We start from the raw sequence: 63,900 nt of genomic DNA on the forward strand, positions 1-63,900 counted from the left end.
TTATAATTTATATTGTAATGGTACAAGGTATCCAGTTAATTAATAATCAATTTTAAAATATGCATGTTTAAATATATCGTAAACGTAAATGTTGAAAAATTCTTGATTATCTTGATGAAAAAATATAAGTGAGATTAGAATAAAAAAATATTAGCTATCTCTTATCAAATCTCTAGGTAGAGGTCTAGGTATTTACGTTTAAATAAAAGTATAAATTGACGATGAATACAATATTATAAAAATAAAATTATTGGAAGTCATTAAGAACTGGGAATTGCATTTTCGTGTTAACTTCAGGATAATGCTGAAGTAGTGTACTGGTAAGGGAGGTTAAAGATTAACCTTATATCCCATTTTATTGTGTCTTTTTTTTTTTTTAGGTGATCCTTTGCTTTAGAGTTGTTATTACGTACTAGTTCATAACTATTTCATGAAACATCTAGAAACGCGTATTTTCATTTGTATAAAGCACATAATTTCCATGTACTTGTATTGGCTAAGTATTGAAATCCAAAAGACTCTGGTTTTTCCTAAAATTTAAAATCACACATAGCGGTCAGAAATATGTATTTCCAGCTGAAAATTAGTGGAAATTTAAATTTTCGAAGAATTATCTTTTGAATATAATTATGTACACTTTGTTCTACTATAATATTCTGTGCTACTTTATACGTGTATTATTAAGTATAAAGAGCACGTACAATATCTTTATTAAATGTGGTACCTTTATCAGTAGATAGTAAACTGCTGTGTTATCATTTCATTCAAACCATGTCAATTTGTTTTTTTCTATTGTGTCATGATACGACATCTAGTATCTACATCGATCCAGATATGGTTGGCGTTTCGAACACAGTACAAACTGAGGTATTAAACATACCCATCTACATGTTATACAGTTTTTAACACTTTATTCACAATTCAACTCATTATTTACACTCGCTTTCGCGTCTTTGGTTCTGCCTTTACAATTCGTTAAGTTGTATGATTATTAATAAAATGTATACTTCCATGTTTCCCATTCATGAGCGTCATCAGACCGTCGACGCACCTTTCTACTTTCGTGGGCTATATTTATTTTTAGCTTTTTATTGGAGGCCGCATTGAAAATTAAAATAAATGTACGAATAAAGTTTTAGCATATAATACTAATATATATGTTGATACCAAAATCATACCACGAGTTCCATTGTTTGGTTATCTTAATTGACAAATTTTGAAAAGAATAAAATGGCAACAAAAAATTAAAAAAATTATTATTATATTATAATCGTGTTAAATAAAAAAAAAATAATCTATTTTCGAATGAAAAAACACACAAACATTTATAGTTTTAATGCGATCTTTGGATGTTTAATATAATTTTTCACTAATTTGTTTATATCCGCTTTCATACGGACGTGGATAACCGTGAAATTGCGTTCGAGTGTTTGTCGCTTAATCGGGAACAATGTTTATTGTTTTCGATGTTCAACAAGTGAAAATGTCGCTCACAAAATGTATATAATATATAATATTATACTCGTATTATTATAATATATAGTGATCGTTGTTTTCGAGCAGACCGTTTTCGTTCGGTTAGGCAACCGCCTACCGCGGTCCGGTGCGTTGTGTTGCTCGACGACCAAACAGCACGGGCCGAAGCTCTGGCTATATAGCGCGAGAGTGGCCGTCTCTGCACAACCGATGGTAGGCACCGGTTAACGGCAGTACACTATAATACTATTTTCGACTGTGGCAATATTACAGTTATCATAACTATTATTATATCAGTTACTATAATGCATTTCTACAATATCCGTACAATGAGAAGTAACGTTACTATGTCGCTGGCCATCCGCCCGCCCGCGGCGCAACAGCGTTTTCGGCGGTGAGCCGCGCGCAGGTAGGTACGTACGTTGAAAAATAAAAAGCTCGTACCTACGCATTACGCACGAATCAGCTGTACAAATAAGACACATAGACACCTGCTGCACGTATACCTCTGGGTGGGCCGCGATGTTCGAATTATCATTATTATTATACCGCGATAATGATCGAACTCGCACACGGTTCGTCGAACCTACGGGGTACATGTATAATGATATTGTATTATGTTAGATTTTTTAGTACCAATATCATGTTATACAACCGCGGGGAACTATTAACCCGTGATAAGAGTCGGCGCGTCGTTTCACGCGGTTCGTCCGTCGAATGTTTTTTGATATCCATAATAACGTTATTATATGTCGTACACACAGTCACAGTCCATATTGTGATAAACGGTAGCAACAACAACAACAACGACGACATTAATAATCATAGTAATAACAATATAATTATTCATTCATTGACCGTTGTTATCAAATATTTTTCGCGTTCGAATGAGATTTCGGCGTCCGTCCGCAGCAACCGATCGGCCTAACCTATAATATTACACATTGTACCGTATTGCTCAGAGTGCTGGTGGTCGTCGACGAAAATGTCTGTCATCGACGCGACTGAACCTCCCGCTGAGTTTACAGCCGTCTCCCAAGAAGACGGTTCCGATCGACGACGATGGCAACAACAACAACAACAACAACAACAACACAGAACGGCGACGTCAGTCGGTGCTGGAGGAGCGACATTCGATGACTTGGAACGTCGTGGATCGCGGACGCCAGACACTGACGCCTCCGTATCCTCCACCGCTGACAACGGTGTCACTGATCGGACGCCATTGCTCACTCGGAAGGCTGCGTATCCTGACGAAGACGGAAGCGGCTTCAACGATCGTGGCGCAGATAGAGTCGCCGTCGACGGGCAAGTAAATCTCGTACGAATTTTAAGTGCCGGTCGCTATATTATTATTATTATTATTATTTATAAGTTATCTACCTATAACAACGTTTTGTGGTTTCACTAATCCCTCAATTCCGCCTACACCAAAGTTCTGTCATTAGTTTCAACCGAACTTTTAATATTTACAAAGTTTAAAGTTGGGCAAACCGTGGACCATAATATAATATAGATAATCACAATGCACGTTATGCATTCTCGTGTCGTTGTGTGTTCATTTTTCTCGAGCTTACTGTTCCGTGGAATTCCAATTTAGACTTATATTTTGTACACGTCAAAGTCATCGCTGTCATTGATTTATTAATACTACGGATTGTTCACTAGCTGGGTATTTTTAATCAATGCCGAGATGCTGTTATATAATTATACGCGACGTCGCACTTTGTGTTATGCTATATTGGTTATAGGTAGGTATCTTTTAAGCCACTGTAGTCATACGTTAGGTTAGATCGTATTATAACATCAGATTTTAGTGTCAAAATTAAGATAGATTTATTTATTTACTTATTATAAAACTTTACAATAAACCAAAATAATTGTTATTACATACGTATTACCTATGCGAATAAAATAACAAGAGTAGAAACATTACAACTTACAAACGTGTATAAAACTGTACAACTAACCGTTAAGTAAACATTTTTGTCTAATGACACGAATAGGAATAAATTGCTTATAAAGTTGACATGTGGATATAGATACTATAGGTAGGTAAGCTCATATAGTCATATGATTTTGTGTAAAACGTAGTGAACGAAATACGCAATGTATCGCGCAGGTATAATTTAAGATGTGAGACAGAATAATATGATAATATCTACCCATGTATAAAAAAATAGTTATGCCACATAACTAATTTCTCATATGACTTTTTCAATAATAATTGTATAGATACTTAAGTATTCTTGATGACCATTTAAATAATATACTTTACAAGCTATTTTTCGAATGAAATAAATACATATAATATAAACAACTAAATCATAGATAAATTATAAAGTATCAGAAATATTATCGATTGTTTAGTATGTAAATTAAATTACGTTTAGGTTAGGTTAGATACATTAGTTATTTTTATTTAATAGGATTAAAACTTAAAATATATCGTACAAAAAAATATATAAGAAATATATGTATTTTTATAGACATTTATTATTAGGTAGTTGGTACCTATACATGTAAATTGTATACAAATAGGAAAATTATTTTCAAAAGTAGAGAAATACTTGTTTTTTCGAAAAGTATCTACATATTTGAACATAGTTTTTTTACACAATTTGATGTCATTATTTACAATACAACATTTTTGAAAATAAATTATATTTTTACTGTTTATATTAACATTTTTCAAGTATTTAATTTATAGGTACTATAATACATAATTTTATTTTTCATTTTACATTCCGAAATAGAATATTTTTCTGAGAATTTCAATTCATTAAAATTAAGTTTCAAACAAGTAGTTAATAAGTAGTTATCTTATAAAGTTGTGATGAGTGGAGCAAGGAAACAATATTTTTTTTAAGTAGATACTCCTGTGCTATTACGCACTAGGGTATTAGTTTATTTCAATTTTACATAATTATAACTTACTCATTTGAAATTCGATTTTAAATTTCAATTTTTAAAATTAAATTTGAATTCCCAGGAAAATAATTTGCTTTGAAATGCAAAATTAAAAATATAATATAAATTATGTATTAATTTGTTATTTAAAAGTATAAACAATACAAATACTAGATTTCTATTGCATATTATAAAATAAACATATTACATATACCTCATATATATATATATATATATATATATTATATTTATATTTATTTTATGAATCTTTATAACATCTCTCTTCTGACTTTATTGTTTTATTATTAGTAAAACTTAAAGAAAAATATTAAAGCATATTGCAAAATAAATAATATTATAGTTTTAGATAAATAATTATTATCTTTTCTGAGAAAATTCTATATAATTAAAAATACATTTATCATTACTTCATACATTGTCATTTTATTTTAAAAATTTCGAGCTACAGTATCCATTTAACTAACAATGTAATTATTGCGATTTATGACATACCTAACTGTATATTTTATTTTAAATATGGTTATTTATGTATTAAAAATATAAAATGTTTAAATATTTGCTTCATTACTTTACAAAAAAAATAGTTTTTATATAATTTTAATATTCAGACATCAATGTAAATTGATATATTTTATCTGCTTAAATATTATAACAATACTAACATAAAACAATATGATATTATAACTCTGTTTATACTGTGATTATATGTTATTTTATTTACTTAAATCACGTTTTATTTTATTTATTATATATTACAGCTTGATAACTACCATTTTGTTTATTAAATATGGTAGCGTATTTTATGTTTAAGTTTATCGTAGATAGTAGATGTTAAATCAATTGTAGGTATAGAAAGTATGATTATTCTTTAAAATAAAAGAGTAAAATATAATAACTTTTATGAATTAATAGTTAATTTTTTTTTGCGTACGTTATTATTTTATCAAATATAATAAATACTAATGTTTGTATAATATTATTGTCTAAAATGTGTAATAACTATTCACGGATTTATAGCAATGCATTTTTATATTTCAATTAAGATTGATCTAAATTTCTAAGGTTTATTCAGATGAAATTTGGTTTCTATTTTGTAGAATCATTGAAAATCATGTGTATATTTTTGTTTTTCAAATTCTATTTTTCTCAGCCAATATACAAAGATTTATTAGTGATTGTAACCATATTAAATTACTCATATAGTCTATTTTAGGTATAAGATATTATTCTAAGTAGTTACTTATATACATTTAATTTATGTTAAAAATTATTGTTGTTTGTTAAAAGTTATACATCATTAATCAACTTTACAAGGTGCAATATAAATATATAATATAATGTTAATTCGATAAGTATACCTAATAAGAAGAAAATTAATAATCACATTTAACTACAATTTACGTATTATAGATGCTTGATGGCAATGAACTTTTAGAACGTTTCCATTGAACAAAAAAAAATAATACATTTTGTTTCGAATCATAATACAATAAACGAGTATTCATCCACGAATCATACAGATAAATCTATACTGTCATTAAGACCGGTTTGTATATTGAATACGCAATGCGATTTGTATTTGAAATATTATTTATTAACTACTTTATTAGTAAGAAATAGCGTTTATTTATTTCATATAGATATAAATATTTGGAGTAGGGACAACGACAAAAATCAATGTGGAATTATATAATGCACCTACTACCTACTCGTATATAGTTTATGTTTATTATATTATGTATAATATACCTACTCGTACAACATTTATGATGCAACATGTATTACCTATATGTACATAATATAATATTATGTTGGTTAAACTACGTCGTTCACTGAGAATCAGAAAAAATGTCGTGTTCATATAATCTCGTTTGTTAGAAACTCCTAACATCTGCCTATTAAAGTGCATTTAAAAAAGTGTTCGTTTTTACATTATTTATTCTATTTTTTCTTATAATATTAGATTCATTCAGTCGCCGATGATGATTTTCTAAACAGTTTTTGATTGTTGTTTAAATTATTCAATTTTAGTATTATGGTTCAATAAATATTTTATTGTTTTATACTTTATTTATAGTTTCTTTAATAAATATAATAAATTATATTTACTCCATATAGATAATCTCTTTTCTTTTTATTTTAATAAGAAATCTGAGATGTTTACAACCTTAACATAGAAAAATATGTAAATTTTATCATAAAATATATTTTTCTTTTGAAATATTTACATAAGAAGGAAAAACTTATCCAGTGATAGAATCCAACCTCCTGATCCCCATGTCATATAGCTATTCTGGATAAATTATAGTGTTGTTAATTTTCATTGGGATTTTTTCATTTATTTTCTTGTGATTTTCGTTAAATGTAATGTTTATGGTTTAACAAAAAAATAATATACTGCATTATACGATCAAAATCTTGATCTAAGTATAATAAAATTCATTGTTTTGGTACATGGGTAGTTTATAACAGTAAACAAACAATGGAAGTGCACTTTCATGCTGATTTTAAATTTAAGATAATATAATTTTACAAAAATCTAAATTATTATACTTGATAGTTGCTGGATTTTATACCAAGAATCTCGAGAAAAAAAATTGTAAATTGTGTTTTTGTCGTGGTGAAGAATTATTATATATGAGTTGTAATTCATAGCTTTGTTGTGCAACGTTATAAGTACTTGAAAATACATCTACCTACGTGGTCAAAATATGCCTAGAATAATTTATTATGACCATCGACTATAAATTTGTATACTTATTATTTAGTACATATTTATATTACGTAAATATTTGTATTGCGGTGCGCCATGTCTAGATAATATACTTGTTTAGTGTCTAAAAATGTATTTGATATCATGTTTCAATGGAAACGAATTATTGTTGGGTAGTTAATCTAACCAGCAGATTGCAGTGGATCATAATATGTATTGTATTATTTAAAATAATACAATTTAAATTTAAATCAAAAATATATAGAATTTTCGGAATAATATTTTATAATTTTTAAATAAGTTGATACTTTATCATGGAAACAAAATAGTACTTGTCATATTTGAATTTAAATATTTTTGTTTATAAGTTAAATAGTTTGAAAATTTAATACAATATTTTTCATATAATATTATTTAATCAGTATAGAAATTATTCAATATTGAAAATACAAGGTCATTATATTTATTTTTTTATGTAAGCGTTATTTTAAGTTCAAATTTTGAAAAAATTATGAACATTTATGAATTATTTTATAGTTTAATACTTATGAAATGTTCAATCTTAATAGTTTAAACTTGAAAATTGAATATAAGGTTCTGCATAAGTTGGTTTTACAGTATTCTAAAAATATCAAAAATAGATAAATTATAAAATGTCCTTAAAAAATAATTTTATACAGTGTGTATCTGCTCAACAAATTAGAATTCTTTTATAAATATAATAATTATTTATCATTTAGTTTAAATTTAGTTTTTTCCATTACAGAAATACCTCAATTATATAATTTACCCTTTTTTAATTTACTAATGCTGAAACTCATCTATGGGCTTGAAAAATCTTAAAAGGATTGTAAAAATGTACAAATGTAATTTAATAAAACATTTTTATATTATATTCATAGTTTAAATCTATTTCAATTTATAATATTGATGAATTACAACTTTATAATATGTATTATTTTGTAAAATATGAAAATAAGTGTGGTGTCTAGTTTTTAGAAAACGATAGGTAAGCACTTGATACCAATTATCTCAAAATATCTCTTATGATTTAGAGTTTCTTATACTATTTTTATATAACTATTTTTTCACGTTATTATTTTATTCTAAAACTCGGTCATTAAAATAATTTTGCTTTCTCAGTGCTATTAAATTATATTCTTTATTTAAATCTTAAATTACTATAATTTTTTTATCTACAATTTTTTAACAATGGAATGGCAGTATATTATTATAATATATTTTATTCGCTTTGGTGAACTATTAAATACAATATATAATTAAACCTTTTCATCTTACTGATTTCTTCCTGTCCTAAATTGTTATAATTATGCTGATGAATGTCTTGTCTTTATATTCGTTACTTTGTGATCTGATTTACTCACTATGAAAATAAAATTATATTTTACTGTTCAATGTATTTTATTGTTCAATAATTATTTTATTTTTTTTTTTAATTGAATTACTTAATGATCAATAAAAAGAAATTTAATAATTGAAACTCTTTTATACATATTTATTTTATAATTTGTATAGATTATTAAATATTTTAATGACGTTGTAGAAGTTTAATTAGAATGTAAACGGTATTATTTATTATTTATTTTAATAAACTCTACATTTGTTTAGACATCAGTAATTGATAAATATTTATAAATAAGAAAAGAAATATGATCTGGCAATTAGTGGCGTGGTAAAGTAGGTAATTGAGAGGTTACGAAAACAAAATGTTTGCAATTTCTTTTGTTTAAATTGTCACTATATAATAGTTTGCCGTCAAATCATACTCATATAATTAATTATTTATTTATCTAGTTAATATTTGAAATTGTAAGCTTTTCTGTTAAGAAAAAGTTATATTTATATTTATAAAAATTATCATCAGTTTATTACTCTAAACTAATTAATACAATTATTTATATCAGATTGTTAGCCGTTAATATCGTTAAAATTTGATATATATTAAAATATTTTGGTATTAGCTACAAATAGTAATATTTTTGAGTATATTCATAATTCTGTGATATTATTAATAAATAACAGAAAAAGTAAATGATCACCTTGAGAGACTCTTAGGATAATTAATATTTTACAGAAAATGTAGTATTATTTTATATTTTATAGATTGGGTTTTATTAAATAGAAGAGACGAAATTTATCGTGAAAAAAAATTTCTTATACCAAATTTAATAAGTTTCTATTATATAGATTATTTATATTTGTACTGAATGATTAAATATAGTTAAATTTGTAATGACACAGTGGTTCTTTCTAAATTAATTTGTTACATTAGAATATATTTGGTAAAAATCTACTATTAATTTATTATTTAGGAGCATAGAAAATGTTTTTGGTAAAATCGATATTTTAGATATAAATATAAATATATAATTAATAATTCGTACTTCTTAAATTTTTAAATATTATCAGTATAAATGTAATTTGTTACATTATTTTGACAGATATGTAATAACAAAATCTGTCATAAAAATAAAAACATTGTTTTAGAAACATCGAAGATAATATCGTTGTTAAATCAGTACAGTTCTTTAATAGCGCGTTTTTTCTATACGAGTACTTCACATAATCCGTCCGCAATGCTATTATTATATATTAATTTATATTTTATTTAATAATCAAACATATATTGCAGATTAAATATTATAATTATTTATAGGATTTTATTAACCTACCCCCTGTAAGTGTATATAGTTTGTGTTGGAGCTAGGGATTTATGATTACTGTTAAATAATACTAATAAAATATAAACAAAAAATAAAATGGCAATATAAAATACTACTAGGTAATAAAATAAATCGAAATAATACGGATTTTCAAACTGCAATAAATATTTTTAAAAAATATTTTTTTGTAAAGAACATTGTTAATGATAAATAAATAAATACAATAAGTACTAAAAGTAATACAATAAAATTTAATCATATTGTTAATATAAACGCACATCATAATCTAACATATATCACGATTTATGACTAAGTGATAATCAATTTAATATAAGTCACTATGAGTTATGGTAGTCAACGACTTGTCCTTTTTTTGTAGCTAACTGCATTTTTCTGATCAAACACTGCCTTGTTTATTTTAATTGCACCTTAATTTTGAAGTTAATTTAAGGGGAAAGATTTAAGTAATGTTAATATTAGTTCATCGTTATTGTTTAAAATTTAAGTAATATGCAATTTATGTATCTAAACAAAATGGCACAATAACATGGTATTATATTAAATGTTAAAAAGGCCTTTGAGTGATGAAGTGATGAAAGTCATCTTGATGAAGATGGAGCATGGTGATTACATTTGCATTTGTCCTTGAACAAGTTCAACGTGTCTTTCATTATTAAACTTATAATAATGTACAAATTGTATAGGTATTTGTTTGAAAGATAAATGCTGTTTACAAGAACAAATTTGCCGCTATTTTTTTAAGCCTAAGCTTAGTATGGTCTGCGTAAAGGTGAAACCACAAGGTTATCGCAAATATTGAAGGATCAATGTTATTTTCTATGCAATCGTGCACTCGCTGCCAATGTCCCGGCATGGCCTCATAATAAATCTTTTTATTCCTGGCTATTCGCAATATGATTTACACGTACAATACTGTTGATGAATAAAAATGAAAACTATAAATTAATCATTTAAGAATTAAGAATATAATTTAATTTAATTATATAAATTAATTCATAATAATATGATATGCATGCTTTGCTGGATACTGTATTTTTGAACTAAAGGAAATGCAAAAATGATTTTTATATTTTAATTCTTTATGAAGAAAAGAAAATTGATATTGAACTTTAAGTATTTTTGTATAGTATTAAATTTTTGTGTGGAGTAAGTAATTTATTAGTTTTATAGTTTTCTGTAAATTTTTAATAGTTTTATGTAAGACTGATAATTTAGTTCATAAATGATAATAGACAGTAGAAATTTTTGATTTTCTGAATAAATATTTTTTCTGAGTGTAAGACAATAGACTAATTGTGACAATAACTGTCAAAATATTTTGATTCAAGCCACTAATAAGTGCGGTTTTAACGAGTTGTTTATTAAATGTAATAATTATTAATTAAAAATTTAAATAACAAATTATTCACCACTAAAATCAATGTTACTGCAAATGTGTTTGTTTATTCTTCTATTAAAAAAAATAATTAATATACAATAAATCATTATTTAAATATATTTAAATAAATTATTAAATACATATATGTGTGTGTGTTTATTATCAGTCGAAAAATAATTCAATATACATCATAAAATTAATTAACTATTTTCTAGAAAATATCAATTATTCTAAACTAAGTTATTTCATTCTAAAGTATTACAGCCTACACATTTTTAAACTTTTAGATAGGGATTTAAAGTAAGAAAATGGTATTATATGATGTTTATCGTTGTTCATCGTGTTGTATATAAAATTTACAAATTTTGTTTAATTAATACATATTTTTTTTTTTAATTGATTAAGGTTGTATTTAATATTTAAAAAAAAAACCTAATAATTTGTTTATAGTTTTATATATTATATTAATGGGCGCATTTGTGATCTTAGATATACATTTTAATGTATCATATTGCAATTAATCTTATCGTATAGTTATTTTATTGTATCTACTGTTTTAAATTGCATTTTGTAATTATTTGGTATTGTAGGTATATTTTAGTATATAATTGTAAACGTCAATCAATTTTTAGACTATGCATTTATATATTTATGAATTTTTAATTGTTTCAATGTTTCAAGAAAATGGATTTGTTTTTTAATGCGGTATATGAGATTACATTCTAAATACAATTTTTTAATCAAATTAAAACATAATACATTAAAATATGTTAATTTTTTTTTTCCTAAGCTTCAAACACGAGTGTTATTATAGATTATCTTTAAAATTAAAAATGTGTATTATTTTATTAGTTATAAACTTTAAATTAATGGATCGCATCAATATTTTTCTAATCTATATTTTATACAGGTAAATTTACAAGTAACTTTTTTTGATATCAAAATAAAAACTTTTAATATGTATTATGGTGGTTCTAGAATTTAATTCAAGTGTTTTGAAAAATTGTGTCATTCAAACTTTTGTGTTGGGGCATTTTTAAATATAAAATGAGTAATATAATTACATTACAAATTATATGAATAATTCTGTTTACTATTTTACTGTTATACATACGCGTTTATCGAAAATACGTCATATATTACATACAGAGAAATTCATTAAACATGTTTACCTACATTTATCCTTCAAAAATGCAGTTATTCAAATTCTGTTATGAAATTTTATATTTAATAACTATATTTTAAATAATTTTAATATCTTTGGGTAGTGTCCTATGGAATTTCAAACTTATTTATTTTTTTAATAAGTTTTAACAGTTTTTAAAATATGTCGACTTCTATAAGAGCAACTTATATTCCTCAGTTAGCCAAAAGGGATTGATAATACGACTTATTTATTGCTTCATGGACCATAAAATCTCACATATTATTTAATTTACAGGCTGGCTTACAGTTTTCAAATTTATGGGGTTATCCAAGAAAAAAATTAACTTACTCAGCGTATAAATATTAAACAATTTTGTGGGTTAGCTATAAAAATCAAAATTGTATTTTTATTCAATATTTTTATTTGAAGAGGAGTTATAACTCTTCATTTAAAAAAATATGTGAATCACATGGAGGAAAATGGTCAAGACTATTTAATTCGATTACATTTTTTTAGAGGATAGTGAACAGTGGAGGTGTGTATAAGGTATCTTATTTTTGAAGAAAACTAATTATAGCTATATTTTTTACTTCCTAGTGGCGATTTGAATTGACCCTTCTGCATTTTATGAGAAAAGTGATGCATGCCATTGATATAAGTCATATAAGCTGGTTGATGACTAAAATTAAAGGCTTACAAAAATTTCTTCACCCAAATGGATAGTTCACTAAAACAGTGAGTGTAGTATTTTGGTGGTAAAAATGAGAGTGAGTATGCAAAGTGAATCGTTCTGTATAACAACGATACTGTAATATGCAGAAATTCGTGAACTTGGCGATTACTAGGTTTTGAGCGTTAAGTGTTCCGATCCTAATATAAACTGCATTCTTTAACTCGTATAATAATATTTAAAATATTTAAATACCGTTTCTACGTAATATTATGACTATAATATATTATAGTGCACGTGCGCGGCTGAATATTATTTTTTTATTGATAACAACGATACGAAAATGTCGGTCACTAATAATATATGTATACAATATATGTAATACGTGCATTTGCCAAATATATATATATATATATATATACACATATATTTATATAATTATAATAAAATACATTTACATTATACGTATAAAAATTATAATAATATTTGTTGTAGGTATACACGTGTACAAATGCGTGTTACGGAAAGCATTCTTTAGCGGTGGTTAAAACCTGACTCTTGATGACCGTGACAAACGCTGTCGAAAATTCTTTAAAAACGGTACCTCTATAAGCATGTAAAGCAATATTATATTTTAAACTATGCTGAGGCGGTGATGGTGGTTGATAATAATAGTTTAAATATAAAAAAACAATAATATGACGTTATACGTGAATTAAAACACACTCCATAGTCTGTATGAAAAATCCTACCTATCTATAAGTTAGGTTAGGTACTTACATTCTTGATTAAAATAATTGTTTTGTCTTTAGATGCATAGCGTATGCGTATAAATACTTAATCAAAAAGATATTCAGAATAAATAATACTGAAAATAGTAATTACGTATTAATTTTTACATTTTATGTGCAATATCATTAATTCATTAATTACCGTTGTCAATCTCCCTTTTGAATTCGTGTAACTTTTAATATTTTAATATTTAATGTTAAGTTAATACATTTTTTAAACATAAATTACATGGTATGTTATAAAAAAAAAATATATCAGTATTCTACGTAAAAATTATTTATATTTAGAAATTAATTATTTAGAAAAATGTGACAACATTTTCGATATTTTGTATACTTCTAAGAATAACTTATAAAAAATTTGAATTGTATTTTCAAACTTTGAGAAAAAAAATTATCAACATAAATCGTAAAAAGGAAAAAAAGTCTATGTGTCAATCATCTATTAATAATTCAAAAAGAACGAAAACGTTTTAAAAATTTAAAAATGTTTAAAAATAGCTAAAATAAAATTTAATAAACATTTAAAATAGGTAGCAATGAATATTTATTTTTGAATTATAACAAAAAAAAAAGTTGATGCTTTCGAAGATTGGTGTTGCGTCAATACTGTTTTCCGTGATTTTCTTTTTGTTTTAACCGGTTTTTCTATTTCCGAGAAATACTTCTATATCACTCTCTCAAAATACAATTTATTACATTATATCCAATGTTATTCTAAAGGCCAACCTTTTCAAAGTTCGAAATTAAAGAATTTTTTTCTGTTCCAAAACTTGATGACACAAGCGGGAAAAATAAATAAAAATCACACATCGTAGCAAAACCAAAAAGATGTATCGCTTCACTTAGAATCTATAAGAAAAAACAACAAGTATTAAAACACTTTTATTTGAACACTTTACAAGACTGTCGTCGCCTATCTAACCTTACCTGTCTCTATATAGGTATTTGTGTACGTATATGGTATATACACATATAAATATATGTGTGTGTGTGTGTGTGTACATATTATGTGGGTATAACAGTTATTTAGAATATGTAATCGGCGAGTTTATTACGTCGACGGGTTCCGGTCGTCGTCGTGGTAGTCGTGGTGTCGGGGGATGGACACCGTTGCGTAGTCCGACGACGATAATAATTAATTGTATATACATAATATAATATTATAATAATGTAAAACCGTTTATTATACACGCGGTGGGAAGAGAAATCGTCGTTGAAAAAAAAAAAAAAAAAAAAAAAAAAACACTGCGTACTACCGTCACAACGCGCGGCACTCAGTTTAAATGGAAATGCGAGCACTGCCGCCCGTTCATTCGACTGTCGTTGGTCGTCTCGCTTGCGCCACCAGCACCGATCATCATCGTCACGCACCTCTTCCGTCACCGAATTCGTTTTATTTTCACGCGCTACCATTTCTACATACCCAAACTACCAAAACGGTATTATAATATTTTATCGTTTGAATTATATTTTATTTTTACACCGCAGTGTACCTACTTGTATTGTATATTATAACGTTTGATTGATGCAGTGCCGTAGCGTGTGCCGCTCGCGGACGAGCAATAATTCATTCTTTCGCGTTAATTAATAGGTATTCTCTCTACACGATTTTTATATATCAATTATATTGTGTAGATACGTAGACGAGCGATTATTCGACATTAATAACTGTCTCTGCGCATTTCGTGTAGATCGTTGAAATCAAACTGTTACGCGAGTAGGTAAGTCTTTTGTCATTTTTTTTTTTTTTTTTTTTTTTATTAATAATTATTGATAAGAGTGCAAATATGAGGACAAACAAAAGAAATTACTCTACTTAATAAGACGTTACTTACTTTTCTGCTTCGAGTATTTAATATATATTATTCAACGATTTGTTCGTGTAAATTGTAATGAATTTAAAAAAGTCGTTTTCTTCGGGTTAAACTACAATTTTTTAAGTGGAATTTTTGATAAGACTATACGTTATGCTAAAATACAATGTTGAATATGATTAGTAATACATAAATAATATAATTTTTAAAGTTGAATAAGAATAAATTAATTGAAGTAAACATCAATATTTTAATCGGAAAAATTATAACTAGTTTTGTTAAGTTAACTTTATAAAAAAAATAATATTTCCTGACATAATTTAATTCAAATGTCTTTCTAAAAATAATGTATTATATTAGTTTATCTTTATAAACTGTATAAATGACAATTAATTTGCTTTGATATAAAACTAGTAAAACATATAAGAGGAGAAAAGATTAAGAATCTTAATGGAGTATGGCATTAATATGGTTTAGTTGTGGTAATTGTGATAAATGAAATTAGCCAAGTAATAAAAAACTATTTTGACTTTTGACGACCAAAAATGATGAATACATTTTTAACATTAAAGCATTTAATATATAACTTATCTCATACCTTGATATTTTAAATACCCATTTAAGTATTATTAAAATATTGAAAAACATTTTAACTATGAACATTAGTACAATAAAATAAGTTTATAAATTAAATATATAAATATTATTTATAATCAAAATAGGCTATTTATTAATACTTCAAACAATTTTAAAGGCTTATAAATTTACATTTCAAAATGTTAGAAAAAAATTAAAAAATGTTTCACTTATTATTTCAAAGATCGAAAAATACTGCATAAATGTATAAAAAAATTTATTATGTATTCAAAATACATGTGATAATAATATATTGTGTGATTTGATATTTGTTCTGATTTTCTATTATTATGAAATTCAGATATGTGTATTATGACAATAAAATTAATATTTGTCTTATAATAATAATTTGACTATAAAAAATTAATATTGTACCTAACAATATTCTATTATTTACGATGTATTTTGTTATTATTATGAAAATTATCTATGTTTCTTAACAATTTTTAATTTGATTTAAATTGGTACTTTTTAAGTTAAACACTAAAAGAATTATTTATGTGCCTTTGTAATAAAAATAAACATTATTTTTTCTTTCATTTCATCATATTTGTTTTTTATAAAAATAATAGTAAGTAGAGAGTTTTTTTTTGTAACCGGAATGAGTGTCAACTTTTTTCATTTGTAAATTTACTCTCTCCTTAAAAAAATATAATTATAAATAAAAAAAAAATATTCGAATTCAAAATAATTGTTCATTACATTATGGGTCATTATTCATTATTTACTAATACATATACAAGAGTTTAATTTAGCAATTATATCTAATAATTAATATAAACTATTTAAATATTTTATCTTAAGTTTTAAATAACTACTATATAATATTAGACAAAATATTTTTTCAAGTTAATATTAAATATATATATATATATATACCTATTAGCCGCCATATAAATCCAAGAAAAAGAGCTTATCGATAATCCTAAGTTATTTACACTGAAAAAATTATTATACTTTGATAATATGTATATAAATACGTTTACTGATACCACAAAGAAATCTTAAATAAATTCGATAAACTTTTCTTTTATTATAAACGATTAAAAATTCAATATTTTGTCTTAACAAGATTTTTTTTATTTTGTTTAATCCCTGTTTTTAATGGCACATAGGTATATCTATGTTATTTTACAATAGTTTGCGTGTCCTAGATTAATGATTAACGTGTCTAACATAAAATATACTTCAAAAATCTAATATTTTTAAATGATATAGTTATATTTAACTTGTAATATGAGACTATATTACTATATCATAATATACAAAACAACCATAGGTCATTACTATTGTATTACAATCATATACTTGAATACTAACGTTTTCATAAAATATGTGCAAGATACATTATTCTGATCAAACCTGTCAACAATTTTCCTAGATACTAAAATATTAATTAGAAAATAAATTAAATTAATTGATTATGACAATAATACGATTGATCACTTTTTGTGTATTAAAGTGTTTTAATTAGGTATTTTGTTATATTATTAAATATTAATATAAATACAGGTTTTACAACATATTGTTAGTATGGTTTTAAAGAATTAAGGTACTAATATATGTATTACAGTTCTTATTTTTCATTTTCAATACTACATTACTAAAATTAAAAAATATATGCTTTGAGTTTACTTAAATATTTATTTAAATTGTATTTATTTTACAATAAAACTCATAAAAATAATTATATGTTTATTTAAAAATCTACTTCAAACACAAACTAAAAATATTTTATAAAACCAAATAAGTTTTAATTGAATTTATTTGTGAAACAAGTATATACTTATTTATTATAAATGAATCAAATGTTTAATATTTTATTTTATAGTAATATTATGGATAAGAAAAGTATGTAAAAAAAAATAATAACAAAAATTAAAAAAATGGTTTTTTTTTTATAAAATTTACTTTTCTTATATTTTTGTAAGATAAATACATTATTATCATTTATGATACCAGTAATTCATTTAATTTATTTTATAAACTTTAGAATCTAAAAGAGAAGCAATATCCATTCGGCCCCAATGACGAGTTTTCTATTAAATAAAATTCTACATTTTACTATTAACCTGTTCAAGTCTAAGCTTCTAACCCAAGCTCCTAAAGTATATTATAATTTATAATAATTATTAAAGTTGAAATGTATAAAATGGGGAGGAATGGTTTCCACGTCACCCCCTTCAATGCTGTCATTGCACGGTACACTAATACAGTTGTATTTGTATTTTAAACAAAATTAATGCTTTCAATTATTGAAATTACATGTTACGAAATTATACAGTGATAAAATCAATAGTAATAAATATAAAATTTATTACAGTTATATGTAATCTAAATAAATAATATAAATTGTTCCTTATTAACTAAATAAAAATTGATGATAATATACATGCCTGAAAAAAATACATTTAATTAATAACAGTAGTGCTACCTAAAAACTAATAATCCAGGTAATAATGATTATTATACTGCATTTAAATTATTATTCAACCTTGTAATTACTTTGAGTAAATAATAGGAGATAATAGTAATTATTCCGTGTACCTACATAATAATTATTGACCTATCTTGTTATATTTTTATGAAATATTATTGTATTTTAATAATACGTAACTTGATTATAAAATAATGATTTTTAAAAATTTGATAAAAACATTTTAGATTCAGAGCGGAACAATTAATGTATTGATCTTACAATTTTGCATGGATTTTGTGGTTGAAAATATTCTTTTTAGAAGAAAATATATAATCAAATTCGGAAAGATTCTCAGGTTTCTGGTAAAAATTTGAATCTAGTTTATATTTTGTACTTGGTAGAGGAAGTCAAAAGTAGAAATTTCTTAGTAATTTTTAAAATAATCGGAAAAAACAAAAAAAATTACGGTTTTATTTTAGATTTTAATATTATTTTATTAATATGGTAGTAAATACATATAATTATTACTCGTTTTAATGTACTATTATTTAAGTTTAATACATTCATCATACATTTATCTACTAAATGACAAAGTACACTCGAAACCTATACTGTAAAGCAGAGCGGTTTCTTAACTGATGGATTTTCGAAATTTGTACTCGATAAAGTTTTCTATCTTTTATGTATTTGAATTATAGTGAATTCTGTCAATGTTATTTAAATACGAATAAATTTAATTTGACTACTAAAAATGTATATTAAGAATTGATTTTTTTACGGTCAAATTGTATTAATCTTTAGCATTACAAACTTTTATTCGATAATAGTCTTACACGATTTGTTAATCATTGAGTTAAAAATGTAATAAGAATAATTCACAATTACAATTTAATGAACAAATATGACTTAAAAGTATTATAAGAAAATATTAAATTAATTGTGTGTTATGATACTACCAATATTATATACAATTCAGATGTAATTATTGGTAAACTCTCTAATCTCATGTCTATATATTTTGATGAGATAAAAATTAGCTCGGAACGTATTTGAAGTAGGTATTTTTAAGTTATATAAGGTGTCTCAGAAAAAAAAACGCCAGATTTAAAACTGCAATAAATCAAATTTATTTTTCTAAAAATGACAAAAAAAAAAACATATAATTTTCTTCAGAAGAGGTTGATATTTAAACATGAAAAATAATATCGGGCATATATGGCCCCCACTACTAGCCCTACATGCAATCACTCGGTCCGTGAAATTATTTATCATCCGATCACATATTATTGCCCCACCAAGTTCGTAGAAAACAATTTCTTCTTAAAGATGCAAAAAATTGCATAGTTTGTTCTGGTAAACTCGTAATTTACTGTATTTTCTTAGAAAAATATCACACAGTGTCAAATCGCAAGATCGAAGTGAGTGAGTTTGGTCGTCACGCACTTGATGTGACGATATATGACCGAGTGATGAAAAATTTCATGGACTGAGTGATCGCGTGTAGGGCTGGTTGGCGAGCCATATGTGATATGCTCGATATTATTTTTGATGTTTAACATCAACTTATTCTGAAGAGAATGTTATTTTTTGTTGTTGTTATTTTTGCATTAATAAATTTGATCTATAGCAGTTTTAGATCCGGCGTTCTTTTTTAGACATCTTATAATTTATTAAAGTTGCATATTTAAGATGTTTTTAAATGTTCATGTATTTATAAAAGGAATTTTTGTACGTTTACATTTTATTTTAACTCCATACTCTATTTACAATTTAAATACGCTATCTAAATTTAATAAGTTATTATTTATTTCATATAGATTTCGATTTTGTTAAATGTTTACTGTCAATATATAGTGCAATAAATTCTAGTATATAGCAGTTCTTAAACATACAAAAATATATGTTCGTTTGCATTTGTAATTGAAAAAGCACGATTTAGTAGGTAGGTAGATGAAATTATAATTTTAATTGAAGTATGATCACATCGTGGATAATTTTTCTAATCGATCTACAGTAACAATCACGTAGTTTTTATTATCTATATTAATTCATTGTTTTTTACTCTCATCGTTTATTAAACCTGATATTAAATTTGCAGTAAATATTTTTTTTCAGTTCAATTAGAATTAATATTTTAGATAATATATTGTAAAATAACTTGGTTAATTTATAGCTTTCTCCCCCATTGGTATGTCTAAGAATCATGATAAGCTATAGCTGGAAGTCCGGTCAGGATCGACGAATTATCGACGTCCGATAATTTAGTATTATTAACCCACTTACCTTATTTTGTCAGTGTCGATTGAATACGCCTATAATTCCATTTAATTTGCTTACATATTTGTATACCATGAATTCTCTACCATCCGGAACCGCGTCTAATCAAACTTCAACATATACTATGCATGTGTATTATATGCTTTTTTATAATACACTCTCATTTTAAGTACATATTTATATATTTTTTACCATGTTTGCATATAGAAACGCTGACGACTACGAGTTAACTACGAGTCGTGGTAACTAGATCAGATGCGGTGTTAATTATACAAATACTGACCAAATAATCGCTTCAGTCAAATTTTTAAATAGATTTCTTTATGTAGTTACCTATAATACATGCACGTGATGTGTCTCTGGCGTCTTTATTAATAGGAATGATGCAGCAATATATAATGTACAGACTACAGTCACCTTATAATAAGGACACATATGGAGTAACATGGAGTAATGCACTCATAGGTAGATATTTAGCTAAATTTCAAGGGAGGTTTAATTTTTTATTTTATACTATTGAATTACTTTTAAAACTATTGATCTTTTTACCGCGAATATTAGCTATTGTAAAATACAAATTATAGCTAAAAATAATAAACATTTAATATTTTTATAATAGAAAAAAACTAACTTTACCTATTGATTATCTTTTTTAAATTTTATTAAATACTTATTTTTTTTTTTTTTTAATGCTATATTTTAATTTCTAAAATAAAATGAGTTGAACAAAGATCAACAATTGTATAATAATCAAAATAATAATTATCCAACTTTTATTTAATTGTTAATATACATATTATAAAACAATAATATTTATAAAAGTATATAAAATAGTTTATTTTATGTGGTTGAATGGATTTTTTAAAGTTAATCTATATCGATATATAGGAATGACTATAGTGAATGATATTTTACTATATGTGGATAAAACAAAATGATTAATCTATAGTCTATATATTTATCATATTGAGTAATGAGTATATTAAGAGTACATACACCACACCCGCATGTGCTGTCTCCGTCTTGCTATATAGGTACAACTTCGTAAATTTGCGTTCAGCAGAATCCATTTTATATTGTTAGCTCCATTATTAAAGTAAATTTATCTAATATCAAACTTAAAGGTAAGAATATTATCCAAGACATCTCATAGACTTTAATAGATAAACTTTTAGGTAAATTTACTCCAATGTTAAAGCTAATAATTTAAAATGGATTCTACCGAGTGCAAATTTACTATGTTATATGCATTTAAGACAGAATATGGCGTCCTCTTAAAGACTAAACATTGTAATAAAAATACATAACATATACAGTATTATTTTTTTTTTTTAAAGCTTCCTAGGGAAATATACCCATTTAGACCAGTTTTTACTTGCTGAGTGTAACTTAATACCATAATGTTGTAAAAATATTATGATACTATGGTGTTATATTATGACCATTATTAGGTCGTGTGAAAATTAATAATAATAATAATAATTTCTTAATTACAAAAATAAATTCCAATTACAAAAATTTATTTGTTAAACACATTAGGTAATACCTAAATGAAGATAATTATTTTTTAAATAAGTATAAATGTAAAAAAAAAAAATATATATATATATATATCATAAAAAAAAATAATAATTATGATAAATAGTAACAAGAAAAATACTTCCAGCAATGGGGCTTATATTAATATATAATATAATATATAATTATTTTATGAAATATATAGCACTTATTAAAAGTGTATTGAAATAATTAATATCTTATACAAATAGGTCAGTAGAAATTAATTTAATATAATTATGGTATGTTTAGTATAAAATGATTTGCAATTTGACAATTTGTTGGACTTATAAATTTATGTTTTGTAATATTTTAGGCTAATCTATCATATGATCTTATATTGTTACAAATATTTTAACTTAAATTTGATAAATTGCTGTTCTAGTGTTTGTATATATATATGTATATATAAAATGGATAATCAACAATACTGACGGCAACCACAACCGTCACATCATAATATATTGTTTCCAATCGTTCTCCACCACCACCGCGTTCTATCTTCTTTATGATATTTCACGAGTATATTATTATGAATTCTTGTGGCTTTATTACTGATAATATATACGTATATAATACTATGCATAGATACGTTATAGTGGCTATTTTTGCTTGTTTATCGCACCTATCGTGTTATCAATACGTGACTACAGCCATGCTCATAGAAAGTGTTTTAATTTAATTGAGTATATGATATTATGTGTAGGTCGCAAAAACAAGCCGCACACACATTAGTTTTTCTTTTTTTGAACATAATATTGTAATGACATTATTTGAAAAATACACGAATTATTGCTTGTGGTCCATGTAGGAGCACAAAAACTGATTATATTCATATCATATATAATATAGAAATTCAAAACAAAACCGGTGAGAAATTTATATATTTTATTTTACTATAATGTGTAGTTGTCCGCTTTTTACGTACCTATTAATTATTAATTGCAGCGCTGCAGAAAAATATGTCAAAGTTCTTATTTTTTATTTGACTCCTAACAAATTTTTCGAATTTACTATTTATTTTATTAATATTGACCGATATTCAATAATATTACAATATAATTTTATGCGATTAACAACAATATACAATTATTATTATGTTATCGATTTATCCGTTCAATTTTATAGCTTATTTTCATATAAATAAAAAAATAACGACTAATAAAATTGCCATTAGTTACTAGCAGCTGCAATTGATATATATATATATATATATATATATATATATATATATATAATATACATAATTCAATTTATCATATATTTTTAAATAGAGTATTTTATATTTATGTGATAAACTGAAAAGTATAATTGAACTTAAACAGATGAATTGACGAGTAGATATGTAATTTACAAGTAAATATTATAGCCTATTAATCGAATTAACTACCTATTTAATCGTTAAAAGTGGCAATAACATTAACATAATGAATAATTAATATTTTTATATTTATTAGTATGTATACATATTATATATAAATATAAAGAAAATATCTGCAGCGTTTTTTTTTTTTTTGTTTCTATATTCACCCGTGCACAAAAAATGTATTAATTATTTTTCTAATTGGTATTTAAAAAATTCTTAAGAATTCTAAAAAAAGTTTCTAAAAAATATATTGAAGCCAATAAGTGTATATTCTATATTTGTTAATTTAAATTTTAAAATTTAAACTATATTTTAGTAAATGTTTTTTATGTCTTGCAATAGGTTATATTGGAACACTGAAGTAATTTTGTTCATACTTTATTGGGTTTATTTAAAAGAAAATGAAAAGTACTTACATTTCACACGGTTTTTAAAAATGTCCAATTAGTTTTTGTTATATTTTATATATAATTATAAATATAATTAAAATTCAATTCGATAAATGTACTTTAAATAATAATTTCTATATTTAGCTTGCTAAAAGTATTGTTTTCAATAGTAATTATGTATTTAACCGATATAAAAAAGGAGAAAATAGCATAAGATCTTTTTATTACACTATTTATTTGTAATCTTTAAATACTTTTACTTATTAATTTTAACTAGCCTAATTTAAACTAGTTGAAAGTAAGTGTTCATCCTTGACTTTCGTTTAAGATTAAGTAATCTTTAAATATTTCGAGGAAATGATCCTTTTGCTAATATTTATATTTATATTTATAGATTGTATTATAATAAATAATAATAGTATACAGAGAGCTCTTGTAAATTGGATGAGTCTTGAAATAAGGTTAATACTTTCATAAATCACATTGTTCATGTGTATTAAATTTAATAACTTAAGTAATTGTTTGCTGATAAAAACTTTTTTAAGCATGACATTAATTTTAAAGTAAATAATTTTATATTTTTGGTAAATAATTAAGAATAATAATTTACTAATTATAATTATTGAAGTGGTATTCATGATAACTTAATATTATGAATTCATGACATTATTTTGTTATAAAAGTAACATGTAGCTTTTTGTTTAAAATTTAAATGTTTTTTTTTTTTTAATTACGGTGAAATAATGGGATACGAACAGTTATTATAATTCATATACGATATATTTTTAATAATTATGATAGTTTGTGGTTATATAACATTGTTCGGTTATTTTGTGAGAAATATTCAGCGTATAGTGATTGTTGATCAGTCATCTATGCTTTTTATTTAGTACAAAAATCTTTTGTATTTTACAAATATATAAATATATGTATATATATATTTAGTAGAAAATCATAAATTTTATATATGTTATTTCAATCAATCTTTTAATATATATTTATTTATTTTTGACAAAGTTTAAATAATAAAAAAAGGAATTGTTTTTACTAAAAACACCATCCTGATTAAAGAAAAAACAATGCTTTGAATTTGAAATTATTTTGACTTTTATTAACAAAGTAGACTTAGAATATAAAATGTATTGCTAAAAATATAACTACAATTTTTTATTTATAAAATGTTTCATATATACAAAATACAGTATAATAAAATTAAAATATTTCTAAATAATAAAATCTATAGCTCTTTAAATAAAGCATTCAAAAAACTATATTTACGTTAATATATTCATTGCGGTGTACGAAGTTGTATATTTAAAAGTGCTAAACCAATAATAAGTCTATGCTTAGTCATTGTGATTCTTAACTAAGTTTCTAATCTTATAAACAATAACCAAAAGTCATAATAGAAATCAGCAGAAGCTAACTTTTAAATAATTGTTTTATTTAAATACTTAAATATAGTTTTATAAAAAGTGCTTACTAATAATAGTATAATTTTATTCAAACCTTATAAATAGCTGAAAATATTACATACAAAGTAATTTCAAAAATATAATCTTAATAGATAGTTAAAATAATAAAATTTTTTTTTGAGATAGTTTTAAGTGAGAATTTAAGAATTATGTATATTTTGTAACATAAGTACGAAACATCACAAAGTTCAGAGAACAGGGCTCGTCCTTCTCCAAACAAAGTTATGCGCTTGATTTTCAACGATAGTATTAATTAGTTTGATAATCAAGATATGAAAATTTTTAGTTGATTTATTACAGTTAATTAAATTTAAAAAATGTAATTTTAAATTTAAAACAATAATATAGCTATTAGTTAAAGCAAGAAGTTGAGTAGACGCAGCATAAATCTGTCTGTATTTATAATGAATCTTTCATATTCTCTCTTCGTCTTTGTTAAATATACATTTATTGAGTTGTAAGTAATTTTTATAAAACGAATTATAAATATATATATATATAGATATGATTAAAAAGCTTATAATATACAATAGACATATTAAAATGTTGATATCATAATCTTTGCATTACCTTTACGAATGTTGTACCATATCATGTTTTACAATATAATACAAGTATTATATTATTAAGATAATTAAATTTAAATTATGAAATAATAACATGGCATTTACTTAAACTAATAAAATAAAATGTTTCCTAGTCATATTTTAAATTATATAATAATAAATAATAATTTGAATAAAAATACTGTTATAAAATCTTTTTTTTTATTCAAATATAATAACCTTGTATTGACTATTAACTACTCTAATGTTGCTATTTGTAGTATTATGTAAATATTTTATTAATTATTAAACAAGTATTATCACATTTTGTTTTTAATGTGTAACAACTGTATTTGCCTATTTGTTTATATTATTTCAATTGTACTAATTATTGATGTAATTAAATTTAAAATTAATGTATTAAATCATATGTACGTAAATATTTTGCAAATAATGTTAGCGTTTAGTAGAACACTAAGTATCTACATACCTTATATAATACTAAATAGGAATATTTTTTAAATTTTTGTTTCTTTAAATACAAACCACTCGTAAAATGTTCAATTTACACATAATTAGTTATTAAAATATTAAAACTACAAAAGTAATAATAATCTACCTTCTTGTGTCATGAGTCTCTTTAGAATACTATTAAAATTACCTTTAATTTAATTATTTATATTTTTCTCAAATCCTTTGAAAATCTTTATGCAAATGAAAATTAGCGTAGCGTTGACGTTTCCGGTCAAGGTTAGTGTCTGAAGTTAATATAAAAATTTCTGTCGAAATTTTGGTCATGGACTATTAAATCCAATGTCGAATACGAGATATTTTGAAAACATAGTATCACGATCTAATCATTGAACTAATCGATTTTGGATTGTTTTATTACGAACTTATTATTTAAATGGTAGCTTAGGCTACAAAACCTTTACGATGTACAGAAAGCTTTAACACTATTATTAACTGGGCCATTGTTATGTGTAATTTATGTAATAGTTGTTTTTAAATTAATGGTCATTTTGATACATATATATATATATATATATATATATATTATATACCTATTACTTTATATCAATTTTCATAAAATGCATACCTAGTCTCTATAGTTAACTTAAATAAAAACATTTATTTTCTTAGTTATTATTTTTATGGCTCTAGGTATTGATTTGTATACCAATCAACTATTTTTATTTATCTAATTGTTCTATTATACACCCAAGTATACTTTTACTTATAAGATTAGTATTTACTATAAAGATTCTTTTTAATATTAATCTATAATAATACTTACCTACTTCATGATAGTTAATGCTATAATAGTCCATAATTTAAATATTTGTTTCTATATTATACAAATACTTATAGTTTTGAAGTAATAACTCTTAATCATATGTTTAATTATAAGTAAAATATTATACATTTTTTCTCTTACAAAAATGAGTAGGTATACACTGTGATAGAGTTTAACATTCAAATAAATATTATATTGTATTCATTACATTTTTAAAACACTATATCAAATATAATACTAAGTACAAGTATTATTATAAGTGTTAAGTATGTTAATATTGTTTTTAATTTTTTTAATTAAAATTAACAGTTTTTTCATTAAAATACAAGAAGCTAAATGTACTTTATAACACAAGTGCCACACTATTCTTATTTATTTATTTATTATTTTATTTAAATAAACAATAGAGTTTTTAGTTCGTTATATACAATAATAACATTTATGACATTGACAAAGTCAAATACAAAGTGCAAAATATTATTCGAGTACTAATGTACTAATACTTGTAATACCTGTTGAACTCATTTATTATTTTTTTATCGTTTTTGTACGACGAATAATTATTAATTTATAATTTATTCATGAACACAATACTATTGTCATTCAATAACACATACACCTATTTTTTTTATTTGTTATTTATAGTTCATACTTTTAAATAAACAAATATTAGGTACACAGTCGTCACCCTTAAACAATAGTATAATAGTATAATAATAATTTATTATATTTTTTTTCTTTAGAAATTATTTGATCGGTTTACATATAGGTACATCAGTATCATTATTTAGATTTGTTTAATTTATGTGAAAAAAAAATAGAAACTAATTTAAAATTTTAAGATAAACATTTAAACGGGCCAAACAGTATTGATAATGAAAACCAAAGGTTATTCGTATCATATATCATTTTCATGTGGATTCTAAAAATACGCGATGCGTTGCCGCGTTACTTAAAATATTACCTACATAAAGTAAGAAAAGCATATTTGAGAGCCACTGTAAAGTTTTATTTACTGTTATACTTATTCGGATCTGAATGAAAATAATCTCAAATAATACAAAACAAATATAGTATTAATACTGTTATAATACCGACAGGTGTGTTTTAATCTCAAATCTCGAGCACAACGGCAACGTAGTTCTTGGGTGGAATCGAAACCCCCTCCAGGGTTGTGTCATCATAATTAGTATAGATAACAACATAGAAAACAATTTAAATATTTTTTTTTTCTACTTTATTATATATTAAATATTAGAATGCTTATCGGACCAATTCCATCGGTAAATATAGTAGTTATTGAAAAATGGAACTTGTTGAACGCATTTCTTGTCTCGAAATGAATATTAATTCAATTTCGATTGTAGCATAACGTAGATAACTGTTACGCTATATTGCGATTGTGCGCAAAGTGTTTCGTTCTATCATTGTACATCGAAGTTCTTCGGTCTTGGCAATAATAATAATATAATAATATAATTATTATTATAAATATATATATATATATATCGGTTTTGCTGCAGTTTTACACAGTGAATTACCGATCCTAATGCGCCATGGAAAACGAATTTCTTCCACTGTAAGAAACGATCGCGCAAATGCTTTAATATTTAATATTTTCCGTTACTATATTATACGCGTCATGTTCTAGTATTTGAATCTATCCGTTTTATATACACAAGTTTTTTCTTGTGCATTATATTATTCGTTTATTGTCACGATATATACGGTTTTTATTTGATAAAATGTCAATAAACGTTGATATTTCGATATGCGCGCCGTGTTCATCATAACATTGTGAAATAATATTTATCGTTTTGATTTTTTTTCAGGTTAGGTGAAAGTTCCAAGTACGGGTCCGTTAATGAAGACGTGTTCATGAGCACGACACCAACAATGACTGGAGCTTTTGTACGGCAACCGTCAAACAGTTCTGGTAAAGTTTACTGTATACATGGCAAACCGTCTGGCTGTTGCGCCACTCTGGTATCTGCCGACGACAGCAATTCCAACCACGAAACCCCGGACCCGATAGACGGAAAATCATCAATTACAATCTGTAAGTGCCAGTCAATGGTCTAGCTAACAAATTACATACATATTTTATAATACATATAAATAGATAAACGTCTATAGTTATTAAAAATATTAAATAATGAATCAACAAACCTGGAGACGCAATTTTATTAAATTTCTTCATATAAGTATTAATAATGAGACAATAATTTTGGAATTCATAGAAATAAACTATTTTTAAATGATCATAAAAAAATTATATTAATGAAAAAAAAAAAAATTATTTCTACGTAGAAAATGCTCAATGTATTGTTCTATATGAAATAATTTAGGCATATTACAATACCATGTACCAATAACCAAAACCAATAATAAGTAATATATTTTAATGTGAAAAAATTTAAATTTTCTAGTATTTTAATCATTCATTAGGATTTAAGCATTATTAAAAAAACAAAACAAATTAAATATCAAGTTGCAAAGTGTTTTGAATAACACTTTAAACTATTGAACATTTTATTAAAAATATACTGTTTACTGTATAATGTTTAATATATAATATAGTTACAACACCAGATTAGATTAAACGAATGTAACAAATTTATTGATAATTTAATGCAATATATCTATTTTTTATTCTGATAATATATTTCATTAAAAGACCATTTTTATAATAAATAAAAATTCTGGATATGCAAGCAATGGAACGAGTTTATTATATGATCATTACTAAATCAAACTAAATCCTACATAACGGTTATGCCGTCATGTGTGTGAGTATTGTGAAACGCCTTAACGACTGCACCGATTTTATTGCGGTTTTTTTCAATTTGTTTAAAATGAATAATTATCTTGGAACACAAATGGGACGAGTGTTTGTGTAAAAAAATTTGGAATTTATCATGTTTTATTTAGTTGTATTAAGTTTCTATATTTTCTTATTTAATTTTTATCAATATAATTCATATATTGTATACGTAATACATCATTATGTTTGGAAAAAGAAAGACTTCTTTATTCTTTCCTAGTCAAATTAAAAAATTAAAGACCTATAAGGAAGAAAAATCTTAGAAAATAATCTAACCTAAACTAACCTTTAAAGCAAAGCTTATACATTTACTTATGAGTTGTAAAATGTGTGTACAATATTATGGTTGCTACTGTAAGCAATATTATAGTAATATTATAATTTTAATTTGTTTTTTTTTGTAAGACACTAATTTTCTTATGATACGAAATATTTAAATTCTTTAATACATATATACAGAGTGATTCACCAAGAATGTTCACTTCCATTTTTAATTTAATATTGAATTTATTCAAATGCTGATTTTTACTTAAGAGGACACTACACAGATATTTGTTGCCTCTGCCTTATAAGTTAAAATTGCGAACATAGCAAATTTACATTCAGCAAATTAGTTTCGTTAGTTTAAAAATTAGAGTGAACCGATCTATAATAAAACTTGATGATAAGAAGATAATCTGTTTGTATGTTGGTTTTATACGATGTTTCAATTTTTTTAGCAAGTTTTGCATATGTAAAATATAATAAGTTAAAAATTATCATAACTCATTTAAAAAATTGAACTATCGTAAAAACTCGCACACAAACACAGAAAATATTCTTATCCATCAAGTTTCATTTTAGGTGAATTCACTTCAATTTTTAAACTAATGAAGCTAAATCTGATATTCTGAGCGTACATTTGCTATGTTACGCAATAGTAAGACGGAGACAAAAATGTCCTGTTTAGCGTCCTCTTAAAAGCCATATTTATTTATTTATTTATTTAAATTTTAAACGGGCCAGGCCCAATTACATACATGATAATAATAAAAAACAATCGATCGTTAAAATAATATACAAATAACAGAATACTTATAGAGAAAAACAATAAAGCAAAATATTAATTATTATTAATATACTTATAGCTATGAATTACGAAGTAAGAAATTACAATAATTTTTGAATGAATAGAAGTTTGGTGATATGAACAGATCAATATTTAATTTATTTATAGTTTTCATAATTCTATGATGGGGAGTATTGGTTACATAATTAGTTACTTCTGTGTTTAGATAAAAAGTGTTTTTAGACCGGGAGTTACGAGTAGGGGCATGGAAGGAGAAACGACTTAGGAACTCAGGGCAGTCTACATTTCCTGAAAAAAGTTTATACGAAAAATACAAATCTAATCGCAAACGACGTTGTTCTAAAGTTTCAAGGTTAATAATTGATAGTAGTGGAGTGTACGAAAAATGGGGTTCTCTTGCTATAGAACATTTAAACGAAAGAAAACGTAAGAACTTTTGTTGAATTTTTTCAAGGAATTGCTTAAGACAGATATTTTAAAAATTTTGAGAATTTTTATAGCGCACAAGAAGTGTTCTGTGGAAATATAAATTTCTGTTTTCAAAAACTCGTTTCTACATTTCTGAGTAATCGATTTCCAAAAAAAAAAAATAAATTCTAAATAACTATACTTTATTGAAGAAAAAATGGGCGTTGATGCTTGGAAAATCTCTCCGTATCATATAATATAATATAATAAACCCAAACATGAAGATATTAAATAAAACGTATTCGCAGAATATAAAACATATATTTATATGTATATAATATGATCGAAGAATTATTATTATTTTAATTTAAACACTATCACGTCTTAGCACCCCACAAAGCTCATCGTGTCACACGTTAAGTCGCTGGCTCGTTAGATTTTACGCCTTATGCCCAAAATCTGCCGGTTAACATTATATTATTAGGTATTAGTGTAAAATCAGTATTTAAACCTCGAACCCGCATCCCAATAACAGCGAACCCGTTTGTAATTCGTAGTCAACGAACACTGTCATCCGAACCGAGAGAGTACGTCGAGCAGTCAGAAGGCCAGAAGAAAACTCATATTTGCCAGCGTACTATGTCTGTTGTTCATGGTCGGCGAGGGAGTCGGTAAGTTGCCCAATTGTTGTTGTTGTTCCGTCCGTGTCGTCAGTAATTAAATCGTATCACGTCGAGCAGGAGGGTACTTGTCGAGTAGTTTGGCGATCGCGACAGACGCGTCACATCTGCTCACGGACTTCGCCAGTTTCATGATATCGCTCTGCGCCATATGGGTGGCCTCGAGACCGGCCACGCAGTCGATGCCGTTCGGGTGGTACAGGGCCGAAGTGTTGGGCGCCCTCACGTCTGTTCTCCTCATCTGGGTGGTCACCGGCGTGCTGTTGTACTTGGCCGTCGAGCGTCTCACGGACATGACGTACACGATCGACGCCGACATCATGCTCATCACGTCCGCCGTCGGGCTGTGCGTCAACTTGGTGTGAGTATGATAGAATGTATTGAAAATCGATATTCGATATTTTACACGATCGACAGATTGTTATTATTGTCGTTATCGTTATCATCGCGCCATTGTCGATCGATCGATAAATCGATCAGTACAATTATTCGAACGTATTAAACGACTGTAACTGGCCGTGAAGGTTTAGGAAAATTCTAATTTAATTAAACGATTAAGAGTAAGAGCCGCCGAAAGGAAACAATACATGCGACAATACAATAGTTCGATAGTTGCCTTGAGATGAAAAAAAAAAAAATTGTGGCATATTTTCATTTAGTGTACATTATATCTATATAAAAAAAATTTGCGAATAAATGATGTGTAAATAACATTTCAAAAACAATGATTTAATGCCCAAAGGTTTTTTTTTTATTTTTGTTGTATCATTTTTTTTAACAAACGGATGGCCGTTACTATCTGTAGGAATATTTATAATTAATAATCATTAATAACCAACTTGCAAAAAGAATAAAATGTAGACTATTGACATTTAATTTATTATTATTTATTACTGAACTATACAATCTATAAAATATTTTTTTTACAATAAGTATAAAATACGTATGATAGTGAAGGTATTTGACAATATTTATACTTATATATAAACGGGGAAAAAAAACAATAAAATAAAATGTATAATGTATATAAATATTAAAATAGTAACCATGCAACTTTTTAAGTTATTTTGCAAAAATATTCAACTAATTCGTTTTTTGACTCAAATAATATGTAAAAATGATTTCACCGACAGAATGATGTGTATAATGATGTGTAGACATCGTTATAAAATTATAACGCATATGTCTATAGATTTTTATGAAAATTATTCATATTATCGTCAAGTTTAAATTAAAAATATTGCTATTAATTTATTAAAACTTGGGGTCCCAAATACAATAACAACACGATGTTTAAAAACGTAATAATATTTTAAAATGAGTTTCGCTTTTAAAGTGGCTTTTACGCGTTTGTGTTGTTACAGTATGGGCTTGACGCTTCACCAGCACTCACACTCTCACGGTGGCGGCAGTCTCGAATCGCACAGCCACGAGGCTACCGGCCGAAGCAGTTCCAACATCAATGTTAGAGCAGCCTACATACACGTCCTCGGAGACATTATTCAGAGCCTTGGCGTGTTGATTGCCGCTGTTATCGTATACTTTAGAGTAAGTATAGGTAACTATATTAAGAGAAAATACGTGCTATCCAGCACGTATTCTGTTTAACGCTCGTTGAATACTTAATACACATAAAATTCCTCACCGGTATTTGATTCTTTTTTTTTTTTTTTGTACTCTTATCTAACTCGTCGGGAAATTATAACAGTGTATAATAATAATGGATTATTATTATTATTATTATTATACCATGAATTTTCTAAAAGTGTTGAAATTTAATTTTTATCAGCGTGCGTAGAATTTTGAGTCTCCGTGCCTATATACAATTTTATCCTGTCATATTATTATATTGTTAAACTCGTTTTATGTTACTGATCCACAAAATGATAGATACCAAGCGTTATGCGGTGTATAACAATCCAAATAACGATTACTCCGTCACGTTACATAATTTTTTTTATTTTGATAAAAAATTATCCCCACATTGTAGTTTATAAGTAAAGTGTAAAAATATAAGTTTTACGTAATATTGTATATAATTCTTTTAAAAATGTAACACAAAATTAACTTTTTATTTACTGCGTAATACAAAACGTGTAAACCAACACTAGCAAATGTATTAATTTTAATTAATTCAATAATGGATGGTTTGTTTGCAATATGTTTAAATGGACTCATAAAATATTTGTATTCTCTGTATACGGTCACTTAAATTAACTTTATACGCGTGTAAGTATATATATAAATATATGTACGTTTCGGGATTCATAATATAAATCTGTTACTTGGATTTGCCACGTGCAGTTAGTTTAAACCTTGTACGTGAACTAAGGTTATATAACATATAAATAGTATTCTACTAGTAAAATATTAATAAATAAGTCACATATATTTGACAGTCATCGATTTAAATTATTGTTTTATACATTGTGAATATTGGTTTTTATTTTATACCGTTAAACAATCGTGAACGTTAATTTGTATTACATTTCAATATTGTTATACTCGTTGATCCTTTAAGTTTGTCTTATATCTCGCTAAATTAAAAAAAAAAAAAAAAAAAATGTTTTTTAATTTTTCGAAAAAAGTATCAATACTATATTATAACACTGCATTAATACTTCTTAATAGATAGTACTTTTAAAAAAATACATATTTATTGATTCTTTGTTTAAGTAATATAAATAGGTGCAAAAAAATGTATCGAAGATATTTTTTAACTTGGAATTTAAATCACTAGTACTTGAACAATGAATAATAAAATGTCTTAAATTACGAATACATATTTCATTTTAAATCATATATAACCCAACCATGTTTATCGCTGTATTTACTAGAATAGATTAAAAGATAAATATGTATACTAATAATTATTTAATTTTTCAGCCTGATTGGAAAATCGTAGATCCAATATGTACATTCTTGTTTTCCTTACTGGTATTGGTCACTACATTTAATATACTCCGGGATACCATGATAGTTTTGATGGAAGGCATGCCAAAAGGTGTAAATTTTGTAGATGTCCTAGAAACATTTATGAGCATCGACGGCGTGGTTAGGGTGCATAATCTTAGGGTATGGGCTCTGAGTCCAGACAAAATCGCATTAGCCGCCCATCTGGCAGTCAGTGAGTATAATCATAAAGATCGTTTATACACATACCATACAGTGATAAGTGTTTAGTAATGGTCACTTACCGATGTCAAATGGAAGACTTTAAATTGTTTTTTAACGTATTGCTTATGATTTCCTCGGTGACCGTTGCAAAAAAATGTCACTGTATAATATGATTTATTGTATATACATTATACAACATACTTATATAATAGGATCTGGGTAATTCAATTATTAATTCATCTATGTATTCTATTTATACAGAGCCTGGTGCGAACACTACTACAGTACTAAAAGAAGCTTCACGCAAGATGTACAAAAAGTACAACTTTTTTGATTGCACACTACAAATCGAAGAATTCGAAACTCAGATGGAGAATTGCAAACAATGTCAGCCACCAAAGTGCTGATCAAATGGTTGCCCATTCGCAACTGTAACTGTCACAACCCTCCCCCACCAAAAATTGTCACCTAACGTGTTTATTATAATTTCCTATTATAATATTATAATTTATTACACCATGTATATAAAACATATTTTAACCATCGATTCTTTACTGTGAGAATACTAAATACCATACCTATATGTATTTATCACCCCATGCGCATATTATTATTGTTATACATATTTTTATGTGTTTATGTCTTATATATATATTATGTATATTATAAATATAATATATATAAATCATATGTATGCAATTAGTATAGATTATAAACCGAGTAACTGTTGGTTATTTTTAAACGATAATTGTTATTTAGTTAATGTTTATAATGAATGCTGATATTATAAAAAATTATGATTGGAATTTATAATTTTAGACAAATTTAATTTTTTGGTTATATACTTAACTTTTATTGTATATTTACGACTTGTAAATTCATTAAATAATGCTACAATGAATGTATTTATCAGAACTAACTGTCAAGTTCGAAAATCTAATAAAATATAACTTATAAGTTATTAGTAAACGTATATATTTTTAATAATGATTAAAATAAAATAATTTAAATTGTCTATATCATAATACGTTTAACTGTTTAATAAAATAATACCAATTATTTTTTTTTTAATTTTCAAATATATAAATATATGTATCTATTAAATAGATTTAAATTAGCAAAATCTAATATATTTATATGCATAATTTAGTCTCGTAATATGTATCTATAATATAGTAACCATTAGATTTCTAAAATGTTTTGAATCCGCTCATATGATAGTACATTATTGTAGTTACATTAAATAGTCGACAAATAAATTGACTTTACAAAGTCAATGTGTGTTAAATTGCAAAAAAAAAAAAATTTGCCATAAATAAAAACTTAAAAATGTATTTATTTTGAATCTAGTAGATGTACAAATTAATTTACTAATTATTGACTTTGCAATAATTTTAAAGAAGATAATAATGATTTGTATTAAATTTATTATATTTTAAATTAATTATAATTTGTATATTTTAATGGAACATATTCCTAATTAATAAATTAACTTAAAAAAAATAAAAATAAATAATTTTGTTTAATATTACAATTGTCAATCGCCATAAAAATGTAGTTATCTAAAAATAGTACTATATTATTACAAAATATAAATATAAATCATAAGACATATAAATTTAAATTTTAGTAAAAATTCATACATATTATAATTTAAAAATTTAGTTGTACAAAATGTTTAGTTAAGCATATTTCAATACTTTACTAGCATTAAACTGAACGTTTTTACTTTTTATATTGTATATGACTGAGCGGAGTAAGGAAAATATTTAAATTTATAGCATTGTATATAAATTCGGAAATAGGTACTCAATCAATAAATCTTAATCCTGGATTATAGCTAAAATTTAGGATATAATACTTTAAAAATTTAAACTGTTTGACAAGACTGATACAATTATATAATATAATTATTATTGTTTAATTTTTTTTTTAACGTATTTTTATTGTTTGAACTGGATTACCTACTAAGTATAATAGTTAATATTATATATTTATAAAGTACTTTTTTTTTATAGCAGAGTAACAAATAAAAACCCATATTGATTTTCAGTCTTATTGTATAAAAAAAAAAAAAAATAATAATACTAAACGTTTACAAAATCAGCTTGGGATAATATATCATTGTGAAATCAATAATACATTCCTAGCTCCGCACAAAATCTAAAATAATTTTAAATAGGTATAGGTATCAACTATAATTATAACTTAAGAACTAATAATCATTTGTATTTATAATAAGAAAAAATAAATATCAACAAATTACAACATTTTCATATTTCACACTATAGAAACAAAATTTACAGTAAAATCAGCTCATCTCAGTAAGTGGTAACAATATGTTTTATACAATTCTGTGTACTGTAATAGCGTATAGCGGATGATTAATATTCGTAAAACATTCATTATTTCAAAAAATTTAACAATTTTGAAAATGTATATTCATTTTTTCTTAACGTCATCGTTAAAATGTTCTTATAAAACATACCTATATTTTTAATTCCTTATCCATAGTAGAATATTTTTCGGGGTCATTTGATACTTAAAAATCAAATTTTTAGTAGCTTATAAGTTATAAGTGGTTATTTAAAGTGTAGACGATGGATACATATAAATATCCCGCAAAATGACGTTCCACTAGTACGGTCATTTAAATTTTATAATAACTACTGTTTTCTGAAATTCGATTTTTATAGATCATAATACTTTGAATAATAGATGCAATTAAAAATGTGAGTTATCATTTAAAAGAGAAAAACACTTAAAGAATTGTAAACAATATAATGGTTTTTTTTTTTTTTTAATGTTCTTTAGTAATGGCTGAAAATTATGTAAAAGAAATATTTTCTGAAATAATGAGTGTCTCGCGTTAATTGGATCACATGCCGTTTAGATAACCTATATGATAGTATTTTAATATTATGTAAACGAATTATTCACCGACAATAGTCCGGACACAGACGGCTGGCGTTGCGTCCGACACACGTCGCGCAATCCGTTACGAACGTCGTGAACTGTTTCCAAAAGGACTTTCGCGCCGCACCATCGTTAGTCGCCTCGTTTTCAACGGCACGCCGCTGCCGCTGCTTCCGTATCCGTTGCGCTTCCGCTTCTGCCGCGGAATCAACAACGGCCGCCACAGTTATGAGATCGGCGTCCGGCGGTTGTGGATAATCGCAATGGCACCGCTGCAAAGGTCCGTCGCCGACTTGGTGCGGATTATCGGACGCCATTGGTCGCGGTCGTGCACGTACGGGACTCGAAACCTTTTGTGCAGAACTCTGAGCCGCGACAGATGACGCTGATGACGTATCGTATAGTATCTGACGGTCACACGAGGTGTACGATGCGAAATTTTCGAAAAAAAAATTAAACGTCACCCCTCGCGTCCTTTACACAGGTATTTGCCAGTCGGAATGTGATAGCGATTTGTTTTTTTCTCGCAATTCACTCGATCGGCATACGGCAGCGCATCATATTTTTCGCCCATCATTATGCATGATATTATTGTTTTTATATTATACTCGTTTTTCTATGTATATACAAAACAAACAAACAATCACCGTGTAAGTATTTAGCTGTATACAAATGATTGATGTTGACCGTCAATACGCCTACTCATTTTAATAGGATGGTACTTATTTTCGGCGTTTTATCTATCTACACGTATAACAACTACGTATATAAGCACCAAATAATAAGAGTGTATCGTTAGCATACAGATAATGCGGTATGTTACAAAGTATACTTATTTGTTGTTATTAGCGCCAGAGTTGAATATTGTGTTTGTTTTTCGAATCATTGACTATGAGTATAATATTATTTTGATTTTTTCAAATTTATATTTTTATTATTTTACGTTATGTGGATAATAAACTTTTATAAATAGGAAGTACATTTTGCTGACAAATTTCGAAGTAAAAGTGATTTCTATATGGAAGTAATATTTTTTTAAATTAACGGTAATATTTCAATACCTACTGTTAAAAACACTTGATTAAATATTTCAAAATTTAAATTCAAAATAAAAATCATAAAAGTACATAGGTTATTTTCAACGTATCATATTATACAGAATTAATTTTACAACATCCGTTTTTAACATTTTTTTTTTTTTCTATCTAATGGTCTATTGTTTTTTTTTTAACGTACACCTAACCTAGCCCATTCTAATGACATACACATCGACTCATATCTAAGTATTTTGCTTATTGTAAAGTTAGTAATATAAGATTTTTGACATTATTGATAGTATTTAAGGATTTACATCTATTAATGCATAAATGATAAACAATTAGAATATTGCTTAAACTTACTTTAATCTTATTGGCTATTATCTTTAAAATTATTAGAGTGCGATAGACCACTTATTTGATGAATAAACTATACTTCAATATTTTTTCTTTATGATTTTCGTGATAATGTATTATCACACGTTACCACGTGATTAAATAATAATTCAATTTAGTTTTTCGTGCAAAAATAATTTTATAGTAGATGAACTCCATGAAATTTTGTATTAAATAAACTCATCTGAAATCCAATCCATTTCGTAAGTGCAATGACAAATTTTTAAAAATATGGATCTTTAAAAAAATAAACATTTTCTTATTAAATTATAGTTCTTTATAAAATTACAGTAGAACAACATTTATTTAAAATAATACTTATATTTAGCATTTAACTTTTAAAGAACAATAAATCAGAATTTTTTTTGTCTTAAAAAGCATTTATATTATGCAAAATAAATTAAAATACTAGCTTATAATACTAATTCATTAAACAATGCTTACCTAAGTCAAACAATTGTTAATAGATAAGTAGATATGATACAGTAGGTGTTTTTAATATTTTCACTTGTTGACACTTTTAACTTTTTAAGTCAAATAAAATATAGATGATGCATAACCTGTCTCGATCATAGTACTGATATTGTTTTATGACGATATCAGATGATCGAACGTGCTTAATACTTTAATATGTACGTACGTAAATAGATACCATAAAGAGTTAAGACTAACGTAAGCGTTATCCACAAAAACTATGTCAGAAAGATAGCAGTACTCCAATAACCTAATATCTTTGAAAGAGTCAATAGTTTTGGCTCGCTATCAATAGTATATTTTGTTTTCAATTTGTAAAAAAAAAAAAAAAATCAATTATTTTATACTTAATTTATTACAATTCAAGCGTTTGAACTATAAATTACAATCTGAGGTATCTACTACCATTGGCTATAGATAGAATATTCTATAATCAATGCTATTACCTAAAGAACATTGACTTTTTATCACTGCCGTATAAAATTATAAACTATAATTTAAACTTTTTCAACATTTATGACAAATAGCTAAAAGTTCAAAAAAACATTTCTGAAAATTTGTTACGATAGATAAATTTAAATTTTATTAGCTATAAGAAATAATTCATATTTTATATTGTGCTATTTATAATTATAATATTTAACTAATCTAAAGATATTCAGGAATATTTGTAATTATAACAAAATATTAAGTTTTTACAACTTTGATTTTTTTTTTTTTTCAGAATCTAAATCTTATTATATAATAATTGTAATAGTTTCATGCATTAATATAAATTAAGTTATTAGGTTAAACAATATACTATGTAAGCGGATTTTCTGCGTTTAGGTTATCAATTGATGGAGTAAAAATTCAACAACATTGAAATTTATTTTTAAGTACTTATTAATTGAAAATAAATAATATTAACAAATACCATATATAAGAAAACTATGGTAGGTAGGTATTTTTTGGATCGAGTTTGGGGAATAAGATAAGTAAATATTATTTAGGCTAAACTAAAATAAAATAAAGACACAGTATCATAATAATATGATATGTAATCATTCCATTTAGAAAACACTTAAGAAACAGTATAATAGAAATGACACATAAAATTGAACTTGAGATTTTTTATTATTCGAAATATCAAATCTCCAGTTGTCGAACGCGTGTCTTTCACTTATCTTTATAGAGATTTAAAATAAATAATTATTTACTATCAGTGGCGTAATTTTGAGAGGGGGCAATAGTATAATTTTTTATTCCCCCTTCCTCATTGTTATTTAAACTGTTACGCTACTGTTTATAACTTTTTAAGTACTAAAATTAACCAACGAAAAGTATAATCAAACTAAAAACGTGTAGAACGTAGATGCTTTATATAATAATAATAATATGGTACATTTATATATAAATGTACTATAATTACCTTATTCAATAGTAATAAGTCATGATTACAAATCGTTTTACTTAAATCGTTTGCTATGATTAAGTAATTAATTAAGGTTTAAGACGGATGTACGATTAAATTATAAAAATAAATACTTCATCGAAAATATATATCGTTGTTATAATGTATTCTGTAAATTTTCATGAATAATATCTTAAAAATCTCAATTTTTGTAGATGTGTCTTTATTGTTTATAAATAAAATAATAAATTTTAGAAACTGATTTTATTGTAAACATCTACACATTATTCTAATTTATTGCGACTAGAAATATTTTAATAATTTATGCATACCTATGTAGCAAATGTTGTACTTCATAATTATATTTTGATAGCATTATACTATTCGTATTATCTTTAATAGCCGTTTCCTAATTTAATAATATTATATTATAGTATAGCTCTATATTTTAACAGGTTGAGTTAAAATGTTACTTGTAATGTCTAGTATCTACTTGATACCATTTTTATGAAACCTAACTAACTCATGCACTTTTATATTAGGTACACTTACATTAGGATTATTTTGTATTAAGTAATATGTAGCATATTATATAAGTATTCGTTTACAAGTTACACATATGTCATTATGTGCACATAATTCCCTAACGTTTTTATTCGCTAACAATCCTTATCTGAATTCTGTATAGGTACGTATCTAATACTCTGGCTACCTATTGAATGATTCCGTTGGCCATTATCATTTACCAGCTTGTAATTTGCAACGTGTAAATTGTATAATATTTGAATTTGTGAAATGGATTTGTGATGGAATACAAATTATGTTCATAGTTCAAGTATATTTAATTGGAAGTATTTAAGATACGCACAAGTTTATGTTATTTATATTAAACAATATTATTGTTTCATTACATGTATTTACTTTACTTGGCTCTTATTAAATCAATTAAGGTTTAAAATACATGTCGATGTATCAAAATGACTTGAAACAATTCAACTAATCCGAATATAGTATTAAAAATTCGCATTTAAAAAAAAATAATAATAATAAAGTTGCGTGTCATAAATGCGCATAATACATGGTTTTAAAAAAAATTATTTGGAGAAATTATTGAATCAATAGCAGTCAGCAGTCTAGATTTTGTATACATTCTGATCGTTTTCTTTTCCCGTAATTTTTAAAACGATAAAAACATCTTAGCCGGAGTTAAGTATGATTTTAAATTTTGGAATAATTAAATAATAACCAATATACCTAATGACTATATGAGTAATAGTAAGTAGCGTTAAATGTGTATTTTATTCTATCACTTGATGGTTAAAAAAGCAAAAACTAGAGTAATAATAATAATGTGTGAATTTATTTCGTGTTCACGTTTTAATGGTGATGACTACACGCTCAGCAGCTCAATTATTTCAGAAAAACCACAATATATCGCTAATGAATCACGAGCTCTGCGGCCGATGTAAATAATTCACAGGAAGTCACGGGGTCAAGTTGAACGAAGTTGGGCAATATATGCACAGGTGTTATAATGTAAGTACCTACATTATGATATTTTCTTCATGCCATTTCCAGGGCGGTGTATCTCATGAAATGTTCCCGACCTGTTGCGACTCATTACGTCTTGTTACAGATAATATATTATATATAAACATTTTAGGTATTAGATATTTCTACTATTACCTATGTGAGATAATTTACTGTATAATGTATATTTATCTGTGTATGTATCTATACGGATTTCAGGTCTATGTCGATGGTGGCTGCAAACTAAATGTACAAATGTACCTACGTGAGTGATAATAACTGTCATTGCAGACTTGCACAATAATAGTAGCTGTAGCAGTAATGTTAAGACCGAAGGTTTCTCTCTGGTCTTCGCCGGAAAAGTGCTTACAAATTATTCGGGAATTAAAATCAAATAATAGTAATTTAAATCTTGCTCCACGGTCCGTTCATATCACAGTGTTTAACTGCAAGGACGTCACTACCTCTCGTGAGGCTCTAGGCAAAATAAACAAAAACTTATACAGGTTTTCTAAACAAATAGCTTAAATACCAATACGATCACATCCTTATGATATTTGTATTAAAAAGCCAAAAACCTGTTTGCTAAACTCATTTAACTGTTAGTCTTAAAGAAAAATACCAAATAAACTTTATATATATTATGACAGTACCAATTTGTAATTGGATAATAGTGGATAGCAGTGTATTTTTTAGTTGTTAATGCATACACAGTTATATCGAACAACGTAATGCATGTAAACGTTGTCACGTTTTTGGCACTTCGCGCAGATACGCATAAACAGAAAAAGTAGATTTTTGCAAGATAAGTCCTTTGTATTCAAAACTGTATCCATTATACTTCTATACTTTATTCTTTCAGCTTTTGTTTCTCTGTTCCACTGATGTTTACGTCCAGATTGGCTGTGACTAGTTTCTACTTTTTATATTTACGTCACTTGATTTCGTGTAGATATTACAACGTATTTTGTCATTTTTTGTGATCCTCTATTTAGATATAGCTAAGTGATTGTTACATAATTCTAAGTCGTTCACAGAAATAGTAAACTTTTCACTATCACATATTTTTTGTATATTTCACAATATAATTCCGACACTTAATAGTGTTATAATACTTGACATACGATATTATAGTAACATATTTCATATATATCTATTTGTAGAGGTATGCATTAGAAGATTTTTTGATAAACGATTAGAAAAAAATATTGTTAATGTTATTATAAACGGTGGTAACTATCAAATAATAATACATTATATTTATAACACTAACCTATATAAATAAATACACTACCTATATATGTACCTATACAAATAGGAACTATAATATGCTATACTATATAAAAATGATAAATTATAACGATTTCAGTTGCTGCAGTGTGTTGTAGTTATTATCTACGGTTTTTTGTTACGTAATTTCGTTACTAAAAATATTTTTTGACGGTCTAGATTATAAAAAAAATCCAAAAACCTACTACCTACCTACTACTGATTATTACATTACGCTTGAAAACAATTTTACTCATTATTTATTGTTTGTTGTTTATTTATTATTTTTATATAGATATTTGATTATCTTACAACGAAAGTCATTCTAACAGTCCTGCAGCTTGCGAAAGGCATTACACGTGAGTTATTTCGTTCTTATTCGATTCAATAATATACGAGTCACGAGATTAATTTATTAAGTACCGTGTATCTACTTTCGAGCATATAAAACATTATATATAATATATTATGTACAATGGACGTCTCTTATAAGACTCAGTTTGAGACCAACACTAAGTGAGTCTTATAACCGAATGAATCTCATAGGCGAATTGAGAAAAAACAAACAAACATTTAAAATAGTAATTAACTTTATTTTACTATTTTACTTTTACTATTAGGTATTTTGCATAATAATTTTTAAATAAATATAATACATATACATATGTATATGTATATTAGCTTACATAAATTATTATATATATTTTAAACTATCATTGTTATTTTTAATGATTACAAATGAAATCAGATAATATTTAATATTTTAAACTTGCATGAATACAATTTATCATATTTATTAAAATAAATTGTGATTTCAGTTTGTTTTTAATTACTTTTAACCATTCTTGAAATATATTGTATATTAAAATAACATATGAATTAAAACCATACAACATTTACAACAAAAATAACTTTTTAAAACTAATTTATTTCAAAATGTTATCAGAAATGTTTACATTTCCTTCTTTATTATATGAAGTTTGAGTCTTGTAATAGAAGTGATGAGTTTTAAAACTGATTTTTTTTATATATTTGGTCTGGAATAGTTCTTAACGATTTTGAGTCAAATAAACGATCGAACTTTACATCAATGAGTCTTATAAGCGACATCTACTGTATATATAGTTCACAGAAATTCATATTAAATACATTTTAATCTTATATATACAGGAAATGTGGTTTATCTAATAGTTTTTGAGTTCTATAAGTTTGAGTATTAACGATATTAGGTCCATGATAATGGGTTCGAAAGATTACTGGGACTATTTTAATTTTAAAATTATTGTTATTTATAATATCACATTAATATTTATAGTTTATTCCACGACACAAGTATGATAAATATATTAGACCTGAGATTGCATCAATTTTATATTTTATTAAGTCTATAACGCTACAGAACAGTTCTTAGATAATCTTGAGAATTTTAAAATATGATTTCAAGTTTATTTCAAAATTTTAAAAACCAGAATTTTAATAACTGTATTAATGAAGAATAAGTTAGATCCGTTAGAGGTGAGCATGCTCGATGAATCACTTTGTATGCTTATCGTAGTATACCGAAGTATACAAAAGTTATTATTACTGCTCATTACCGAGATAAGCTGATTTTACTGTACTTTTTGTTTTCTGTTAATATATTACAAAAAACAAAAATTTGGTGATTTATTAATACTTGTTTTTTTTTTATTATAAACATATAGTTGCAAGTTATTTTATAGTTATTAAATAATTTACTGTTTAAAAATTAGGAATGTTTCGGTTGAAAATCAAGAGTTTGTGTTCCCAAAAATCAGAATTTTAATGAATCTATCATTAAATTATCACATAAAAGTTTGAGTGAGCATGGTCGGTAATTCACCCTGTATGTGCGAAGGTAGATATACCCTCATTACGAAGCTGTAAAGGGCATCGGCCATTGTCCAGATGTACAACGTACGACTTGTGAAACCGACGATCTATCATTATATTATTGTCTAGCAATACAACAGTAACGAGGGCCATTCTCACGCGCACCCGACGACGTTTGACTTCGAGTTTCGTTTAAAGAGAAAAATGCGGCTACGGCAGTCAACGCAAACCGTACCACGGAATCCAATTATTATTATCATACTTATGTAGCCACTACAGTGTCACTCACGTGCATATAAATATATTTTCTCGGGGCCGGGATAATGCCCGAGGCTACGAGTAGATGCCTACCGCACACTCGCGTGCAGTCCTTCGTATTTTTACCTCCTCCTTTCCTTCGTCTTATGCCAGCCGCCCGTATACCTTCTGTATGCGCATTAGGTATAAAATACGCGCCAATAACCGTTCGCTTTCAGTTTTTTTACTCGCGTCTACAATACAACCACTTTTTTTTAAACCTGCTACCCACAAAATATCGTTATCCTTCTAAATCGTCATTCGCACGCGGTTAGTTCACAAAAGTTCTGCGCGTTAAGCCATTTACTAAGTTCGAAATCTACTGCAATGTCATCATACACGGTAAGCTTACGATACGGTTAACATTTATTTAGACTACGCCATATAATATTAATTCGTTTGTTCTAAATTATTAAATACATATTCATGCACACATTTAGATATATGTATACAGGGTTTGCTATACAATTATTTAATTTTTGTTTCAATCGTTTTTTACGATATATTATCATGACGTAGTTCAATACAGGTAATACTATAGGTATTATCTTATAATATTTTAATCGCAGGCTTTATGCGGAAATTGTTAATAAAACGTCGTTTAGTAGTTGGTTAACCACACAATAATAATAATACCTATTTTATCATAAATATGTTTATAATATTAAGGTATACGTAATATTTTTAACTCCAAAACTAGATCAGTTTATCAAATGTTTCTTTCAATGATTTTTGTGTTAATTTCAATGATTAAAACATACTTTCATTATGAAACTCTAAGATTTGCCATTTGTTTATTCAAATTACATTAGCATTAATGCATTATAATACATGCGCCTAACTTTCAATAACTAACATAATATACTATAATCACTCAAAAAGTATAATTCGTTTTAATAATATTTATTATACATTAAAAAGAATAAAGTTTTTTATTTAAAAATAATATTTTTGTAGAAATTAGTCTATATTAAACAAAAAATAACTATTAGTAACAGCTTGTTACGTTCGATTTTTCTTTATAAAAAAATATCAATGAACTCGCTAAAACACTACAAGGGCTCCTCCGAAGGTGCGCCAACCAACACCCAAACCTATCGTTTTTTCAAATGTTTGCACATAAAATGTATACTCTGTGTTACTATTATATCATTTATATGTATAATTATTTTAATTAGCCTATCCATAAGAATAGTTAAACACATCTGAAAATACGGGATTATTGAGTTCCCATAGAAATTATGTAGAGGTATTTTAAAATAATATGTATGTTATTATCTTGTAATCGTGTAAGATAATATTATTCTTGTATTTAACACTTCCAATAAAACTGCAAGTATTCATACACATAGAAAAATGTGTTACCTCTAGAAAAACAAACAATTTATAAATAACTAACGTTATAGTTTTAAATATCAAAATTATTCTGAAAAATCATGTTTTTTTGAGTTGCGTGTCACTATTTAACTATTGTTATGTAAAATCGCCTAGGTATTTCACGATTCAGCGTGAGGCATATTGCAGGTTTAGACTATAATATATATTTATAATGTACCTATACCCTGCAAGAGTCACAAAATAGCGGCACGCGCGCCGTATACGACTCGCAGACAAAGAATTAATAACATAATATACCTATGTTATTATTGTAATTAATAATATTCTCATTACATCCAATTTTAAAATAATACCTATCATATGTTAAAAATATATACTTAGAACTTTAATGGCCCTTGAAAAATATTGATTAGTAGCCTATGTATATATACTATACGTCTAGCACTGTAATATTTAAATAGTTGTGTACTTCCAGTTTTGACCACGGTAATTAAAAATTATAAATTTATTTATTATCAATAGGTATTATTGCTCTTATATTCTAGTCATATAAAAAAGAAGAGAGCCAGAGAGGTAAACTGTTCTCTCAATGATCATAGACAATATTATGTAAACTTGACGTAAAATGTATGCGATTTAACTGTTTACGCCGTTTACGGTATATGGGATTCATTTTAAAGTATTGAAAACTTGAAAACTGCCAACGACAGTTGCATTCATATTACGTATATGACAAAATGCATTTTTATTGACCAAACTTTAAAAAAAGGGCGAAAATCAAACGTTTAATTTTTACCAAAGCTATACGTATTATACTGATCGTAATGTAGATTTTGTATTTTGAAAAAAAAAAAAAAAAAAAAAAAGAAACCAATACCGAGACCGTAACCTTAAGACCTTAAATCACTTATCGCTCTGTGCATTTTTAGCAGCTGCGGTCACTGGTCGTAGTGATCATCACCACTGCATTGCTGCAGACGACTTCGGGTAGCCCCGTGTCGGCGTACGGTTATGGTGCGGCGCCGGACTACCGTCACAACGGGTACTACAGGCGCGCGGCCGCTTATGACGAGCACGCCGCTTACCCGGCCGCCCCGCTGTACAAATCCGCTTACAAGCAGCCGCCTTCCTATTACCAGTACAGACCGTACTGATCACATCGATAAATAATAATGAAAATATAATATATATCGACCGATGACTAAGTATTGTTATGTTATGACTTGTAAAGTGTAAATTTATTCATTATCGCTGTTATTAAAATATATATATATATATATTATATATTATAGATCGAACGTTACAATAATAATAATATAATATTTTTGCTTGTCGAACCTTACAGCGTGATCTTCGTGACGAAGATCTATCTTCCTATACGAAGGTACATCATATTAAATTATACATTGCAACACGCCCGTTTTGACCGGCTGATAAACGTAAATTTAAAAGGTCAGCCTCGTTTTGAAATTCACGTGACTGCACTCCTTTCTCGGCCGAATCAAAATTATCCGAACCGGTCAAAAATATTTACTTCCGACTCTATTCTAGTAAAAATCAAGATTTTCGACATTTTCTTTTACGAATATAACGGAAGTAGTATTTCCGTAAACTGTCGACCTTAGTTTTAAAATTCGTCAGACAATCCTTCTCCCGTGAAATGGCGTATAACGAATAATACGAGAAATCGGCCAACAACGTGTGTCAATAGACCCCAACGATAAGTCTAGTAAAATTATTTTTTTTCTTTTTTTTTTTTTAGTATAAGAGTAACGTTATTTACGCAAAAATTCCAATCTAGTTTTGAAATTCGTGTAAGACATTCCTTCCGCTTTAAACTCAAAGCGGTCAAAAATATGTATTTCCGGCCCTATAAGAGAAAATCGAAATGTTTAATACATATTTTTCTTTTACGGATATAAAACACAACCACATTCCCGCTACATGAAGGTTTATTTTTAAATTTCATACGACTATCTTTTCCCGATAAAATGACGTAAAATCAAAAATACCAAGAAACAACAAGCAACAGCTGGTTTCCTTGGACGCGCTCTAATTTCTTTCATCAGCCTCCGTTGATAATTAAAATTAACTTTTTTAAAGTTTTCTTTTATTATTAATAAAAAGAAAACCATTCCCGTAAAAACTAAATTTGAAATTCCCATGATACTCCTTTCCTTCAAAATTAAAATTCCATAGAATAACATGGAGCAATGCATATTTTCAGTCCTATCTTAGAAATAACTAATATTTTCGAAATTTTTTGTTTTATAAATATTATGTGTGCCATAACTACTGTAATAATATGTTTTGTGGTACTTTTTAAGTTTAGTATTAACCATATACAAAGCACGTACAAAAATCTTATCAAATTTGGTATCTACATGAGTAAATTTGTGTGTAATCAGTAATCACTTGACACTTTTCAGCAGTTATTTTAAAGTGTATCAGTTTATTTTCTCCAAAGCGTCTTCACGGAACGTCTACAATCAACATTGATCCCTGATATGAAACATAGTCGCTACCGTTTAGACTATGGTGGTTTGACGCTGCAGAAAAAGCCTACTTTAAAATTTATGTAATTTTATGTGTATATAAATATATAACGCAACCTAAGATATAAAATATACCCATCTGCATATTATACAATTATAAGCATTCAACACGGAATATAATTTGGGTATAACTTATGTCTTAGTCCAACTGCAGATAATTAACTATATTAACAATTTTATTTAACTCTTAATGACCTTATATTTTCGTCTCTAGTTATACTCGTACCTCCGAAATTCACTAAAATATTATAATAATAACTTATAAGATAAAATCTCCTATCGCTTAAAATTCCTGGGCATACCGCACTAATATCGACAGTTTGATTTGTTAATCTAAAAATTGGAACTGTTGTGATTTATGATTGGTGGTGCTGAAAGCGATGATTACACATTGTATCATCTAAAATATAATGAGATTATTATACAACCAATATTAAAATAATTTATTTTATGAGTATATTAGAAACGTATATTGTTTTTGATTTTTACCACGCAATTTATGCGGCGACTGAATAACAGCTTATTAATATAACAGTTTATTATGAAATACGAATGAGACGGCTAAGAAATGTATAGGTAAAACTTTCAATGTATATTATTTTTATATCCACATTAAAAGTGTAGTAAAATCAGTAAACGGCCGTGACGCCGTGTATATCATATTAGTCACATGCAGTCACATAGCTAGTCGTGCTTTGCTACGATCAAGACGTTTAAAATGTCATATTAATAATTTCGTTTAGGTATAGATATTGGATACACGCAGTTCCTGCTCAAAACAATATTTTAATCAGTTGTTATGGAAATATAGACTATAGTAAAACTAGCAATTGGTATATACGCGTACTACGTATGTATGGTGTTTGAAAATAAATATATAAATATATATATATTTTACATAGGTAGATAATATATAAAACAATATGTGTATAAATCTTGTAAACATGACATGATATAAATAAATGAATGTGAGTTCGGTATAAGAAGTGTTAAATCCTTCAATATTATTTATTATGATTTTTGTATTATACAGTATGTAATATGTATACTATAATATTATAAGCCTGCAATGCGTTTAGATTTTGGCTGATAATTTTTGTGTACCAGTTCTGTAATCAAAACATTTTTTTTTTTTGAACATTTAATAAATTGTTATCTTAAAATTTTCAATGATAGAATACCAACTTTTCACCTATTACTTTATGACCCCTTTGTCGATAAAGTGTTAACTACAAATACACACCTACTTCTTTTATAACTGTAATTACTTATGTTAAAAACTATGGTACCCACACATTTAATATGACTATTTATTAATGTGATTAGACTACTGTAAGTAAGCAATAGATTAATGTTTTAATTCATATAATTTTATCATTATGTGTTTTCAACACAACACTTTATTTTTCGTTCAATTATTATTACTATTTACTAACAATAGTCAAGAATACAATATCATAGTTTTTAACTTTTATCAAATACAATCAAATTCGCTTAGAACGATCTTCAAGGGACCTAGAGAATCTGATCGTTATAACCGAACATCATTATATTCGGATAATAAAAAGTAACTTGATTTTTTTGAAAAATTGATTTATTAAATACATTTTTTATTGTATTATTTTATTTAAGATTACATATTTTAACATTGAAGGTATTTATAATTTTTAATAAAAGTAGATTACACATGCATAGTATATATGTGTTTAGGTACTATTTGTTTGAAAAATAAACTGTTATAGTGCTTTGTTTATAATTTGAATAAGATTTTTAACAAAATTAGAAATATTTTTAATGCTATTGATACTTCTGGCATATTTATATCGCTGTTTACTGAAACAAAAGTACGAATTCGATCAATATAACTTTAAATAAGTATGCCGTATACAATATACGTGTCGTCAAGCCCGAACTGGGCCACTGTGCTACTGTTCTATAGCACAGTGGGGCGCACGCCTCAATTTTTTAATAAGATACTTGAGTTTTTTTGAACAATGAGCAAAAACAAAACGGTCTTTTTTTTATATTATATCTGTGGGCCTATGGGCCGCCTGCTTACTGAGAATAGTAGACCGATATCCTGCCAATCCGGTCCTGCGTGTCGTATAAGACACATTATCTGTTACAGATATGAGATAAGATTAAGAATATTATTGCTTCGAACGAAATCAAATTTACTACTTGTACGTGTGTTATTAATTTCTATTGGCGAATATATATAAAAACCCATTTCCATTTCAAAATTACATCGCTATATTCGGATTATCGTTGTAACCGATATCGTTATATACGACTAAAAGTACTACATATAAGATATAAAACCAACCAATTACATTGCTTGGAATCGTTTTACCCGGAATATCATTATATACGGCATCGTATTAAGCGTATTAAACTGTATATAATACAAAACAAGCTATAAATGACCTAGATGTCCTTACATAAATAGAATAGTAAAAAATAAAGAAAATTACAATTTAATAGCTAAACAAATTTAAATGATTAAAAACCTAACAAAATATTTTTTTTATTTTATAACATAATTAAACAAATAGTTTAAAAAAAAGGAAATGTTAAAAATAAGAAACTATTTTTTGATAAAATATATTAGTAACATTAATCAACCGATAAAAAAAAAATAATAACTTAATTTACAAATGAATCATTTACACAAATGTAATTTTTTTTAAATTATATTAGATACCTATACCTATCTAGGTACGAGGTACTCGTATAATTTAAAATTCAGATGTCTTTCTTTTCTTTAAGTAAAAACATCAACTAATGTTTCCATTTCCATATCAATACAAATTACAAATAAAAGACAAATTACAAATAATTATCGTAATCATAGATTTACCTTGAATTATATTTATATGTATATCAATGATATAACTTTTAAAAATGTTCATGCAATAAATTATGGCCAACAAAAAAAAAAAAGATTTCGGGATGGAGTTAGATACACGTATTCCCTGTACCCCCAGACTATAGCATTGAGATGTACCATTTTAAAATACAATGGTAATACATATTTTATATACTGAGTGATCCATATGACGGTACTTATTACGTTTTAAATAACCATTTCGTTTTTGGAAATATTTTTTTAAATAATTTTAAGTCTTCAAAAAAAATATTAAAAAAAAAAAAAAATTATATCTTAACTATATTTTATTGTTATTATTTTTATTAGTCGTATAAATATTTGTTTTAATTACAACATACATTTTTTAAATTCCTTATTCCAAAGCTGAATAATTTTTTAGAGTATACCTACTTCAATGTATAAAAATCAAATTTTAGACGAGTGTAGTTTAAATGAGTGACGTGGAGTACAGCGGTATCCCGCTAAGGCGCTAAATGTTTGTTCTTTTTGTCACCTAAACTTTAAATGTTATATTATTACAACTAATCAATTACTTTTCCGAAATTCAATGTTTACAGATCGAAATACTTCGAATAATATTATGCTTCAGAATATAATATGTAATTAAAAATTAACGTTGTCGTCCAAGATTTAAAAACTTAAAAATTGACAACGATAAAATACAATAAAATATAAAAATGTTCTTTTAAAACGACTTAATATTATATAGGTATGTAAAAGAAATATTTTCCGAAAAAATAAGTGTTATATAATATGTTAATAAATAATAATGGATCATTCCATAGTCCGTACGTTCGGAGAGTAAGCCGTGTATAGTTGACTGTTATCCTTGCCGACAGAACGTCGTGTATCATTATTATCATCATCGGGCAACCACCCCGACAAAGAGATCACGCGTTCCGTTGCAACGACAGCCTCCGGGTCACACGTGCGTGCAGTATCCTCGTGGATAATCGATTTCAGGACACACGACAAGCATAATATTATTATTTATTATATTATTATTACAATAGTGCAGCAGAGCAGTTATTTGCGGGTAAACGCGAGGGACGAATACGAGACCCGGTTCCCGTGAACTCTGAGAAGACCTGTACGCGACTATATATTATGCTATGCAGTTATAATAGCAGCAAAACGCATAATATTATACCTATCTATGTAGTATGTGTAATAAGTAATAACACTAATAAGTAATACCTCGTGATCCGTATATTATAATTCTACTGTCTACCGTATAAATCCGACCATATCGCCATGTCGGTGATCGGCGTGCAGCTTTGAGTAACACAGGAGTACATAGTAAATAACCAACTAAAATCGATACTTAAACGAAAGTACAAAAAGTGATCAAGTGGGTACCGCTTTGATGTAAATAATAAGATGTTGAGCTTACACAAAAATGTATGCCTTTATATTTTTAATATTGTTATACAGATATAAGAACAATTATTATATGAAATCTTTTATTAAATTTTCAAGAATTTTGAATTTGTGAATAATTTTTTTTTCAACTATTACTTAAAAAAAAAAAAAAAAATTAAAATTTTGTCGTGCATATAAATTATAAATAGCTCAAAAAGAATTAACATTTTTGAAAATTTCAATTTTCAAATATCAACAGTTATTAAAAGTTATCCAATTCTTAATAAGAAGTGTAAGTGTTCATCACTCAAACGAGATCTTTCTGAACATTTTGCGTAATTCATGTGCGAAAACATTTGTTTGCAAATATAAGTAAAATCAAATAATTTAAATATACGCGTTGATAATTCTTTTATTTTTGGAAAATCATTAGGATTGGTCTTATGAAAATGTATTAAATCTGTGTTTTAGCAATTAGCGTAGAAATACTTAGTACCTACTTTAAAGTTTAAATACATACGATTATACAGTCATAAGTTCGATAAGTGAATAAAGATAATATTATATCAGATAAAATGTACAATAGATAAAATATAGAATTATAGAATATAGATAATAATTATATTTATTGTACATTTGATCGAAATGAACAAAAAAAAAACCGTGAAGTATATGGTACGCGAATTGAAAAAGGTTTAAAATTTAAACTATCAAATGCACAAAATAGTCTTTCAATCATGAAGTATCCACATTATTCCTGTGATTCTGTAGTCTAGAAAAATCATAGTAATATAAAATGTATTAAACTTACAATAATGTTTGTTTTTTGTTTCATCTTTTAAAGTAGTGAAACTAATTTGATTTTTAAGGTGATTACTAGTAGTAAAATGGATCTAGTAAGTACTTTGAGAGAGTAAAATATAAAATAAAAATTCCTAATAATTTAAATAATTTAAATTAAAAATTATGTGCTTACATATTAAAAATTAAAAGCAAAAATAATTATATTGGTCACTATTTTAATGCCATTTAATAACGAGTCATAGTGGATGTTGTACCAAATGAAACGAAAATGTAAAACTAAATGGTTATTATAATATGTCTATTTTATTGATTTCATTTATACAAATATGAATTATTAAAAATAGGTATATACTTAATTGTACAAATACTAAAAAAAAAAATCAAATCATATAAAATGAAGGACAGTATTTTATTAAATCAAGTAACTAACAATTTTTTGAAAACTTCTAATTTACATATGAGCTGTTTGAACCTTCTGTGTATCATCATTATTTTCATCACTGATTTTTTGTTTATTTATCATTTCTAATAATTCTTCTGTTGCTGACTTTTCTTCCCATACAGGCCTTGATAAAATCTTAGATGGAAACTGTGTAATGTTTAATGCTGGGTCCTTATTTGTAAATGGACTCCAGACTCCTTGAATAGAAGGGCACTCTGTATGCCACATTTTGACATACCTCATAAGCGGTATACCAGATCGAGTGGTGTATAAATTTAACCACTTGATCATTTCTTGTGCAGTAAAATTGTGACAGCTGACTACTTCACGTTCACCATTTAAATATTCGGCAACAAATGAAGGAGACTTGTGACGACGAGGCTTCAAGTACACAGCTGTACCTGGGTGGTCTTGTGCATAATGTATTAGATCAGTTTCGATGAAATCACGAATTCCCCGACTAGATCCACTGCTCTTACAAAATCTTAATGTGACTCTTTTCAATTGACATATATAACGTCCAATACCATTTTGAAGCGGAACTCTAGGAAAACCTCTTGGAGTAAAACGACTGCTAGACATTGTTTGACAATGAGTATTCAAAATATTTATTATTAATTTTTGATTTAAAAACTATAGATATTATGATTGGAGTTAGAAAAATGTATTGAGAATATTGAGAGCTAAAACACTAAAAACTCGTGGACTTATATTTTATATTGGTGAAACATAAAGATATTATATCTTATATCACAGTTTTTAAAGATAAGGTCCTTATCAGTTGTCCACCTACTGAGGAGATTTAGTTCAATTGTTATTCACGAGCGCTGCAAGTTAATCTTAATTGAGGTTATAAATTTAATAATTTATTTTCGCTTTGGCAAAATTCAAGATTCCGCCAAAATTTAAAAGTATGAAATAGACATAGCAATCTATTGTTAAATATAATGGTAGTATATTATTATACTATTTGATGTACTTGATATTTTTCATTTTCCTTGTTTTTATGCTCTTGATTTGCATTATATATTTTGTTCTATAGAACAAATTATAATATAGTTATGTCAACATGACTCACGTGCATCTTGCTTAGACGCTTAGTGCTTTTGGACTTGGAATAATTCATTTGAATTTATTTGGACAGAATTATTCCAAAATTCATAGAGTTTGGTTTTATTTTACTGTTATAAGATTATGATGACTACTGATTACTAATAAATGGTTAATTATGGAAAATCGTCCGATTTGTTTACCATAGTGGTGGAACATCTAAGAATGCTTAAGACAATAAGGCAATATAATTTTAAATTAGGTACATGTAATATATTTTGTAACATAGATAATTTATTGTAATAAAAATTGTAAAGATAATTAATCTTAAAAAAAAGTTTAATTATTTATGAATGTAAAATACTACAATAGGTACTTATATTATGTTTATTATTTTAGAAATTAATTTACAGATACAAGCCGTCCACTAAAATACAATGGCACATAGTAGAAATCTATAACTTATCATTGGTGACCTGTTTGTAGCCACTCATTTTGATGTCTATAGATTTATATTGTACCTTACTAGATACATTCTGCGTGTACTGGAGAATAATTATAACTTATAATATGTTAAAATGTTATTATTATATTAATCAGGTTATTAACCTTATTAACCTTATGTAGAAGTATTGTTCAAAAGAAGAAAATATGTTAAACTGATAGATTTTAAAAAACTTAATACCTACTATTTAATATTGATATGACAAGAGGAAATTTCTATTTGGTTTTTAATTCATTAATTAAAGATCAAGAGATTAACCAAACTTTATCAGACCGCCATTAGGTATAACATAATATACAAATAGCTATACCTATCTATTAATAATTGATACTTGTAAGTCTCAAAATAATAAAATTATGCCTTTAGCATATTAAGTAGGTAGTTTTCCAACAAGTAGGTGTTACAATTTACAAGTTGCAATCAGTTATACTTATACATATAACATATATATATATATAAGAAATGTTAAACAAGTTTTGTTGTAGGTAATAATAAAATATCTATTCTTATGACCACCATATAAAAAAGTTAAATATTTTTTTTAACACTAATGTTATAACTTTTAATATGTACATTGTTTTTTATTATTTTTTTTATCTATTAAGACATTTTTAGCCAATTGATATAACTTATCTACATCAATAGTCAAATATAATTAAGGAAATATATGACTAGGTATTTAACACAATGATAATAAGACAATAATAGAACAATAGTCATAATATTTAAAAAAATAAGTTCGGTTACTTAATCACATAAATAATATAATTGTTGGAAAAAATTTAAATTGAAACATATTATAATAAAGATTAACTGAAAGATTATGTGGATGACTGTGTTTATTAAAAATGGATTGAGCCTGTTGATCTAAGTAGGTAGTAATTAAAGAAATTTACATTTAAGGCACTTACATAATCTTAAATTTTTTAAATTTAGTAGTACCCCAATATGTATCATAATTTATTAGTTATTTTTAATTATTAAAATTACAAAGTATAATGCATTGTTATAATCTATAGATTATTGAATCTTAATTGGATTTAAAATAATTATATACTGTTATTGGAAAATCAAGTAAATTCAATATAAAAAAAAATAGTATTTTAAGTGTTTAACAAAGTCAAAATTTATAATATAAATAATGGTAATGAATGATTAATTTATATCTTACAATAGAATTAAATATAAATCTACAATTAGATTTATAATATCAATTTTAATATTTTTTTAGTTGACTAGGTATACCAATTAGGTACTACTTTAGTAGGACCCTCCAACGACTTTAGTTTAAGGTGAGATGGGGTACTGTGTTCTGTTATTGTCTGTGGTAAAGGTTGATCTCTTGTATTGCGCCAAACTACAATATAAAAATGTTCACAATATACCACCAACGACCATTTATGAATTCAAGTTTTTTCTCATATTGATTCATATTATAAATATTTTATTATAAACTAGTGTTGTCGTGTTTTTGGTATCCTAAATATGGTTGAATAGCCTGTACTTATATCGGAATTAATAAATGCTGGACCTACATTATTCATAAAAGAAACACCCTCATTTTTACAAGCAAACAGTTTAATAATAGATAATGTGAATGACACATGACTTAAACAAAGCTAAGTTTTAATGGTATTCTTTAATTTAATTTAAATAAAATCATATATAATATGGTTTATAATTTATGACAATACATTTCATCTTATACAGTCATTATTTTGAAAAGCATTGATTCTTTAAGAAAATACCAGTGTGTTATTTTATTTACCTTCCTTCTGACTTATATCAATGTAGCAAGTTTTAGACATTTTAAAATTATAATATTTGATATAGTTGTAATTCACATAAAAATTAGTATATGAATATAAGCTAATGAAGTGCCATAGAAAACTTTCTTGACTTCAATTTTTATAATCAATCATTTGATCTAACATTAAAAATAACAACAAAAGATTGGCTTTGTTGAACTTAAATTTATGATATTGTGTGTGGGTTCTTTTTTTTTTAATTATTGTGATCAGGAATCGTTGGTATTTTCTATAAAATATAACGTTATTGTGAATTGTTATGTGATATAACATAATGCAGTTGTACAACCAACATTTTTGCTCTGTGATGAAAAATGCAAAAATAATAACAAATTGTATAATATTAAAATATCCATATTTGTATTATGTAGGTACATAATAATTGTCATAATTCATAATTCAATAATTAAATACAAAAATCTAGTTTCACTCTTTCGATTTTTATGAGTACGTTTAGTAGAATAAGTTAAAAATATTAATATTGAAAATATATTAATATGCTGGAATGAGCATGGTAAAAATTATATTTTTATATTATCTATAGAAATAAAAAATAAATAAAAACGGTAACCTATCCAGATTCTACAATGGAATCACTAACAAAAACTTACCAAAATGTCTAATAACTAATAATAGTGAATCATTTCTTTAATTCTTTAAAAAAAACTTAATAGTGATGCAAATTAATTTTTAACAGGTTTTTGATAAACTAGTAGGTAATTTTCACTTTTTGAAATAACCAAAATATAAATTAATTTTTAATGGGGTTAGTAATGAAATTAACTAGGCAGTTAAAAATATAATATCAAACAGAATTAAAATAAACTTAATAATAACACTTTTGCCACCACTCAGAATATATTTTGTTGTATTTTAATCAGTATAAATATAAAGAATAAAATTAAATAACCAAGTTTATTATATTATGTATCTGTTAATTGTAAAAGTAAATTGAAAAAAAGTCGGACACCTTGAGATAATACAAACATAAAACGAATACTCTAATTGTATAAAATTACTCAACAACTAAAAGTTAACAGAACTTGTTAACTTGTGAATAATTGATATTAAATGCTTATTCTAAGCTACTAAAAAATAGGTAATTACTAAATTTAATATTTAATTAGTTACATACTATAAAAAAAAGTTACTATAATTTTACTTCTTCATGCGTTCTGTTCCCAGGTAAGGTTTTAATACATCTTCCATATCCAAAGAGTGTATTTGCATACCTTCTTTAAGGCACTTTTGATACTCATCAAATTTTTTGGCACACTTTTTGTCGTCATAATCGCCTTTCATATAACATTCACTGAACCAAGAACTGAAACACTTTTGATATTCATCTTTTAATTTGTTGCAGGGCAAATGAAAACTATCCATTTTGATTTATATTAAACGCTATCAATTTTTATTATAATATCATTTGATTTCTAATTTAAACATAATTAAATGAATTACTTAAACCTGGTTGGGGAAAACTGAAAAGTAATTAAAATTTTTCATTCAAAGACGGTTAGAGACGTTTAAGTATTAACTGATATGTAATATATTGTATATTAATTATTAACCAAATAATAATAATAATAACTAATATAAATTGAAATTAAATTCTAATATTGTTTCTATTATCTTCGTTGTACAGATAGCTGATAGACTGATTTGACTATTTGAGTCACATGATGATCGGTCATCGAGAGAAGAGAAGTAGAGGAGTCCTTACCGATACCGAGTATCGAACGACAAACATTGATAATAGTAATAGTAATAAATATATTAATATTATTAAATATTAATGATAATAGACTGTAGACTGTAGTCATGACTTATGAGGAGTAAGCCGAGTGAGAACATGAGCTTATGACAATTGACAAATATTAGAATAGTGATTTAATAGTAATCATGGCTTAAATCATGATAGCAATTAGTAATATCACAGAACAATATAGTCCAAGACAAAACAAAATTATCAAGAATACAACAGTTATTAACTGTAATGAACCTTTATAAAATATTTTTTTTTAGATAATCAACTACTATCATCAATGAGGTGGTTAGTAGATATATGCGTTTATAAAAATGTTTAATAATTATATTACTTAAATTTTTTTATTTATTTGATATTAATTCTAATCTAACCTAAGTTAGGTATCTAGGTAAAGCTTGTATGGAATTGGGTTAATATTTAATAGGGTCTCAATTTAATGGTCACTTTGACCTTATGTTATAATAATAATAGCCAAGGGGGTAACTTTTGTAGTAAAATCAGTTAATAGAAATGGAGGATGTTAAATCGAAGTCCATGTACTGAACTAATGGATAATATTGGTGAATTCTATTTATTTGTCAACCAGCTACTAATGTCAGATATATTGCGTTGACAATTACTTATAATAAGTGTTATACAACAATTGAGATGTTAAAATTTATTTTGACTTGATTTAAAAAAAAAAAAAGTAATTTATTTTTAATTTTTGCCCCAAATGTATAAAATCAATGATAAGGTCGGATACGACCACAGGGCACGGACCAGATTCGTATAATAATCTAATGCTTTAAGCATAACACGCTCATTAACAGGCTGACTGCTGACAGTGCTGACTAGGGACTAGCCTCTGGTCTAGGTGTCGGCCAACGGGTATGGAATATTTACTATTTAGTATTATTTACACCAGGAACTATATTATCATGAACTATATAGACCATGGCTAAATTATATAGTGGTTTTGCTTTTTGCCGTAGAAATATAATCACATATTATTTTCTTTTCCATGATTAAATAATATTATTTTGTATCGTGGTTTTACAGACGAATGAAAAACATAACATAACCTAAAATAATTTTACCACTGTTCGGTTCTTTTACTTTCACATACTCGTTTTCAAAGTGTGGTGTCGCTTAAGACTTTTTTTTTAAATCTTAACCTTAAGTAAGTACAACTTTTTCATAATATTCTAATGTAATAAATACTGTTATTCTCTAAAGGATTGTGTCGTTTTCGTGTTAAGTCATTTTTCGGGTCTTTGATGATTTCTTGTACTTCGTATCCAAATCATAATAGACATAAGAGATTCGATCTGCATTACGTTTTTGATCTTCTGTTTTTTCTCTTTCCATTAATCAATCCAAACAATTTAAATCGTTTGCTAATGGGCGTTATTATACCGCTGTGAAATTTTGGTCCCTAAATCGAATTTCTGGATATTGGTATCAGCATGATCAGGTTAATTAAACCAAACGTTGACAATGCTGCGTTGGCGATGGAATTAAGATAGTATCTATTGGTATGCATCATTATTTCATCGCGGTTTAACGTCAAAATCCCCAATGCGCTCAAGTTGACTTTAATGTTCAGCAATCAATCATGAAAAGTGAAATATGTTTCACAATTGAAACGTCTTACTTGGAGTTTGTTTAATTTACATTTCACTATCATTAAATTTAATTTTAATCATTCTTACTTGGAAGTGTTTTATATTTTATCACATTTATCTATGTACATAGTGCATTGAAGTCATAATACTCTCTCAGATAGAGTGTCACATTGAAGGTTTGATCTAGGCATTTTATTAAATTAAATAGATTATATGGTATTGGGCATTTTTTTTTTAGTTGAGTAATTGTTCTTTATTATATAAAATTCAAAATAATGTTTTGAGTTGATAATGAAATATTTTATTTTATAAAATCTTTTATTGAATTGTTTAGGTTCCTCTATATATTTTGTTTTTTTTTTCAGATAAAAATTGAATATGACTAACTCAAAGGGTTATAGGCATGGTACTAGGGACTTATTTTCCAGAAGATTCCGTAGACATGGAGTCATTCCTTTGTCAACATACATGAAAGTGTATAAAGTTGGTGATCGAGTTGATATTAAGGTAAGACATTTATTGAATTATAATAAATATTTATTATTGTTGAAATCATTATATTCTATGTTAATGAAACCATTACTTCTAAGGGAAATGGAGCTGTTCAAAAGGGTATGCCTTACAAAGTCTACCATGGTAAAACTGGACGAGTATTCAATGTATCCAAACACGCTCTTGGTGTAATTGTCAATAAAAGAGTCCGCAACCGTATTATTGCAAAAAGGTAAATAACTTTTTAAAATCTGGCAACATTTAATTTTATTTGTTTAATAGTTAATAAATATATGATTCAATGTTCTTTTAATGAATATTTGTCATAAAAATATTTATCAATCTATTATAATATTTGTATTTATGAAATTTAAAACTCTTAGTTTTCTTAAAGTACCTACTTAATATCTTGGTTTTCACTTTTTAAAA

General features: G+C 26.0%; 4 protein-coding genes across 10 annotated transcripts in view; 2 read left to right on the plus strand and 2 right to left on the minus strand.

Moving 5' to 3' along the window:
• Nucleotides 1–2,160: 2,160 nt before the first annotated feature.
• LOC112597693 (zinc transporter 2-like) lies at nucleotides 2,161–36,302 on the plus strand. 3 transcript variants are annotated; one of them, XM_025343858.1, is made up of 7 exons: nucleotides 2,161–2,784; nucleotides 29,422–29,648; nucleotides 32,448–32,561; nucleotides 32,631–32,931; nucleotides 33,935–34,118; nucleotides 35,457–35,697; nucleotides 35,949–36,302. In XM_025343858.1, exons 1-7 carry the CDS (start codon nucleotides 2,462–2,464, stop codon nucleotides 36,092–36,094), a joined length of 1,536 nt encoding a protein of 511 aa, XP_025199643.1. In that variant the 5' UTR covers nucleotides 2,161–2,461; the 3' UTR covers nucleotides 36,095–36,302. The 3 variants fall into 3 exon arrangements, with proteins under 3 accessions (XP_025199643.1, XP_025199646.1, XP_025199644.1); XM_025343861.1 differs by lacking the exon at nucleotides 2,161–2,784 and adding an exon at nucleotides 15,106–15,253; XM_025343859.1 differs by lacking the exon at nucleotides 2,161–2,784 and adding an exon at nucleotides 28,916–29,168.
• A 19,887-nt stretch (nucleotides 36,303–56,189) lies between these two features.
• Nucleotides 56,190–56,912, minus strand: LOC112597782 (39S ribosomal protein L43, mitochondrial). The gene has a single exon (XM_025343992.1). The coding sequence runs from the start codon at nucleotides 56,821–56,823 to the stop codon at nucleotides 56,251–56,253; it is 573 nt and encodes a 190-aa protein (XP_025199777.1). The 5' UTR covers nucleotides 56,824–56,912; the 3' UTR covers nucleotides 56,190–56,250.
• A 2,098-nt stretch (nucleotides 56,913–59,010) lies between these two features.
• On the minus strand, nucleotides 59,011–61,448 carry LOC112597797 (uncharacterized protein C119.18-like). 5 transcript variants are annotated; one of them, XM_025344013.1, is made up of 3 exons: nucleotides 61,072–61,448; nucleotides 60,767–60,936; nucleotides 59,064–59,153 (listed from the first exon to the last, which is right to left on the minus strand). In XM_025344013.1, exons 1-3 carry the CDS (start codon nucleotides 61,108–61,110, stop codon nucleotides 59,084–59,086), a joined length of 279 nt encoding a protein of 92 aa, XP_025199798.1. In that variant the 5' UTR covers nucleotides 61,111–61,448; the 3' UTR covers nucleotides 59,064–59,083. The 5 variants fall into 5 exon arrangements, with proteins under 5 accessions (XP_025199797.1, XP_025199798.1, XP_025199801.1 ...); XM_025344016.1 differs by having other exon boundaries at nucleotides 61,066–61,448; XM_025344012.1 differs by lacking the exon at nucleotides 61,072–61,448 and having other exon boundaries at nucleotides 59,011–59,153; nucleotides 60,767–61,059.
• Nucleotides 61,449–62,430: 982 nt separating this feature from the next.
• Nucleotides 62,431–63,900, plus strand: part of LOC112597843 (60S ribosomal protein L21) — a 3,930-nt gene continuing 2,460 nt past the window's right edge. The window contains exons 1-3 of the mRNA XM_025344072.1: nucleotides 62,431–62,534; nucleotides 63,345–63,486; nucleotides 63,570–63,703. Of these exons, the coding sequence (XP_025199857.1) occupies nucleotides 63,358–63,486; nucleotides 63,570–63,703 (263 nt within the window). The 5' untranslated portion in view covers nucleotides 62,431–62,534; nucleotides 63,345–63,357. The remainder of the gene's footprint in view (nucleotides 62,535–63,344; nucleotides 63,487–63,569; nucleotides 63,704–63,900) is intronic.

This window comes from Melanaphis sacchari, unplaced genomic scaffold (assembly GCF_002803265.2).
Source record: "Melanaphis sacchari strain LSU unplaced genomic scaffold, SCAv2.0 Contig43_pilon_pilon, whole genome shotgun sequence".
Taxonomy (NCBI): domain Eukaryota; kingdom Metazoa; phylum Arthropoda; class Insecta; order Hemiptera; family Aphididae; genus Melanaphis; species Melanaphis sacchari.

What these genes read in the sequence shown, in the direction of transcription:
- LOC112597782 (XM_025343992.1), bottom strand. Translation starts at nt 56,823, where the DNA reads ATGTCTAGCAGTCGTTTTACTCCAAGAGGTTTTCCTAGAGTTCCGCTT.
- LOC112597693 (XM_025343858.1), top strand. Translation starts at nt 2,462, where the DNA reads ATGTCTGTCATCGACGCGACTGAACCTCCCGCTGAGTTTACAGCCGTC. An exon ending in AAAATCATCAATTACAATCT is followed by an intron (nt 29,649 to 32,447) that starts GTAAGTGCCAGT and finishes TGTAATTCGTAG; the next exon opens with TCAACGAACACTGTCATCCG. An exon ending in AGCCGCCCATCTGGCAGTCA is followed by an intron (nt 35,698 to 35,948) that starts GTGAGTATAATC and finishes CTATTTATACAG; the next exon opens with AGCCTGGTGCGAACACTACT.
- LOC112597797 (XM_025344012.1), bottom strand. Translation starts at nt 60,987, where the DNA reads ATGGATAGTTTTCATTTGCCCTGCAACAAATTAAAAGATGAATATCAA. An exon ending in GGAACAGAACGCATGAAGAA is followed by an intron (nt 59,154 to 60,766) that starts GTAAAATTATAG and finishes TTTATATTGTAG; the next exon opens with TTTGGCGCAATACAAGAGAT.